This window comes from Lepisma saccharinum, chromosome 1, assembly GCF_977018435.1.
Source record: "Lepisma saccharinum chromosome 1, izLepSacc3.1, whole genome shotgun sequence".
NCBI classification, from domain to species: Eukaryota; Metazoa; Arthropoda; class Insecta; order Zygentoma; family Lepismatidae; genus Lepisma; species Lepisma saccharinum.
In genome coordinates this window covers 38916179-38988267 of record NC_139229.1, presented here as the reverse complement: position 1 = coordinate 38988267, position 72089 = coordinate 38916179, and the positions used below count along the sequence as shown (strand labels likewise).

At 37.9% G+C, this 72089-nt stretch overlaps 1 protein-coding gene and 1 non-coding gene across 4 annotated transcripts; one reads left to right on the top strand and one right to left on the bottom strand.

Annotated features, from left to right (window-relative positions):
* Positions 1 to 20402: 20402 nt before the first annotated feature.
* Positions 20403 to 69819, top strand: arm (armadillo). 3 transcript variants are annotated; one of them, XM_083131000.1, is made up of 15 exons: positions 20403 to 20554; positions 23952 to 24014; positions 29911 to 30138; positions 33184 to 33371; positions 36084 to 36233; positions 37753 to 37907; positions 44335 to 44636; positions 45793 to 45941; positions 47577 to 47783; positions 49956 to 50213; positions 56958 to 57125; positions 59805 to 59955; positions 67034 to 67185; positions 67731 to 67827; positions 68217 to 69819. In XM_083131000.1, the coding sequence occupies exons 2-15, from the start codon at positions 23978 to 23980 to the stop codon at positions 68411 to 68413; spliced, it is 2439 nt and encodes an 812-aa protein (XP_082987126.1). In that variant the 5' UTR covers positions 20403 to 20554; positions 23952 to 23977; the 3' UTR covers positions 68414 to 69819. The 3 variants fall into 3 exon arrangements, with proteins under 3 accessions (XP_082987126.1, XP_082987117.1, XP_082987135.1); XM_083130991.1 differs by having other exon boundaries at positions 49956 to 50228; XM_083131009.1 differs by lacking the exon at positions 67731 to 67827 and having other exon boundaries at positions 49956 to 50228; positions 68217 to 68384.
* Positions 27986 to 28056, bottom strand: TRNAS-GGA (transfer RNA serine (anticodon GGA)). Its single transcript has one exon. It is a non-coding gene; the product is annotated as a tRNA-Ser (tRNA).
* Positions 69820 to 72089: the final 2270 nt, after the last annotated feature.

The window sequence follows — 72089 nt, the reverse complement described above, 5'->3', positions numbered from 1 at the left end:
AGGAGATGAATTAAACTTTTTGGTGTAGAAACAGACAGAGCGCCTACCACGTTTGAAAGAAGAGCATAGGCAGACATTAAAGTAATTTTCAAGAATGTAAGAACGACAGTCGACATGGACATTGAGCAACGTGTGACTGAGAAATACAATCGGAACAAAGGACAAGATTCTTCAAGAAACAGTAATTTTATAAAACTTCCTATCATTAACTAAGTTCATCCTTTTATCCTCTTTTGTTTCTTCTACTTTTGTATTGTTCTTGTATCGCTTTTCTGCCACTTGTAGATAATCGCGACTATGAACATTAATGATGATCATATTAAATCTATGAAGGGATGGTTACCAAAGAAAACGCTCATGCCCACGTGTCTACTCGAACTTGAAATGTTTGGTAGAGAGTTTATGAGTGGATCACTCAACGACTTCGGCTTCGAGGATACTGTTTCAGTTGCAACATGCAGTATAATTACGTTTCTACTACTCTCAATTGACCCAAGCATGTGGTATGTGTCCTTCATTTTACTTAAAAAGCCCCCTTGATACATGAGATACTGCAAATAATTTCAGGCATGCCGTCGAATTCACATTGCCTGGCACTTTTTTTAAACTAAGTAATGAAGTGACGTGTATATTCATATTACGACTAGCTCGAACTAAAAACTCTTGTGGAATACTGTGTATATGTTATCCTTGTTGAAGTGAGGAACTTCATATTTTGCTAAGAAAATATGTATGAAAAAATATGTTTGTAGCTACTAGAAGAATTCAAATTATTATAATGGAATTTCAACTTGCGTATACTCTTCATATAACGTGGTATATAGTTATCGCAGACGAGGTCTTGTTTCGCAGTCAATTTATTTTTAGTTGAGGAACTCGAGAGTAAGTTGCAAATATTTAATGACCCACGTTGTGGTGTGCTGTTCGATTAAGCAGAATTGGAGTGAGAGAAATCATTCAACACGTCAATTTGTAACTGTGAATGCAAGTTTTCTTTGATTTAGCGGGAAATCAGTCTGCTATTGTTGTAAGTAATAAATGGAAACATATACATTTTCTGCTCGAGTAGGAATCCACAGGCGTTATCCAATCAATCAGTTTCTGTGTTTGAAACTTCTGTCTAGGAAAGCTACATAAAATTTGCTTTTAATAACAGCAGCTTCAAAATAACCTATCCATTCTTGTCATGCCAAGTAATGTTTGATTTTGATTTGTTATATTTAACTTTGGTTTTCTGCCACTTTTGGCTAATCGCGAAGACGAGGATGGGTGATGAAATTACAAAATTGACGAAAGGACATCACAAAGAAAAATGAAAATGATGCATAGGCTGGGATACGAACTCGGGACCTGTGGCGTCGTATTGCGATGTGCTAACCGCTCCGCCACGGAGGTCTGCAAAGTTGTATTTGACCATTGTACATTGTTAATGAAATAAAAACATTACATATACAGTGGCTCACATTAGTAACCGAAACGTAGCATTTTGTTTCATTTCTTCACAATATTTCACAATTAACAACATGTACATAAATATAATCCATTGTGAAATATTTATACGCATTTATTAAAGCTATATTCCCTGTTACGTTTTTTTTTTTTTTTTTTTAATTTTGGGTGTTTCAGCACTTAGGCTATTTTGCACCCGCCACGTTATACTGGGTCCAGCCCCTTACCACAACAAATAACATAACTGTAAGGTCGCATAACTGAAATATGAAAATATTCTGACTTAGGTTAAAAGCTGAGGCTGTAAAGGGGCACTCAGCACACATGACAAAAAGCAGGAGAACATACAGAATTATACTGGCCAGTCGCCAGAGACTTGTTAGTCAGCAAAAGGCAGCCCAGGGTGTACTACGTGGAACTGATTTTGACGATTGGGTGTATGTACTGCGTGGAAGGTCACCCCTTACACCCCTGTTACGTTTTCAAATCTGAAATTAGTTATTTATATTTGGGTGTGAAAAAAAAGATCACTTTAATATTCAGACAAATCTTGAAAGCCTTCTGTTACTGTTACATAGTTTTTTACCGGTCAACTACAATGCGGGGAAAGAACAATTCATGCTACTTCCTGACTACATCTGTTATGAGTAACTGCATTGATCCCTGACTGAAGTACGAGAAAAATGGGTAACAAAACAAAAAAACAACATTTGACGAACGACAGCTATTTATATTTGCCGTATCTAACCAAAGGGTGTCGGTACGTGCAAGGAAATTGAAAATGTTAAGTACATGTAAGCGTACCGTGGGTAACACAATAAAACGTAATGAAAAGCAAAATGAGGTAAATTCCGTATCTCAGAAAATTCAACCAAGATAAATGGGAGAAAGAAATAAAGGAGCTTCGGTATGAAAAATCAAGACCCTTTCCTCACCCCCACCCCCTTCTCAAACCAAGGGCTCTGAAAGCAGCTGTGCAACTTGGAGCAGACATTGGGACTGCTTTACAGACGGGATAAAATGAAATGTACTTCCGTTTTCCTACCAACTCAGAAGCGAGTTGGAAACTCTTCATTGCTCCTGTATAGATAAGAAAGTGGGGGAGGGCAGTAGCAGACAAGGCCACCACGGAAACTTGTTTCCAGCAAGCTTTATGTTGGAGTCTTGGCAGTTTGTGGAAGGATTTTGTGTTCTGCCTTCCCCCCCCCCTCTCTCTCTTTGGATTGAAAAACAGGGTGCGACGATTATGCGATGAAATACGGTAATATATAACGATAAAGCTTTATTTGATTGAAGATGATGATAATAATAATAATAATAATAATAATAACCCGTGACGCAACGGTCCGTGAGGGCCACGTCCTACCTACCGACTGCCGGCTTCACTTCCACCTGCCGAGGTTGGAATTATGGGGTGACGCGTGGTTAACAAGACAAGTCGTCAGCTAATCTGTGGTCTTCAGTCTTTGCAGGTTTCCATGGCCGCGTCACGCTACTAATTTGTAGCTCCTCAATTTCCTCACGACGGTGGATGGCCACCAACCCCATACACAGGCCGAAATCTCAGAACCAGGGGTTCCGGGTTCGAATCCTGGCCTGGCCATGAATGTTTGATCTTCGCAAATTAGCCAAAAGTGGCACAAAAAGCGAAGTATAATAAAAGAAAATCAATCAATAAATTGTTTATTGTTGGTTGACGTGAATTGTTAATATGCCTAAACTATTAAAATACTCTAATATCAGGTTTTCTGTTGCAAATTATTATTTTGAATTTTGAGGGCATCCATGACGAAGTGCTTTGCATACGGCTCTATGAAACCGGAGACCCTATGATCGATTGATTGATTGATTTGCTTTATTTTAATTCGCTTCTTGTGCCACTTTTGGCTAAACGCGACGATGAGGATGGTCGATGAAATGATGAAATTAATGAAGGGACACTCACAATGAACACCGAATGAACACAATGCCAAAGCCGGTGTTTAAGCAAGCTGTGCTAACCACTCTACCACGGAGGCCGGAATCCTTCTTAATGTATAGGAGAAATCGTTCTTTGACATCGAACTAAGAACAGTTAATATGCGTCACCTCGGAGTTATTATATTTTAAATTTCGAACAATCAATTGAGATTTATTCTTCACCATTATTTTGTCCACATCAAAACTTCCACACAATAAGATCAATTACACTAAGGACAACAGCATTAGAGTCTATGCTTTAAGGAATGATTAAGCACACAACGATGACGGAAAATAATTCACATGATTAAAGTGATGCATTACATCAGTGAAACATAAATTTTCGGTCATGAAGAAAGATTGAAAAACGCAGGGACACAATAATCGATGTGTTTATTTATTTTATTTCGCTTTTCTTCCACTTTTGGGTAATCACAAAGATAAGTATGAAAGGTGTGTTAAGATGAAATTTGTGAAAGGACAACTACAAACGTAAATGGATAGGACACAGTCCAAACCCCACAGACCATTATACTGACCTTATGTCATGACGCCAGATCCTCGTTAGTGTGCAAAATGCACTCCATGGTCACAATGACGTAAGCATTCGTAGAATTGATTTGTATATCATTCTTTCTTTTTTTCAGAAAAACGCGAGCTAAACTATTGCGCGTTCTGTGATATGTTCATTACTTCTCAGGAACACTCGCGGCCTTCAACCAGTTTTATCCTTAAACAAAATTGCGGGTTAGGATGTTAACAGATACTTCAAAGACAATATCCAAAAAATTACTTGTCACATACGCAGAATGTAAAACATTTTTATTTTCTCGTTTCTTCTACATCCTTGGGGAGTAAAGACGGCTGGAGCGTGGTGCTGGTCATATGACCTCCAAAATGTCCGAACTCGAGAATATGCGACACCCTACTGCCACAAACCCTTAAATGTGCCTTCATGGCACGGTTCTATACGCACGACGAACTTTACCTTACCTTTACTACTACTAAGTACTCATGCCCGGAATTTTTGTATTTTTGATCCCTCATTATGTCTCCATTGCTAACCTGTTTCATTTCCAGTCATGACAGCAATTAGTCGATGCAATAAAAATACGTCAAACTTAAAATGAAACAGGTGTCGGTGCGCGCACACACACACACACAAACACAAACTCAAGGAGAGAGAGAAAGGCGGGGTTGGGGTGGGGGAGGAACACAAAATCCTTCCACAAACTGCCAAGACTCCAACAAGACGCTTTGCCGGAAACAAGTTTGCGTGCTGGCCTTGTCTGCTATTGCCCTCCCCCACTTTCTTATCTATACAGGAGCAATGAAGAGTTTCCAACTCGCTTCTGAGTTGGTAGGAAAACGGAAGTACATTTCATTTGATCCCGTCTGTACATCCGAAATGGTAATCTGGCGGTTAAGAAAGCAACGATGAGTATGAGCGACGAAATGGTGAAACTGATGAAGGGACAATCACAAAGAACACTCCTGCACAGGTCGGGATTCGAAACCGGAACCCCTGGCGTCGTAGCGTGCTGTGCCACTCTACCACGTAATATTTATTATGTACTCATTTTTAGCTACTTCCTTTGTTCCTTATTTTATTAAGTGTATCCGAATATTAATGTTGCTGCTATGTAAAGTCCAACGTTCATAATTTAATATCTGACTAAATTGTATTTTTTCAAAATTGTTCCACTTTGTATCACACATCTACGATACCGAAGATATTTTTTTAAAAAAAATTGAGCTTCGATGTTGTAGGGAGTTGAATATATGGCAAATATTGTTATTCCTTGGTTGGTGAACAAATCCTAATTTTTTTTATTGTATTAATTCCCATGATATATATTTCTTTGTGAGAGATTAGTGTAAATTTTTAGATTTTTTATGATAAATTTGACAGCCATTTTAGAATGTACCTCAAAATGTAACATTTAGAGCAAATTACTCAGGAACACCACTCAATAACAGACGTTACTGTTAGCCTCCTAATATCTAACCTAAAATCAATTCTTGTTTTTCAAACACGCTACTTCCTAAAGTTAAGTTTAGTTCTCTTGTTATAAAATTCTCTTAATAAAATATCAAAAAATGGCAACATCATTGTCATTATCTTGTCTAAGTAATTATTGCATGGCATCTGATAAATTATCAAAAGACGCACGCAAATGCAAATTAATGTACATTAATTACCTTGATGGACGCACGTGTCTGCCTGTGTGTGTATCCAAATCAGCATGTTACTTTCTAATGTTCTGGACAATGAGTTTTTGAAGAATGGAAACCGAATAGTCAATCACTCTACTACCAAATCATCCCGTGTAACAGCATGGAATGTAAATGGAGATGACAAATAGCATCCACATATCTTTTGAACTTGACTCATTTTGTTAGAATCAGTCGTTCCACATGTCTTATCGATACCTCAAAAATACTGAACCCACAATTGTAATATTAAAATGGGCTCCAATAACTATCAAAGTTTAATTTTTGCATGGCTGAGTTGGGGTCATGTAAATTCTTGTCCTCGCTAAAGTACAGTATGCGTACGTTGCACAAGACTATATAAAAACAAAGTAAATTTGTTACACACACATAAGTGCGCGCCCGCAATTGCATAGCTGAAAGTCTACTGAACACACACACACATCAACTTTCGAGCACTAACGATGACCATTGCCATAAGCACAATCTCTGGCGTGTGTCCAAACATGCACTTCTATGTTCACTATCTAGTAGTAGCAATTTATGGTAGAAATCAATGGTCACTAAAAGTGCATGTTACAACGTCTGCCCACACCTGGGAGTTAGGAATGGAAGACATCGCCATTATGTTATTAAGTGTCCTGTTCAAAATGTCCTTACTTTTATTTTTAAGAAATTTGCCAGAGAACGAAGCGCGATAGTTTTCAATTACATAGAAAATGATGCACCCCCTCAGAGGAGTAACCACAAATTCTTGTCTGCGGGGGGAGTACTTGGATAAACTATTAATAATAGTAGTAATAATGGCACTATTATTATACGTACACAATTTATATAGCCTATATTAATACATTACATAATGAATTAATTCGCCCCACAACAAACAACAAAAAATATGCCTCTGAAATGTGTGCGCTTCTTCTCCCCCAAACAATTGTTCATACATTTAAGACTCAACTGTTTGTAATAGTCTGACGTACTTACTTCTTGTTACTTCTCCCTCTGGTAATTTACAATGCATTACAGAAAATAAATTGCTAGCGAAGCGATCAAGAAAACTTTTAGATCCAAATTTTTGCAAACTGAAAACAATATTGATTTAATATGGCGCAAAAAAATCATGGAGGCCCATGACATTCTCTTTTACATTTTTTTTTCTATTTACATCGTTCGGCGTCCAGGGCTGACTGCCGCCGTCCCCTATACATCGACCACAAGGAAAAAAACCTTGGGACGAAAAGTCCCCGCGCAGCTTTCCCTTCTTCCCTCCACCTCTGGCCATAAGGAAGCATGGTCCACTCTCCCCCTCCCCTACAAGCGGGAGTATGGTGTACAGGAGTCGTGGGTCTGCGCAGGTTGTTTTGCTCATGGTTCCACTATAGCTAAGGGTTTGAAATTGACAAGACTGTAAGAAAAGCAGATATTGCGAGCGAAACGAGCTAGACAATTTTATATAACTTTATTTACATTTGTATAAAGATATAAATCGAAAGGGGGCAATTGCCCTTCTGTACCTCCTTGCAGATGCTCTTGACCGTCTGGAAGAAATAATGCACGAAAGACGTGAAAACTAAATCCGTCTTTAGTATCGTTTTGTCCTGCAACTCTTAGATTCTGCAACCTTTCTTTCCATAGTTCAATGTTTGCAACCTTACCCCTTAGAATTGATTTCCGTACAAGGTTGAGGCCCAATCTCCCCCCCCCTGTGGTTGCGCCACTGCACCTTCTTTAGCCGTAGTTGTTTTGTGAACTTTCATTGGCTTAAAAATACTTCATTTTCTTCAAGAGCATAATATAGTTTAATAACCGGCGATAAAATTCCTCTCCCCTAAATTTCTGGATTAAAGTATAATAATATAGGGGCATGGAAATCTGAAAGGGGGGTGCGGATGGCCACCTCTCTCCTTTAGAAAACGAATGTCAGCTAAAAGTATATATTTCACACGTATAATTTGATTCCAGTCATAGTAATTTACATTAATTATTATAATGGGTATGCAGGAATGCGATAATTTCGAATTCAAGTGGTGTTTCTTGAGGGGGCAACACTATTATCGGGGTAATATGCCCCATGGAAAAATACCTCGCTTCTCCCTCCGTCGAAAATATCTGCAGACGTCCATGATTAGGGCGGGGCATTAACCCCCCCTTTGGACTTCGTGCGCACGCCTATGGCTACTCATTTCTACACTACATGGAAGGTTTATTCAATTTCGAGCCAAAAATGTAATTTTCAAATCAGGGTTTTTAAACGTCCACGAACCCATCAACTAATGGGTTCTATTGGGTTCCGCAACAATACCGGAACCTGTTCTATCACAGTGTAAATTCGGTCCAAGTTGCGTATTGTTTCATTTCAAATATGGAACTTAGACCGTCTTTAAATTGATCCGGAACGAAGGACCCTGTGCCGTATTTCAATTGATCCAGAAAAAAGGTTCCTGGAACTTATTTAAATACCTTAAACATAAAAAGGCTCTTTACGGTCCAGATCCATTTATGCTTGCTAATATTCCCTGCTGAACCTGAATTGAATTGATTTAAAATTCCTGATCCTTTAACAACCCTGGTGGAAATTCATTAATTTACAAACAACCATATTTTTAACGAAACATTAATCCCACACAATATACTGAGTTATTTTTCGCAATGTTCCAATGAATGGCAAGAGATTTGGGCTATTCCTTTTTCTTCCTTGATGTTTAATAGATTATATTTGTCACGCACCTATAACGTTACTAGCAAACATTTGTGAATTGTTCTTTCCTTGTAACGTTAACATCTACCATACTGAATTTATTTACGTTCCTTATGCAGATGGTATGTACCCAACTGCATTTTGTTCCGTTCCGCTACAGTGGTTTACATTTTGTTACATTCCTATGTAACGTTAATTAACCATATTGCCTTTCACTTCGTTCCGTTACGGAGGATTGCATTCATTACGTTCCTATGTACCGTTATTTACTACCATGTTGCATTTCGTTACGTTTTTTTGTAACGCTAGTATATACCACAATGCATTTCGTTACTACGTTCCTTGTATCCTTGTAACGGTAGTATATACCATATTGCATATTACGTTATGTTCCAATGTGCTCATTTCGTTCCGTTCCTTTATAACGTTAATATCTACCATAATACATTTTGTTACGTTCTCTGTAACGTCAGTCTGTAACATATTGCATTTCGTTACGTTCCATGGGTACCAGCAGCTGAACCATACTCTTCCTCCTACAAAATGGAACGTACCGTGTAACGCAAATTGGGTACGTTACGACTCCCTGGTAGAAACACTGCCTGGGTAAATTCCACCCAACATAAGGTCATACGTTTCAGTTTGGTATTCCAACGTGTTATTTTTCTTCCGTTTTATCAAATGTGCGATCAATTCAAATGTTCAAACTTGAAAAAAATAGTTTATTCATCGACAATATTAGTATTTACATGCTTTGAAACAATTAAAATTCGGACTTAAGAAAAAAATTTCTTTGCATTTTTTTTTATCCAGCGCGCGTCCTGTCAGGTTAACAATGGCAAGAAAACAACTTGTAAACAGAACAAATGTGTCAATCAAAATGTCATCAAAGGTGCCGGGAATGTGTGAATGCAGTTGGCCACCACTTTGAACAACTCTTATAACTCAGCTTAGTAATCATTATGCAATATAATTATAATTATCTGAATGCTGAAGATATGTGCGTAAAAATAAGCGGGACTACACGGATCGAAAATACCGGCATCCGCGCTATGTCTGCAATCACGCGCCAAAACGAACGCACTGTTCATAGAAGGTAATGTGTTGTAGACTATTGGTAATAATTTTGTGCTCAGTGGTACAATTACATTATTATCTTCTGATAAATATTTTAAAAATGTAAAGGTAAAGTGCTCCCCTGTGCTATGCACCACGCTATGAAGGAGTATAGGTGGTGTGGGGTTAGGGCTCCACACTTTCTTGATCACGGCCGAAGGTGGGGCTGATGTGATCAGCACCACGTCCCTGCCCGCCTTTATCCCCCAGAGTTTCCTCCAGGTACCCACTTTATACAATGCTGGGTGGGCGCCGGAGCTGCTTGAACAGGTGGAAAAAATCCCGGCTCACCTCCGCCGGGGATCGAACCCGGGTCACTTGTATGGTAGTCAGACGCCATAACGACTTAGCTACCGCGGCTAAATATTATATAAATATTTTATATTGTAATTATTATGTGCATGTATTTAGATTTTTGGTATTTTTTGCACATTTTTGCTGATTCATTTCTAATTTTTTTTGTGGAAATGTTGCTGGATACCTCTTTCTCCTCACCCATATGTGACTAAGACTAGCAATGGTGTGTGTGTGTGAAAGGACAGGGTTGATCAAGTTATAATCACCTAAGTCTCTGAATAAAAAATTACAGATCCATGAAAACATCGTAAACTATGTCAACTATTACGCTTGAAATGGAAGCCATGCCCTATCCATCATTTAAAAAAGCACTTGACACTGAACTGTGAGCATGCATCCCCTAGGATGGTCCAAAATTCCAAAAAGGTGAGTATTTAGCAAGTCCCAATGGACCTAAAAACACCCCACACGAAGTTTGGGACCCGAGCGATATTTTTCGGCTGTGCCCCACACATCTATATGTAGGCAACCCTGCCGAACGTGCGCTATGACTCTCAAAGAATCCGATGGTCATTTCATTTTTTTTAAAAAGAAACCCTCAAAAAATGCAAAAGGTAATGAAACAGTTTCAGAATACATAATTCAGAAACAGGAACATTAGATTGGCAACGACGATTTCGCATCGTAATGAAGATTTGCACTGAAAATGATCAAAAATCGCAATGTTGCTCAGAAGCAACTGTTGTGGCCTGTCCATGTGCTTGCTTCTATCTGTATCAGAATGTAGCAATATCGTCTTTGGGTGATAGAGGGAGCACCACTTGCCGGCAGTGGAACGAACGAATGTCAATTGAGTGCACCTTACTCGAAATCAGCCGGAGACGGATCTCAGTGCATGTTTACTTTCCTGTCAGTGCAAATCCTCATGTTCACGTGCCCTGTGTCCTCTGTCTGTATGAAGCATGGCCGTATTTAGAGAGGGTTTTTTTAGGGTTCAAACCCACCCCTAAACTTCTGCCGTGTTGGATTAATGGAAGTTCAGAAACCAAAATCTGTAACTTATTTTTTAAAAAAAATATTCTCAATTTCACAAAAATACAACATGGAGACAATGCTGAAAAGATCGAGCTAGAATTTTCAAACATTTGAAATTCTGAAATTTGAGTGAAATTCTCGGAATCGCAGCCCACCTGCGACAGCTCCATTTTCACTTCTGCTGTCCGGTTTTCCAGTGTTGTTTCTGGGTCAGACTGAAATTTCTTATGATTGGTGGCCGCGGTGGCTCAGTCGGTAACGCGTCTGACTACCATGCTAAAGGTCCCGGGTTCGATCCCCGGCCGGTTCAAATCCGGGAACTTTTCTAACGATGGAAGCGGCCCCGGCGCCCACTCAGCGTCGAATAACATGGGTACCTGGGGGAAACCCTGCGGGTAAAGTCGGTCAGGGGCGTGATGCTGATCACATCACCTCCACTAATGACCGGATCAAGAAAGTGTGGGGCGTTACCCCCTATACGCCTTCATGGCGTGGTGCTAAGCACAGGGGAACACTTTACCTTTACCTTTTGTCCCAAAATTCCCGTTCCAACTTTTAAATTCCCTTTTTATTTATTTATTATTAAACACAACAGGCGAATGCCCAATTACAGTGCTCTACATTTCTTGCTTTGAGTTTGTAAATTTACAGTTTGATAAGAAATATTATTGTGCAGAAATGTAAATAAACATAAAACATGTCAACGCTAAATTATATATGTATACAAAACTAGACTAAAGAATGAAGTTTTTCTTATAAAAAAGGCTAGATCCGAAATTAAAAAGAAATCTCCATTGTGGAGAATGTGCACCAGTTACAATAACTTGCTTAATCAAGAATAACACCATTGACATATTTTCTATGAACCTAAGGGACTTCAGTAAAGCCACTATTAACACAATGGCCTAAGCTTAAACACATAAGTTCGTATTTAAATTGTGTGATAAAGTGTATATATATATATAAAAATATTTTTAATATTTTATATATATATGTGTATATATACGTATATATGTGTGTATGTGTATATATGTATATATATTAATATATAATTTCTATCTCTATATTACAGAAATATATGTAATTGTAATGACTATGTATCCTTCATATGGGCTCTGGAATTAGGTATGTACCTGTTGAGTTCAATAAATAAATAAATAAACAGGTAACAAACCGAGTTATAATAATACATGTTAATTGAAGAGAGTGGAATAAAATATCTAACTATTATCTACAAAAATAGCCTACATGAATACAATATTTCAATTATTAAGTACAATGCACAACGTATTTATCTTTACACTCAGTATTTCAGATATTTACCACCATGTACAATATATGGTGGCCGCGGTGGCTCAGTCGGTAACGCGTCTGACTACCATGCTAAAGGTCCCGGGTTCGATCCCCGACCGGTTCAAATCCGGGAACTTTTCTAACGATGGAAGCGGCCCCGGCGCCCACCCAGCGTCGAATAACATGGGTACCTGGGGGAAACCCTGGGGGGTAAAGGCGGTCAGGGGCGTGATGCTGATCACATCACCCCCACTCACGACCGGATCAAGAAAGTGTGGGGCGTTACCCCCACACCCCCTATACGCCTTCATGGCGTGGTGCTATGCACAGGGGAGCACTTTACCTTTTTTTTACAATATATATATATATATATAAATTGATACTAATATAATATATTATAAATTACATAAAATATGGAAATAAAATAAACAGGGTTTAAATCCCCCTTGATAAGAGTTCAAACCTAGGATCCCCAGCTTCGTAGCGCATTACGTTTACCGTCCTTCGTTCAGCGTTCGATATAGTACATACATTTAACCTATATGCGGTCCTATAAAGCACATACTTGTATAATGCATAGTGGTTGTATACAATGCTGCTTGGTAAGTATAGGAACAATATGAAAGTGGGATCGAACCGGTCCTTAGGACCCCCCCCCTTTCTCCCTGGAATTGACATTGTTTATTGCAAGTTCCAAAATAGCAGAACGTTTGTTATATTTATTGTTAATAACAGAAATAAAGTTCAGTGACTTAGTTTTCGAACAGAATAACCAAAGAAAAACTGCGTTAGATGGAAAAATTGATGTTACAATATACAGGGTGTCCCACGAACGGCGCAACTGGGAATTAAGAGTGGCTTTACTTTGTAACCGAAACCTGTACATACATAAGTCATACACCAAATGTTAGCCCTGTCCAAGTAGATATTTTTAAACATAGAAACAACAAACGGGGTGCAGTGTTGTTCATGCAGTGTTGCCAAATGTAAGTGAAAGTGTAAATTTATTTTTCCACAAAGCATGGAAAATTGCATGTCAAACATTCGTACGAAAATTTGGACGTCAATTTCCACCTTGGGTAGGTGGACTATTTCGCCATCTATAGTTCAGAGAAGAAAACCGATCGTTTTCGCGTATAGCCAATCCTGAAATGCCTCGTAAAGGCGTACCGGTCCAAATGGGTGTTTTAAAAAAAATATGAGGTACAGTGGCAACACTGTTGATGTTTGAAGGCAACAAAAAGTGTGTTTAGTGATGGTCTATGACATGGAAATACTGGAAACAGGAAAAAAAGAAAATGAAAATTATGGTGAAAAAAGTGTTACTTACCTATTCCTGGCAACCATGCAATGCAATAAGAGCGCCCACCGAACGAGAACAAAAGAATCAGTTAGTTGTGTACTCAGAACTGTTTGAGCCCTGCATTTCGCATTGTTCGTAGGGGAAGATTAGAGTTGTTCTGTGAAATGAAGTACTCTTTGGAAGAGAGGGTGTTCATTGTGGAACATTATTTTTGTTCAAAATCGTACGCTAGTGTAAAAACTATATCCGAATAACAGTGTTCCAGAAAATTCGACGATATATCGACTTGTTTCCAGATTTCGTGAAACAGGATCAGTTAATGACAAACCCTACCACAGACCAATTCTCGTTGTCCTTTTCAGGCCAAATGTCGTCGTCTTAGAATCAGTTCGGCTTCCTCTGGTTGATGTTTCTTTAATAGTGTGATTTAAAGTGTGCGGGTTATTGGCCCACAGCACCCGATCTTGGTGATGGGGCTGCCACCTGAGCCTCCAAGCAGGCTAATTTTCTGTCGGGGTATTTTCCCCTAGTCTTTTAGGATCCCTCCTCCACAAGACAGTGGCTTTTTCTCATATTTATACTCAATGAGAATGAGTGCCTCTTCCGCCAGCTATGCCGTTCCAAAGGTCACCTTCTCCGCCATAGTTGCCGTTGAGGTCTTCACCGTAACCCTGGCAAGGGGCCCTTACAAGGTACTACCAGCCGGTGCCAGCTGGCCCAAGGTTTTTTTAAAAAGAGGTGTTACTCCTCCTGATTCCTGGTTCTTCCGCCTCCTTCGCCGTTGAGATGGCCATCCATCTTCTTCTGCCATTGGAGCCGTTGACCAGTAGGTTGCTTCTTAGTCTGACTCTTCCTGAAGAGGAAGATGATAATGATGGTGATGTTGGCCCCAGTGTAAGAATTAGGACGGATGTTCCAACAGTAGGAGAGATTAAACAGGCTCTGAGAGAGGTACGTAATTGTAAAGCAGCTGGTGTCGACAACATACCACCGGAAGTGCTGAAAAGTGATATAAACACCACAGCAAATATGTTGCAGCCCTTATTTGAGAAGATATGGATAGAGGGAGTGATGCCTAAGGACTGGAGGAGTGGCCTGTTGGTGAAGCTACCGAAAAAAGGGGATACATCAAAGTGTGACAACTGGAGAGGTATAGCACTTCTGTCTATTCCGAGTAAGATCTTCACTAGAGTTATCCTAATCAGAATTAAGGAGCATGTTAACTCGAGACTCAGAAGAGAACAGGCAGGGTTTCGACCAAATCGCTCCTGTATTGATCAAATTAACACCTTGCGGATAATTTTGGAACAATGTATAGAATGGTCATCTCGTCTCTATACAGTTTTCGTTGACTTCGAGAAAGCATTTGATTCGGTCAACAGAAATGCAATGTGGAAGGAAGTGAAACGATATGGAGTGCCCACAAAAATTCTTGATCTTATCCGAGAAACTTATCGTGATTATACATGTAGAGTTATACATGAAGGCCGTGTATCTGAACCAATAGGTGTGCAGTCTGGAGTGAGGCAAGGTTGTATATTATCACCTACAATGTTCCTGATCGTGATCGATGCAGTGATGCGAAATGTAATAGGAGGGAAAAGACGTGGTATCCAATGGGGATTGAATAACAGACTAGAAGACCTTGATTTTGCAGACGATTTGTGCTTCTTATCTGAAGCACATGGTGATATGCAAACAAAACTAGCAGATCTGATAGAAAGTGCAAAAGAAGCAGGACTTGTGATTAACTCCAAGAAGACCAAGGCACTGAGGATTAACTCCACAAAAACAGACCCGTTTAATATTGGTGAAGAGATTATTGAAAATGTGGATAGCTTTACTTACTTGGGTAGTGTGGTGGCAAAAGACGGAGGGGCGGCACAGGATGTTTCTCAACGAATCCAAAAAGCATATGGCACCTTTGTGAGGCTCTATCCAGTATGGAAAAACAAGAAGATATCTATGAAGACCAAACTTCGTATTTTTCGAAGTAATGTTAAGTCTGTACTGTTGTATGGGTCTGAGACATGGAAAGTAACAAAAACGATTACCTCTAAATTACAGACCTTCATCAATTGCTGCCTGAGAAAAATTTTGAATATCTTTTGGCCAGAAGTGATTCAAAACCAAGAACTTTGGAGAAAATCTGGAGAAACCGAGGTGTCCATACAAATAAAGCGGCGAAAATGGAATTGGATAGGGCATACGTTGAGGAAGGAAAATGAGACTGTCGAGAGAGAGGCACTAGACTGGAACCCGCAGGGAAGAAGGAAAAGAGGGAGGCCTAGACAGACGTGGCGAAGATCTGTTCACGCTGAGGCCTTGGAGGAAGGAAAGAGCTGGAATGCAGTGAAGAGAATTGCCGTCAGTAGGACCAGGTGGAGATGCTTTGTTGATGCCCTATGTTCCACAGGGAACAACAGGAATTAAGTCAAGTAAGTCAAGTCTACCACAGACAACCACCAGTTTTGACACAAGGTGTGCTGCAGGATGTGGAGCAGAGAATATCACAATCTCCCAGGAAATCTGTTCGTAAACTTGCTGCACAGTCAGGTGTATCAAAAACAACAACTCACCGAGCGTTAAGACAATTGCACCTACGTGCATATAAGGTACAGGCTGTGCAAGAACTGAAGGAAGCAGTCAAAGGTGCACGTGTAAGATACTGCCAGTGGTTTAGAAATTTTATTAGAGACAATGGTGTGAATATTTTGGATAAGGTTTTTTTCACGGATGAAGCATGGTTCCACTTAAATGGATATGTCAACAGTCAAAATTCTCGACACTGGTCAAGTAACAATCCCCATTTGTTACATGAACAATCACTTCATCCACAAAAGATCGGTGTGTGGTGCGCGATTTCGCGGAGAAAAATAATCGGTCCATTCTTTTTCAACATAACAGTTGACGGAATAGTTTATCGTGACCTTATCACACACTTTATTTCTCTGTTGGAACGTGATGAACGTGATTGTTGGTTTCAACAAGACTCCGCAACATGTCACACGTCTAATGAAACTTTAGACATGTTGGCAGAATTTTTTGGCGATCACATTATAAGCAAAAACTTATGGCCCAGTCGCTCCCCGGATCTGACGTCTCTAGATTTCTTCTGTGGGGTTATTTGAAACAAACAGTTTACATTAATAACCCAAGAACACTTGATGATCTAAAAATAAACATTTGCACAGCCATTAACAATATAAACCAATCAACCTTGCATAAAGTTGCTTCCAACATGATAAAACGTGTTGATGAATGCCTCAGGGAAAATGGTTGTCATTTTCAACATCTTTTGTAAAGCTACACTGCCTGTTACGCACATTGCACGGTTGCCAGGAGTAGGGAAGTAACACTTTTTTCACCATAATTTTCATTTTCTTTTTTTCCTGTTTCGAGTATTTCCATGTTATAGACCATCACTAAACACACCTTTTGTTGCCTTCAAACATCAACAGTGTTGCCACTGTACCTCATAATTTTTTTAAAACACCCATTTGGACCGGTACGCCTTTACGAGGCATTTCAGGATTGGCTATACGCGAAAACGATCGGTTTTCTTCTCTGAACTATAGATGGCGAAATAGTCCACCTACCCAAGGTGGAAATTGACGTCCAAATTTCCGTACGAATGTTTGACATGCAATTTTCCATGCTTTGAGGAAAAATAAATTTCGGCCCCGGCGCCCACCCAGCGTCGAATAACATGGGTACCTGGGGGAAACCCTGGGGGGTAAAGGCGGTCAGGGGCGTGATGCTGATCACATCACCCCCACTCACGACCGAGATCAAGAAAGTGTGGGGCGTTACCCCCACACCCCCTATACGCCTTCATGGCGTGGTGCTATGCACAGGGGAACACTTCACTTTTACTTTCACTTACATTTGGCAACACTGCATGAACAACACTGCACCCCGTTTGTTGTTTCTATGTTTAAAAATATCTACTTGGACAGGGGTAACATTTGGTGTATGACTTATGAATGTACAGGTTTCGGTTACAAAGTAACGCCACTCTTAATTCCCAGTTGCGCCGTTCGTGGGACACCCTGTAGAAGCCAGGTTGTGATTTTTTTTTTTAAATATTCTACCATTTAATCCAAAGAATAACTGGTTCCACAGTTTTCAAAATTCCAAAAAAACAAGTTTTATGTGACTGGTCAAACAACATAAACTGCATGACTAAATTTCCCCTCTAACTTTTAAAGCTCTTTCTTGAAGGTATTTAAAATTTAATAACAAAATATAATAACTGTGCATTTCAGTACACATTGCATGAAACGAAAAAGAAATAAAAATTCACTGATCTGATGATCGAGTAGAAAAGTCTCCTCAAGGATATTGACAGCAATAATAATAATAATTTTGGAGTAAATTAGTTTATTATTATGAAATTTTAATTATTATTATTATTTAATAATTATTGTTATTATTTCTATTATTAAAATTTCTGGCGACGCCCGTGGGACAATTAAGAGTAACCTCCCCCCTTTGGAAACTTTTTCTGGCTACAGCCATATGAAGTGAATATGAAACGACGTGTGTAAGTACCGTTGATGGGGGAGAGGATAGTCGTAATGTGGAAGATTTTGAGGGTACAAGCTGCCTTCAAAAGGAGAAGTCCTTGCGAAATCTGATGTTCTTCTTGAAGTGCTGTGGATAGAATATTGAGAGACTACGCGTTGATCACATTCGGAGAAGTTGACAGTGTATTGGCAGAGTGAATATTAAGCCGAAACAAATGCTATGTTCACGATAACAGTTGATGATTTGTTTGGAATTTTCCATCAGGATGTCTTGAAAATGGTAGAAGTAGAAGAGGACAAAATGCTTCTGGAAATGCACAGGAAGAAAGGAACACCAGGATTCATGACGAAGCTGGATGAAGAGTACGTGTTGCGTCAGGCGGCTTAAAATCTTTTCTACTGTTACGGCGGCCGATCGTAATGCTGGCAAGGGAAGTGGGGAAGCGACCAATCCAGCACGATAAGAAACGCAGCAGCCAGTAGAACGAGGTTTACGTAGTACTTCTTCCTGCCGCGTCGTGTGTCTCGGCGCCACTGCTGTTGCCTGGTTGATCTGCGGCGTAATCCCCGCTCCCCACTTCCCTGGCCAGAACTAGGACCGACCGCCGTAAGAGGGGAAGAGACCTATAGTGCCGAACGCAAAGCAAAGGTGGAACAGAAACACCGCCAAAGTACTGCAGGGTCACTGCTTTGAAGGGTGGCGCTGGCGCCAGTGAAGATCTTGGTTCATTTTTTTTTCCTCAACTGGAAGCAAAGCAGGAGAAAGGAAGAAGAGCAGTAGCAGCTACGAGTACCGTCCTTCTTAAAAAAGTAAAATGATGTACATATTCAGTGTAGGAGACGAACCGTAAAAATGCAAGATTTGACCGACTTAGTCACTACTTTCAATCTGTTTCTGTAATGAGTATATATTCTGTGACTCTTTGCTGACCTTCTACATATCTTTGAGCTCAAGTCTAAAACAAAAATGATCAGACCCTTTGAGGTCGTAGAGCACATTCAGCGGGGATGCCTACATTTTAGGCATGTTATTCTTATGGGAAAAATAAAAACTTGTGGGGCTGAAAAAATGTCGCTCGGGAACCAAACTTTGTGTGCGGTGTTTTTAGGTCATTTCTCACCCAGTAGGGGGAAGAGGGCGATGACTTAGCCTAAAAAAAACTGGATTTTTTTAAAATTTTGGACCATTATATGAATCCCCTACCTATTGATTTTCACCCCCAAAGCATACTCCCAGCTAACAATATACACTTCGATCACTGATTCAAACCAATACGAATGAAATTTATAAATATTATAAAGAGGGAATATCCTGATTTAGGGTAAAACATCTTATGTTACTTGCTAATATTTCAATCATTATACTTTGCATGTAAAACAGTGGGCAAATTACTATATCTCACTACTTTTCATCCACAGATATTGACTGTTTTCCAAGAGGTAGTGAAATATTAGATCTTGAGTTTACTTGCTCCACAAGAAATTATAAAACTTAATAATTAAATTTTTAAGTTATATATAGTCTATTATTAGCATCCAGTATTAATTTGACATTATGCATCGTCTAGTGCCTTTAACTATACTAATTCAAATAATATTGAAACTTCTACATTGGACCCCTCCGGCACACCCGGTTTCGGCGTCCCTGGGTGGGAAGCTCGTGAAAAAGTGTCGCTTATGATCTGCGGCTTCTGTTCTGCAAGATAATAAATATTGTGATTTGAAAATAATTAGAGATGAGATCGATTGATCTATCACTGCCAGTGCTAAAATTAGGCTTGCTACTGCTCAGTACATGACACTGGTTGGTTGACTCTCAAGCATTTCGATCCTCTCTCTCTCCACGAATAGGAAAATACTACAAATTTTGCAATGTAAACTGACTCACTTAGGTGGGGCAGGAAATGCGGTAACTTATCCGTTTCCCTGGAATGCACTTGAGAAAACATCTGCTGCGAAGTAGATACCTCTCTATGATAAATCAAATGGATTAGCATGCATACAGTATGTATTTGTACACGTGTTTGTGTTTATATATTCTTGCAAATACAGAAAAACACAATTTTATCCTACAGGTGCAGAACACCATCATTGCACCTGTTACCCAAGAACTGGTGCTTAACCACCAATATCATTGAACTCGTATAGTTTATCACCACTTCAGATTACCTATGTGCGCATATGTTATACATACCTTCCCTTTTATACGTTTAGGTTAACCTAAGTTTTAGGGTGTGTGGAAGGAATTATTATCTTGTCATATCTTTGAGATGCATCGCAATCGTTTCTCGTCTTTCTCTTTCTGCTCCTAGGCCGAGCGCATTGATACAACCATGTAGCGGAATAACCCAAATTACTTTGTGGAATATTCTTTATATAATGTGAACGTAAATTTTTTATGAGATTATTTTGTGATTGCTTGTGTCATAGTATATCTTACTGATACGATATTTGTACGGAAAATCATATAAAGTAAGGGGAACTCTAGGAACTATATTCTTCATGCTGCGCGAGTCTCAGCAAATGCCAACGGAAGAACATTGACGATTCTATCGACTGAACGCCATATTTTGTGTTAGTGAAGTGATTTATAGTGATAAGACAAGAGGAAATCGATATTTGTCGGTGAACGAGAGAGTTTATCATTACTCTGGTTTACAGGTAAAGTTTAAGAGATCAGGTTTTTAAATGTATGCAATCGAATTTGAGGTAAACTTTCCAAAAATAATGGGTGTGGTAATGAGAACGCCTGCTGTCATTGATCGTACATCGACAACGTACACATTCATTTTTATGTTAACATTTCTGTTATATATAGTAAGTTAAACATCAATGTCGTGGTATATTGCCAGGGACTTGTTCTACGTAGGTGTACAATATAACATGTTGAAAGAAGCACCTGTTTCAGAATGGGCACGTTGAAAGCCAACCACCCTGGATTTATTCATCCGTTATTGATCAGAAAAATGAAATAGTTCTTCGAGAAGTAACTGTAAGGATAATTGATAAATACGTGCTACAAATAGTAAAATTGCTTCGTTACTAATAGAACGTGTTTAAGGCAATGCATGGTTGGAAATTGTTATTGCGGTATCTGGAAACTGAGTTTTCATCCGTGACTATCTGAAAATATTTTCCTTGTAGATAACAGCATAATGTGGAGTTGAGTCATTCCTCGCAGTTGCTTGAATTTTGCTGTTTTGTAGCTGTAGCCAATATTACACAAGAGAATACAGATGTGTTAGATAGATGTATTTTTAATAATTATTTAGGTTAACTATGCCATCAAGGAATTCTATATGTTCATAGTCAGTAACGTTATAATCATTTTGAATTATTTCTGAAAATTGTGTGTGAACACTTAAGAACAGAGGTGCCCATTCAATGAAGATTTTATTGCAACATTTGATTTGACATTCACAGCAGAACTCTAGGTAGAATTCCCTACGTAGGGGACACATCTATGGTTCGACATGGAAACTGATGTAGGTGGACAAGTACTTAAATAAATTATCCTAGATGGGGGGAGGGACGATTTACACATTTTTTTCTGAACCAAGAGGGGAAAGTGTCCCCACCTGTACTTTGATTCATAGCAACCTGTACTTTGATTCATAGCAAGTATGTTAGCTTAGCATTATTTGTTTGAGCACATTAAATTCTTATATATTGTTTACGGTAAATTTCTCGTATCTGATAAATAGCTGAAATTTTCTAGTTCTTTTAATTTCAATATTTGTACTTAACTATTCTGCATTGAGAAACATTGTTGAAGGTGGCATTTCGCTTATTTCATGGAAATAAGCTCGCTCTATTTGCGACATGTGGAGTAAGTTTTCTTCGTTTCTTTTTTCCTTCGGTAACACGCAAAATGGCGGTCACAGTTTTACTACCGTACTCGGCATGCAATGTTTCCACCCCACTCCACCCAAAAATACCTACGTAGCCCCACGAACCATTTCCGGTAAGGTTAGGTTAAGTAGGGTCACGTTTAGGTTAGAATAGTTAAAAATTGGTTTAGAAAAAAAATGCATAGCCCCACATACCATTCTTACATAGCCCCACAAGCCATTTGCGGGAACGTACCTTCTTCAGTTACAAAAACACGTGTTTGGAAACACTGACAGTGATTGCGACATCCGGCTGGAAGGAAATGGGATGCAACAGCTTCCATCCATCGGTCACACATTTATGTCGAAAAATAGATGATTTACCGGCAAAATTCAATGAGTGATGCGAGAAAACACTTCCACGAACTTCCACAACTATAAAGAAAATGCATTCGGTAAGTAATTTCTCCTGTAAATTTGAAGAAATCCGTTTGTCCGATACGAGAAATTTACTATTGTTTACAAATACTTTTTTTTTTTTAAAGTAAGTGCTAGCTTCTGTGGTATTTTCACTAGAGTCGTTTTCACGTTCAGAAGACACAATGGGCTCTTATGGGCAATGCTTTTCTTATGGGAAATACGAGCACGCTGTTGTCAAATTTCTGGATTTACAAATTTAGCTTAAGTAAAATCGGTACCTGCAGTTTTGCAGGAAATTTTGTAGAGAATACGATGGTGAACACAAAAAACTGGTAACTTGCTTACATAATTTTAGATAAATTAAAAATGCAAATTTTCTGTGAAAACACAATTTTTACATTGTTTTCATTCCTAACGTTGAAACATGCCGTAAAATTGAAGCTTTCATTATGAAAAAAATTGACACTGTTTTTTAATTGTCATAGGTGACGGTGGTACTCAGAATTTATCAATACTTTAAAGCATATTTGCATTAAAAAATATTCAAATAAAGTATGTGGAGATTTTTTATATTCGTGCAGTAGAAAATGTCGTTGCTGGCCATTTTTTGTTCTGTAATTCCAAGTAAAAACTTCCAGCGACAAAGTTGTGAAGAAAATAATGAAATTATTTTTTATAACCACTCAAAGGTTCCCAGAAATATTACTTCCATGCATTTGGAGTTTCTTTTTAACCCGAACCGCGCACGAAGCAAGAAGACGTTGTCTGGCCATCTTGAGCTGACTCACCGCAGCATTCGGGCTACTCACCACCAAGTTTTCCAGTTATTATTTTATTTCCATTCAGTAAAAATATGAACTTCATGCAGTTTGTTATAATAGAATTGAAATTACTTAAATTTAATAATTGACAATTATTTCCAATGCTGCTGTTGTGATCAACATTAGTGCTGTGGCAAATACACATGTTGTTTTCGTTTACATTACTGTGGACATTAATACTGAAATGAAGATCACCTTTCAGTTTCCAAGGTACACATAAATTCATAGACACCATATTAACCCTTGAAAGGCTTTCCAACACGTGACAAAATATGGGGCTTCAAGATAGAAATATGACATGCCTTGCTTGAGTCATTCACTGCTTATCAGTTCAGGTGGGCCATAACTCATTTGTTTGTTTGGGTTGCAACTTAATCTAACCCATGTGCCAGGATCCCCTTACTTGAGTGAGAGATCTGCTTTGGTCTGTTTAGACTTTTTCCCTCTCCCGAAAAAGTGTTTTCAGTTGTGTGAGCTCTCAGTGATTTTTACTTTTTAAAATGATTTCTGAAGTGTCATATTCGTGTGTAGTGATCGCAATGGATCATAGTAAAAAGGGTAACTGTTACGTTCACAGTATAATATTAATATTAATAATTACATATAATTATCATTATATATACAAAATATGTAACACCTTCATTGTGAAGGAAGGTCATCATTTCCCGGCGACATGAGCTAGCGCTGTATTGGCAACACTGTGCGGTTTCTCCATAAGCACCGTTGTGTCTTCTGAACGTGAAAACGACTCTAGGTCTTGTGAGGCATGAATCTTGATTGATGGAATTGATATTTTTGACATACAGCCTAATTCATGAGAGATTTTCCTTTTTATGCATTGTTATGCAATTAGGTTCAATGACATTAAAAAATGACACATTGTCCATGCTTTATGGTTCTGTACATGTGATTAAACCTAGAGTCAACACCATTGTTCTATCTGAATTTTTAACAAAAAATGTAATGCTAATTTTAATTTGTTTTTAGGAGTTGTTTGAAACACCTGTGATACCATGAGTTACCAGATGCAGACGTCACAAGCCAGACCAAGTAAGTGCAGTTGATTTACATGCATTTTTTACTGTGTTGAGTAGAGTCTTTGAACTATTAGACTGGTCATTGAGGCCTGTTCATTTAGTTGTCATCTTTATCACAGTACGCTTCCATGAGAAACTTTATCCATTCTTCTGGTGCCATATTTCAGTAGTTGTTTGTTTGTATTTAGTTATTAAAATCAGTTTTATACCAGTTTCGATGGAATGAATTGAACCACAGAATACGTTGTAACATATGTGATCTAGCCAGAACTTGAACCCCAGTATCAGAATTCTGAGATAACCATTCAATGTTGGTTCAGTGTAACTCTTTGTACATTAACAAAAAAAAAAAAGTAATAAGTGGAATTAAGTTTTATTTTGTGGTTCAATGTGCCATAAATGCTCATACATGCACCTGTTCTACATAATTTGCATTTACTTCAGGTAATTTCATGCCAAATATACAAGTTGTTACCTCAATTTTAAGTTTTGGCTGAAGTCTCAATTGTGTAATACTGATACCATCATGATATACACATGTTTTCTGCAGGTTCAATACCTGGTGGAGGAACATTTCACAGTGATTCAATCCCACTTTAAACTGTAGGTCCAGTCCTGATTAGCCTATCTGTGTATAAAGTGGACTTAAAACAATAATTCAAAGAATCACACATTTTCTTGGTACCCTTGACCCTCTCTACCCCTGCTAAAAAGTGAGTAATTTGCATAGTTTATGAAGGATGTTGGTTATGAATGTTTTCTGTTGTTCTTACCTTGCGGATATATCTACTGGTGAAGTAAAGTATCCCTGTTACCTTTGCCTGAAGAATCACAGTCCAAAGATTTCACACAAGTGAATATGACACCCAACACAACAGTACAAAACAGTAACAGATGGGGCGTTACCTACCGAAAAGATCAATTAAATCAAACACGATGGACTGAAATCTTATAAGACCAAAACAGATGTAAAACTATTGTTAGGAGTGTTAGATTTATTGGTGTTTATTTTACATTGGTTATGTAAAGTTTGTTGCTAATAGCAATTTTTGACATTTTTGTTAGGTTAGGAGTGCTTAGTTAATGGTGCATTTTGCATTTTTTTCCGCTATTTGAGGCTGCATGGAACCAGTTTTTACGAATGATAAACTACAAAAATACTCAGGGATGGGAGTTTTTTCTAATTATGCGGGCCATACTTTTGGATCAAATATCTCTGTTATTTGTGGTTTCTGCACTCTGAAAAACATTTTATGTTACATAAAATATTAAAATCTATTGAAAAAGAACTTGTCATAATTCTCAAGGGAGTACAGTTAAGGACCCCCAAATTCTTTACGTGTCTATAAGCACACAAAGAACAGGGACTACTAAACGACATTGATGTTTTAAGAATGGTAGGGATGTTAATTTCATTGCTTTTACATATCCATAGTTCCCTTCATCTCCTACCTGTGTATATTTTTTTTTCATGTGAAAATTATTCTTCAGACAGCAAAATCTTAGTGCACTCGGCCCAAGTTCCTTATGTTTTATTGCAATTTCCTCATGCCTCGTATGCAATTTATACATGGTTCAATTTCCATTTACGTCTGTTTACACGTACTGCAGAGTTTTAGCAATTACTTAAGATTTTGTTCAATTTATACTTTTGTGGTTAGGTTAGGCAGGTCAGGTTTGGTTCTCTAAGCATTAAAATAAAGTCCATAAATGCATTCTACTAAGGTTCTGATTTACTTCTACGTTAATTCCCACTAGTCTACGATACTTTCAATGGAGAATACCTTGTCCATGGGAAGCACCTGCTTGCGTAAGATAATTTTGAAGATTTTTTTTCGAATCCAAACAGTGCTCATTACTTTAAGGAAGGTTCAAATTTCGTGTGACAATGATTTCCAAAATTCTATGATAATTAGTCTTGCTGCTACGAGAATTTGAAAAAAATCATAAAACAATGTGAACAGTTACCGTGCACTCCATGCCACCAAGGAAAAAGTTCCATTGTCTGCCTCTTTTGAATTAAAATAGCTAATTATTCATTACAGGGTTCCTTGCCGGAACTCATGTCAGCAGCTTGTTGAATTTTAGGCCATTTTTCTTCTGACGGATTTTTTTTTCTAATGCAGGTTTATATCCCAAAGTCTACTGAACAAAACTAAGTATAATTTGTAACTAGCATTTTTAAGTTCCAGAGATATAAAACTTTATTTGAAAGCATGCAGTAGTTTAAATTTCCCACTGAAAACACTTCCGTAGTTTGCGGGTTCACCAGCAAATACACTATGTTCTTTAAGGATTAATGTGTTCACTCATGTTCCATCATAGTGGATTAGTGATGTATCTACATTCTCATGGCTCCTTAATTTTCCACATAATCCTAGTTGGTCATATTACTCATGTATGCAGTTGATACTGTTTTATACATAAATTACTGTTTGTCCTGGCGAAATACAATTTAAAAACGTGTTAATTAAACCTTATTTGTACGTAATGCATTTATATACGTAATTCTGTAAGATACATACTAATTTTCATAAAATACAGTTCATTTGTACGTAACCAAGCTACACAATGTCACAGAAGTATACATTTCTTGTTACAAAAACACAAGGTGTAGTTTCAAATATGAAACCTGATATGTTGGCATGGCGGTGGCCAGTCTGTAGTTGCGAGAAAGACTGTGTCACAGAGAAGGCAAGGAGATGTGGCATGAAATCGGAAGAGAAGGGTTTACCGCACATTTTCTTCTGTACATAATCCCGGTACAAAAGTACACATGTTAATAATATGCCAATAACTGACGTTTGCCGTGTTCTATAATAAAAACAGAACAGAGGTTCCTTCAGTGAACGTTTTCAGTTGCTAATGGTTGGCCATGGAGAATAGAAAGGTGAGAAGTTATACATTTGACCAGAAAGTAAAATTTATACAGGAAATGAACGCTATTTCACATAAAACTATTAAAATGGCAAATGTAATGTATTTAAGAATCAAACTTTTAGATTCATTAATTTTACCACTTGTGACAGAAATAACCTGTATTATACTGTATCTTGTTCCTCAAAATAGATACATTTACAGTATGTTAATAATGATGTGACATGGTATCTAAATCTGATTTGTAAGTAATTTTCAGTTATAAGTATTTTCTCTTCACCTTGGCAAACGTATAACTCTGTTTCAACTGTATTGAGACCCTCCCAGAAAGCTTACCCCCTAACCCCCAAAGTGGATCATTTTGGATACATCCCTATAGCATGCTTTATACGAATAGGAATATCCTAATTATCCCTAAGATGAAAGAAATTAGAAATACACTATGGAGAATAATGAATTTTACTTTTGGATTGATTGAGTTTATTTTCTTTTTAAGTTCAGTTACTGCACACACAGGCTAATTGGGACTGGACCTATAGTCAGGGACGTGAAGTTTTAGTTTTATGTTTTCCTAAATGTCGATGTTATTTTTTACTGCAAATCGGTGTTGTTATTCGCGGTTTAGGGCAAAATTTGTTGTTATTCATTTAAAATCTGTTATTTTTACATGCATTTTTACTGTTCCTTCTCTGCTTAAGATTTTTACATTGTTTTAGTTCTGGGAAATTCGAGCAAATTTTAGTTTTAATGACAAAAAAATATGGCTTTCCTTTTTGAGAAATGACCCAATTGCTTCCATTTGGAAAACTATTTCGTCTCATCAGACACTAAATATAAAATTTTTATTGAATGATAGCAGCCAGATCTTTGAACACAATCATACACATCACATTTCCCTAACAATGCCAAAAGATCCCTCTCTGACCTCAAAATACAGTTTTGTGTACACACACAAACCTCCCTTCCCCCCTGAAATACAACAGGTTCTTCTCCCTGAAAATTTTCTCGTTCTACAAAATTTCCCTTCTGGGAATATCCCTACGGGTGAATTCTATTTCAGGATGAGGTTAAACACTGTCAGTCATGTAGATTTTCAGTGAAAAATGCAGGCTCGACCAGGACTCGAACCCGGGTCTCTGGCAATCCGTGCCATTGCTCTACCACTGAGCTACCGAGCCGGCCTGGCTTCCCCTGCATTTTCGCTGGCGCTGTTTTACCTGTGTGAAATCGTCTCTGCAAGTGCTACTGCAACGGGATCTGTTGCCTTCGTCTATAGTGTTTCAAAGGCAACAGATCCCGTTGCAGTAGCACTTGCAGAGACGATTTCACACAGGTAAAACACGGATTGCCAGAGACCCGGGTTCGAGTCCTGGTCGAGCCTGCATTTTTCGCTGAAAATCTACATAGTACACTCCTGTGTGCGCCTAATTTAATGGACTGTCAGTCATGTCTGTGCCAGAATGCAATAAATGAGGCGTGACAATCTCTTTTGAGATTGTTATGCCCAGTTGATATTGCATATCTCGTGGGTTTTTTTTGCGTTAAAGTGCAAAATTTGGTATTATTCTGAAAAATGGGCTTAACTTGCATTATTTCGTGATTCCGAAACACTGAAAATTTGCCTCCTTTACCTACCCAAATACATTTGAAACACTTCATTTTGCTTTCCTCAATTTTTCGGTGTTATTAAAATGTCCCTACCAATAGTTTACAGTGGGATCTGAACAACGATGTGCCTCCACTGGGTATCAAACCTCGGATCTCTTGATCACAAGGCGATGACATTACCACTATGCCATCAAGGAGCCCCCTTTACTTTTGTAAAATCAAACCGACACAAGATTTAAGTCATCGGAGCCACTTTCATGGAAATTACCAGAAATTTATTTTCATCAAACCAAGGTTGTTTAATTGATTTTTAAACATAAATCTGTGATTTAAATCACTAATAATGAAGAAATTGTTTGTAGAATAATGCACGTAAGTAATTCGTAGATATCAGAATCACTTTGGGTGAAAGTACATTAATCTTCCAGACATTTTCAGAAGGAGAATTGTAAAGTACTGTACTTTGTGGTGTGTGACAGTAAAAATGTGACAAATTTGACTTCCATTTGCTAATAATTTTTTTCGGGGAAATATGCAGATATGTATGTATTCACAAACATTTAAACATTAATGCAAGTAAAATCTAATAATTTTCAGATTAATTCATTTTGTTATTTACATGGAGTAAGGACCACTTTTCATGGAATGCTCCAATATAAACTGTAAACACACTAAATTTCTATTGCTTTAAAACTCAATAATTTTCATTGGCAAAGAGGAAATATTTTGTGCAGAATAATTTACAATTATGTAGTACATCAAAAAGTTATTGAAATTCAATAAACAACACACGCCCTAAATTGAAGGTCAGGAACAAAACTATAACCTTTTGACACAGGTTTAGATCAAGAAAAGTCTTTAACTTGTAAGAAACTGTGCAGCCAGTTTTTTGCCACAAGCAGTTCTTTTGATATGCAGCATAGCATTCTATCCATAGCTAGAAAGGGAAGGTTTCTCACATATAAAAAAAAAAAAACTGGGATGTTCCTCATTGCCAGCACAACACCAAATACTTCATCATCCTCTTTTTTTAAGTGTCTCTGATGAAGATTTTCATTTGTTGGATTGAAAAGTTTTACTTAATCTCCTTGTTCATCACCTTGAGAACATTTTTTTATTCCTGCTTTCATAACATGAGTTCAGTAACCCATACACTTGCCAAGAATTTTGAGAAATTAGCTACTCCAGAATACAAAACTCTCTCCGTGCTTAGAGATATATAATTTTCTATTTTCTGATCAACACACCAAGGAGAGAAAAAGATGTTGATTTATGTTAAGAATTCTTGAGCTTTATAAACTTCCATGAAGTGTACAAACTTAATTCATATGCTTTGGTCACGTGATTTGTTTTAAGTCACTGTGTAGGGTCTGTGATTATGGTGGAACAGTTTTTTTATACATGTTTCTTCTCTGTTGTTTCAGTGTCCCATGGGAATTACCAGAGCCCTGGTGATTTACCAATGGGGACCCCAAAGGAACAGACCCTGATGTGGCAGCAGAACTCCTACCTGGGAGATTCTGGGATCCACTCTGGAGCAACCACTCAGGCCCCATCTCTCACCGGGAAGGAGGAGGAGATGGAGGGTGATCAGCTGATGTTTGATTTGGACCAAGGTTTCAACCAGGGTTTCACTCAGGAACAAGTTGATGGTAAGCATACCTGTTTTGGGAAGAATTATTTTAAGATAAAAGAAGCTTGTTGGCGCTACGGATGGATTAACCTTAACGCCCAGTTAGATGCCGGAAATTCACCACCCTGAACCTCCCAAGTGGAAAATTGCATGTACCATTCCGAGGGTACCACAGCACCATGCTGCCCTGCACAACATCTCGGCTACAGTGTGGTCGAGCATGAAGCTTGCCGGAGCTAAACGAAGAGATGCAGAATTACATGAGAGGGCATTTGGAGCTGCAGCAATCGGAAAATTTCAACCCTAGAGACCTGTAGACTTCTGGCACAGAAATTCTGCACTTTGTTCCGCATGTATCCTGTAGTTTGCATTACACCATTTGATTTCAATAGAAGCAGACAACAGAAGTTCTGTTGCCACATTTCCCCATGTCTCGGTGGGCGATGTGCTTTAGTCATGCACTGTAGGTCATATTAAGTAGGTGTGAGCCAATACCCACATCAGTGCCAATACTTTCACCGATTCTCACCAATACCGATGCTTGATAATTGTAATAGTTAAAAGTTGTGCAATATGTTAATTAATAATTAGTTTGTAAGTAACGCATTCCAATTATAAGGATCAGTTTATCATAATTTTGCTCCAATTCATTCAAGAATTGCATCCGATTATTAAAATAGCTCATTTGAAATCCTAAAATACAGTTTTTTCACTGCAAAATAAATAGAAACTGAATTTTTTGCATATTTTCCAGGATAATTAGGCTCTGTGAAAGTCTTATTCATTTTTGTGGACCCCTGTAAAGACCAAACTGCCACTAAAGTATTGGCTGGTATCAGTAAAAAGAAAATCGAACCAATGTTTTCTGATGTCAATACATGGGTATTGTCTCAGCCCTAATATTAAGTACTTAATGTAGTACTTTTATTTTGCTACATTTTCCCACAAGTAGGTAAACAACTTTTTTTGGAGATCTTGGGATATTATTCATTACTGATATATATTCTGTGAATCTTGGTGTTATTCAAGAGGCAGTTATTTTAATGTAGTAAGTATAGGGTGTCCAGGCTAGAAGTATCCAAAGATAACTGTTTATATAATGCAAGAACCATTTGCTACATATTCTTAACCTAAAGATCGGCAGGTGGAAATTTCTCTGGGATTTGCCTTGTCACATTTTTGAGGCCAATTGCGCAGGCACGCCACCTGTAATCGAGCATAGACAAAAACTACTGTTGCCTCAGTCAAGATGTGAATGCAGTTTCAGATATGTTGATCTGGTGTTGTCCAGTGTTTGTGCATTTGTCGGAAAAAATCATTTATAACCACAGAAATATCAAGTTTTGGCCTCCTTATGCTGACTCGCAAAATAATGTGGATCTCGAGTACCCGATCCCAAGCATACAGTATCCTTCCCTTTTCTTTTGCATTCGCGATTACCTATCGGTTTCCGTAATCGTGATTGTCTAGCCACGAAAACGGATCCGATCCAACATGCAAAAACAAGATGCTTTATAGTTACAATTTTATCTTAATCAAGTATGTAACATAGCTGCTTTCTCTCATTATTGGTTCAGCAAAGTATATGTCAAAAAACAATAGATAGATGGAATGATTGATCAACAAATAAGAACATTTAGAAAACGTTGGAACTTCAATTTTGTGGCAATTTATTATAACAGTCTAATCCCCGTACAATTTATAACTTTCCCCAATAACTGACAGACGTGTCTTCACAAATATAGCTGTATGCAGTAAATAGTAAAAACACTCATACATATAAATAATTCATTTACCATACGTACCCTTAAAACACAATATGAAGATAATCACACATATTAAATAATTTCTGGCATGGCACGGGTTTAGGTGATTGGAAAACCTTTTGCTCTTATGTCGTAGATATGCTAGACTCAAACTATTGAATTTAGACCGTACTATGGTTGCATGGAATATATGAATTAAGTCATGATGCACAAAAATGAATAATTCCAACTATTACAAAAAAAAATATAGTAAACTGAAACAGATCGGTCATTAACACAAACGAACATGAATTATATAAGTATACTTAATTATTCCATGTCGAAACCAGCAGTCAAAACGGCACGGTCAAATCCATTTGTAGACCAGGTTCCGATCACCTTCGCTGGTGTGCCATCAAGGAGAGAGAGAGAGCTCCTTTTCGTATGTATGCCACAATTGCCACTGCTTGGCTCTGTGAAAAAAACCGCGGCGGTGGCTTTCTCCGTAGAGTTACAATATTCTCCCGCTAGGAAAAGCAGCGTTGCTAAAGGCAAACATCACAAATTTAATGGATATAATTGCAGTATTCGGGGTCCTGATGATCCTCGCCAAGTGACAGTTTTGACAGTTACAGAGATACAAAATGTGCCCACATTTAGCTTAATTAACATCAATAAAAACTTTGTGAATTACCTTGTATAATAATAATAATCATATTTCTGTAATCCTTATAGCTGCTGAGCTGTATAGTGTTTATTTTTAGATACTTTAAGCCCAGACACCTTGAATTTCTGAATTAAGTGGAAATCAATTTGCAAAATGCAATTTTTTTAAAAGAAATATTGGTCTAGGGCAGTGGTTCCCAAAGTGTGCGCTGCGGCATCCTGGACCGCCGTGGCTGGCTTACATGGACACCACGAAATGTTCCAATATTTTCACTCGAGTGACACTTATTCCAAATGTGTGTTCATTTTTAACTTAAGGCAAGCAACCTAACCACACTAACTGACCGTAGCAAGGCCTACATTCTGACTTGGATGCCGCGGAAAAATCTTGGAACACTAAGGGAGTCGTGAAACTAAACAGTTTGGGAACCCCTGGTCTAGGGATTTATTCATATGCTCGCTATACTCCCCATTTTTTTATGTATTCTTAAATTATTAGTCTTCTTTCCAAAATATAACAAGGTGGACATACATTTGAAAGAAATTCATCATGATTTTGTGAATAATGAATTTAGAAAATGTTGTATTTAAAGACTGATGAGTGCTTTTAAAAAATATTGTGATGTTCACATTAAGGATTTTGTCGTGCACAGAAATGAATCAACAGCTGAGTCAGACCCGGTCACAGAGAGTTCGTGCAGCAATGTTTCCAGAAACTCTGGAAGAGGGCATTGAAATTCCTTCCACACAATTTGATCCTGCTCAACCCACGGCTGTTCAGAGGCTTGCCGAACCAAGTCAGATGCTGAAACATGCTGTTGTTAATTTAATCAACTACCAGGTAAGCTCCAAGTTCTTTCTTGATGCTAATTTTACTGCAGAATACTTGTTATTAACATAAGAAATATTTACTCACAGCAGATACCTTTTCCTTCTTGTACAAATTAGTATATCAGAATTTTAATTGCCTTTTTGTATCAGGGTGTCTACCAGACATGAAGTAAAGAGAAAGTAAAGAAATCAACTAGTAGGTCAAGAAGTCAATAAAAACTCAAGAAATTATACTTGTCGTCAAGAATTTTTGCTATCACAATGACTGATTGATTGATTTAGTTTATTTTACTTCACTTTTCTGCCCCTTTTGGATAATCACGAAGATGAATGGTGATAAGATAAGATGAATGAAGCGGCAATCATAAATATATAGGTTCGGCAACACGAGCTCCACGTAAGATTATACTGGTTGTGAGTTGATACACCGGAGCCTCCCTAGTCTGTCAAAAGCAGTCCAGGATGCAATAATGCAAGTCTAACACTCTAGTTAAATACAACTTCAGTTTTAATTTTAAGTAGCCTTTTGGTCAGGGGTTTTCATAAAATAAATAGCTATTAATTTTCTTAATTGCTAATTTCAAACTTTACCTAAGTAGGGGTCAAATAAATAAAGGTTAAGAAAATGAAAAAAGTCAAGAATATTGGATTTGTTATTTTGGTAGACACCCCGTGCAACATTCCTCCCGTGCACTACACACTGCACACTACACCAGGGAGCGATGCAAAAGTGTACCCATATATTAGCATGTAGCCAGCCGTATACATGAACTCAAAGTATCTCAGGGTTTAGTAAGGAAAGGTACAAAATCCACCAGTAAAACTTTTACTCATGTAAATTACCAGTTTAGCACACCTACACCAGATGATGTCGCTGCTCCGAAGGTCTAGAAGATAAGGGAGGGCAGGGACCATCCATTTATTCCTTGCAGTGAGGTGCCTAGGGTGTTAGGGACCTAATTTAATGTAGGGGCATCAATTAGTGTGTGTAACCAATAGCAGCCTTTGTGCCATGCCATCTGGGGACAACGTGTGAAGCTCGTAGTAGGCAGACCTGGTAGGTAGGTTATCTGCTTCTCCTCCTTCCTTCTGCCTGCTTGGCTGTCGGATCCTGGTCCATGCAGCACCCAGACTAGGTCTGGGAACCAGGTATTTCGCAGTCTGCATCGGGCAGTTGCCTGAACTCCAGGCCTCGCTTCACTCTTTATATACTGTTTTGGTGGTAGCACAGAGGCAGGTGGCAAAGATCAGAAATGTGCTAGCTGCAGCATTACAAACCCACTTTTAAGAGTTGCAACCCACGCACAGTGGCGTAGCAACATATCTCGAGGCCCTGGGCGAGATGAGAATGCGAGTCCGTCTACCGGGTACCGGGTATTGAACCTGGGCCCCCAATTTGATGGTAGAAAATATCGAAAGATGCACACAAATTGTCTGTTTTGGTAAAAAAAGGGCTAAGTGGAGCCTCTAAACCACAATCCTGCCTGGCTCTTGAACACAATCAGTTTTAGTATCAACAAATCATAAGTGTTTTTTGTTGTTTTTAAAAGAAAAGATTAAATGCATGAACATGTCCAAGCAAGTTATCGTCAATTTTTGCTTATATGTTTCAGATGAGAAAAACAAAAATAATTTTACTTTTTTCGGACCCTCTTAGGCTGTATGTTACGCCTCTGATTTGACACATTCATTCAAATTATAACGTTAAACTAAAATTTAAAGCCAGCTAAAAACAGAATGTTCTCATTTCATTGCCAATAAAGAGTAGCCCATTTTCATCTATTTTTCTCATTTCTATTTATTATTTTTTTCATATCAACCCTATGGGATGCGAGGCCTCGGGCAGTTGCCCACCCCTTGCTACGCTACTGCCCACACGCTCTGAATTATCATGTTTTTATCTTGTAAACATCACTAACTTAAAATTTACTAGAAGCACATGGCAATACAAACTCAACACTTGTATGCTAAACTAAATAGGTTATAATAAAGAGTTAACAGACCGCACAAGACAACACTGCATGAACCACAGAAAATACAACAATGCATGTAAGATAAGCATTCAACTTTAACTGAATGTGTAAGCCTCGCAGGGCATTTTACATGCTTTATTAGTCGTTAAATGTGGCAACCACGCAGGGTCATTACACCAGAGTATTTTCTTCCCTCAAATTTTAACCATTTTTATTCATGACTTTCACAGTTTCTTCATAACATTTTCAACCTGGAAGTACATTTTTGTATAAGATGTGTATTTATTTTAAATTTGTCAAAATTGTAAGTGTTGAAAAGAAATTCTTTGTGAAGTTATTTTGAAGTATTATGTATTCTCTTTAGACATGAAATAGAATTGTTAATATCACCCTTAACTGGCTTCCCTTCCTCACAAATTAATCAGCCATTCTACTTCATAGCTACGCATATTCTTTTCACAGTATATCCAGTAGACAATGATAAAAATCTGTACATGAAGATGATATAGTTATTTGTAAGTAATTGATTGGTTGCCATTAGGTTTTGTAAGAATGTGAATGTTATATAAAGTTCAAATCAAAGAACCTTCCCTTCCATACTTATATTTCTTCTGCTTATAAACCCTTGATATTAAGAAAATACCTGATATAGAATAGCAAGATATGTTGTAATGGATGTTTGTAGTTCGACTGTTTAAAAGTGAAATATTAGTGAGTGTTGTATAAAAGAACTTGAATATTTTTTTCAGGATGATGCTGATCTAGCTACACGTGCGATCCCAGAATTGATAAAGCTCTTGAACGATGAAGACCAGGTGGTTGTATCCCAGGCTGCAATGATGGTCCACCAACTCTCAAAGAAGGAAGCATCTCGACATGCTATAATGAACAGTCCACAGGTAAATAAGGTATTATTTTATAAGCTTTTTAATGCAGAATCTTAAAGAACAGATATGAAGGTACATTAAGCTATTGTTACATTTTCATATTGTAAGAAAGTCTGTACTGAACTGAACTGTAGTTGTTGGGCATCTTCACTGTCATGTTACTAACACTGGTGTATTCTGAAAATTTGATCTGGTTTACCCCAGTAATTCTTATTTATTATATATCTTAATTAGAAAGAATTGAAATAAAACACCAATACAAGTAAAATAAAATAAAGATGTCTTGACAGCTTCAAATTTACAGGCAATTTCTATATACAGTGTTTTTAAAAAAAAATGATATCTGATGTAAATATCTCGGTAACTACATGGTCAAAGTAAAGGAAACTACATAGGTGTAATCCTCAACTCAATAAGATTGATGCATAAAAATTTGAATAAGAAATTCAAAGGTATGTGGATGTCACAAATGAGTGTTCACAAGTGTTCAATATGCCTGTGACATGGCACATATCAAGTCGATAGTCCAGCTCCTGTCAAACACGTTGTAGCATGTCTGGTAACAGCCTCCAGTGGGGTGGTGTTTCTTGCTGGAGTTCCTCTAGGCTTGTAGGAAGAGAGGGGGACATAGAAGAGGCCCTTTACGTAGCCCCAGAGAAAAATTTGAAGGGGTCAGGTCTGGTGACCATGTCGGCCATTTCAAAAAGCACATTATCTTCATCGCTAGCATGCCCGATCCATCGCCCTGGCAGTGTCTCATTGAGATACATCCACACAGTGAGCTTCCAGTGAGGTGGTTCCCCGTTCTTTTGCAAAATGAAGTGTTCATGTTCATTCTAGTGTATTCATGAGCCAGATCTGCAGCATTTGCAAATAATCATCGCCTGTCACATTTACTGCAAAGAAAAACTGGCCATGAAGATGATTCTTGGAGATGGCACGGAAGACAGCCACTTTTGGTGAGTCTCTCCGTTGCTCGAGTGTGGCTTCGGGATTTTTTGCCCCAAATGCGAACATTATGCTTGTTGACTTTGCCATTCAAGTGGAATGTGATCTCATTACTGATATTGCTTCAATTTCTCTCCTGATGTTTTCTTTCAATTCTTCTAATGTATGGCTTCAGGTATAAAAGCTTGGTAGCTCGCCACACAGACATCATGGAAATGTGTTTCTTGTGCAAGGTGCTGGTGGTATTTTTGAGGAGTATGTTCCAATAGTGAACATTTACCGTGAAAAGCACTGTAGATAGGGGTGCGCCTAGTCTAGGTAGTAATAGGTGATTCTAGATTGCTGTCCAGAAATTTTAATTTTCTTCTGTGTTGGTTTCACCATAGTAATCATTTAGCCTTTGTAATAATATATATATATATATATATATATATATATATATATATATATATATATATATTTATTTATTTATTTATTTTAAAGAAATATTGTAGTTAGCCCTAAGTCATTTCCATCTAGGACTGCCAGTGGCCAAGGAATGTCCAAATTGTCAGGTGTATGAAATGATTTTTCTGCTTTACAGATGGTTGCTGCATTGGTTCGAGCCATCTCCAACAGTAATGACCTAGAAACAACCAAGGGAGCAGTAGGCACGTTGCACAACTTGTCACATCACAGACAAGGCCTGCTAGCCATTTTCAAAAGTGGAGGGATTCCTGCTCTTGTGAAGTTGTTGAGGTAGGTTGCAAACTGGTTAATGTTTGATAAACTATAATGTTAATTCTTGTTCATTCCCAGTGCTTCAGATTTGTTTTGGTATTCCTCAAGGTATGCAGTGTGCCTCCTCGATGGTGCAGTGGTAGCGTCGTCACCTTGTAATCAAGGGGTGGAGGCACATAGTGGTTTGGATCCCACTTTAAACTGTAGGTCCAGTCCCGATTAGCCTTTCTGTACATAAAGTGGACTTAAAACAACAAATCAATCAATCAATCAAGGTATGCAGTATAAATAGGGCCACCTATTTACAGTGACAAGATTTCAGTACAAAAACTAAGCTCATTTCGGAATCAAAAGCAGTGTAAAAAATTGCATTTTGGATTTAAAATAGTGAATATAATCCTAAATTTTATTTTAAAAAAATATACCCTTATTACACCAAATTAACCCTTTCTGTAACTCTCAGGATAATTCAGACTTCAGAAGGTGTTGTCGGTAAATAAACTCTAAATTCCATGTTTGTCTATTTTGCATTTTGCAGTTCATTTTGTGTCAGAGCAAAACATATTAAAAAAAATTAACATCACAGCATGTTACTTTGCATTTCGTGTTTCTGTCAAAAACAAACTCTGCATGTGTCTTGAGTATCAAAAGCAGTAGACAATATTGGTATACCTTTGATGAAAATGGAACTAGTGTAAAATACTGGGAAAGCAGCTTATTAGCAAGTAAGTGATTTTGTATTGGTTTAGTGATTGAAATACAAGGCCTGTTCAAGAAGAAACTAAACTCTTTTCGTAAAGTTTGCATGTAAATTCATTGAAGAGAATAGACAGTGGTGGTGCCTAGCGGTGGCCAAGTTTCAAACCTGTTTCTAACTCCAGTAATGCAGTAGATCCCATTGAGTTCAAATGTGTTGAGTGCGATTTTCAGTACCCTACCATGTACCTTGAAGGAACTGGAAGAGGAGCGAGAGTGTGTGTGAAATTGCAGAATACTTTCAAAGAGACGTACAACGTTACATAAAGCCTATGGCAAGGTGTCAAAACACAGTGTTACAAATGGTACAGACATTTCCGATGGGGTTGAAATTAACCCGCAAAGGTCACAGATTTCTGATAATAGTGATCAAGGGGAATTTGCTATGGGGCCTACAGTCCATTTCAAAACTGGAGTTCCAGCAGGCACTGGGAGTGGTGTGTGTACAGTGGAGGGGAGTACTTTGTAGTAGGCAGGTTCAAATAGCTGGTGAAAATTACCATTTTCTCAAATATGGTGATACTTACAGAAACCATCTCTTAATGAGAACTCTTTGTTGTTTGATTTATTGTGGGTGGAATGAAACTAAAATTTTGACTACCCACTTCCATTCAAACAGGTAAACAATAAATTTTTTTTCTGTTTTTTCTAAGTATGTTTATTAGCAGAAAGGATGGAAATATTTTCACTCCCCACAAGAGTGAGATCCTTTTCTTAAATACAAAACCAATGTTAACTCTGTGATAAGTAGTTCAGGGTGGCTACTCACCGGGAATTCCAGGAATTATGCATGAATTATTGACGTCGGGAATTGTGCGTGAATTCTTCTCCGTAGATGTGAAAAATTGCAACTTTCAAAAATCCAAATCCCATTGAATTTATTCATATTTATTAATGCCCTGAAGCAAGTTTTTGACAGGTTAGCTTTGATTTTTATCGAGGAAGGAAAAGAAAAGATAGCTATGTGGAAAATAAAACAGAATTCTTTCAGTCTGTTTGATTTCTTAGTATCCTTTGCATAGCAGTCTTATCTGACATAAGGAAGATTTTTACGAGATAAAATATCTTGAAGTTGATTATGTAAATTTGAACTACTTATACAATTAACATTTTCTTGTAGGTTACTACATCCTGTAACATTTGTGACTTGCGTTTGTAGATGTATTTCTAGTATGAGTTTGCGAAAAGGCAAATGTAAACTGCGCACCTTAAATTGAACGTATACCATTCAACTTAATTGAATTAGAATTTTTGAATACATTGGAATCTCACAGATCCTTTATATTAATATATTTGTGTGTGTGTGGTGAGGGGTGGTAATACATAAGGTTGAAATAGAGAAAACATTGATTGTATACCCTTGAATTTTTTGTAATGTTCGCCTTGAAAACTGGGAAAACTAATTTTTTGTTGGTCTTAGAGTGGCCGCCCTGTAGTTTTCCTTCTACACTTTTTGTACATCACTGCACAATTAAAAAGCATGTGTGTAAAAACCTGCCCACGAAGGTTAAAATTGACACAGGAAGTGAGAGAAGTGGGTGGTGAGCATGATTTTCACTGCAGTGTGGATAAGAAATAAATTGTTAAGGAGAGGAGTTACAGTTATGCACCATGTGTGCATTTATTTCAATATCGTCTGAATGGGCCCTGCTACTAACAAAACCTGGTTGTATGCAAGAGTATGAATTTGTCCCCATGTTTTATGCCGATCAAGCTAGACACGATACGTGAAAAATGTGATGAGTATTTTCAGAATCCCATGTATTTCTTATGGAGAAATAAATCTCAACTTCAACTTAAATTTGTATCTAATCAAATGGAAGTTTCGACTTTTCCGCTGGTCAAAATCATCAATCTGTTGTGTTCTCGTTGATACCTTTTTCAATGCCATCGGAAGTTTCATATTCCAAAGAGAACAAATCAAATTATACTCCCATAAGCACAGTGCATTTCTCCTTGCCTCCAAAGGCCATCCTGGCAGTGTTGCCAAACCTGATGCACATAAAAGAGCTAAATTTCAGCTTAAATGGAGTTAAAACTGACTTTCAAGGATCTATATTTACGAAGGCTAGATAAAGTGCCTTCTAGGGTAGTTTTTAATTTTCAAGGGGGTGGGGGTGCTGCAGTTAATGACAATTTATTCTTAGTTTTCGGCGGCATCACCCATCTCAATAATCCACAGATGGTACTATGAAATCGAAAATAAAGGATTCCCGGATAACAATATAATATCTGATTGATTTGACTGGATTGTTGTTTTAAGTCCACTTTATGCACAGTAAGGCTAATCGGGAGTGGACCTACATTTTAAAGTGTGATCCAAACCACTATGTGCCTCCACTGTGCATCGAACTCGGGACCCCTTAATTACAAGGCAAGAACGATACCACTACACCATCGGGAACAATAGTATGTCATATCCATGGCGCTATAAAAAAGTAGCTGGAGGGGCAAGAGGGGTTGGGTCGATACAGCCAATATTACAATATCACGTCTTGTGCAAATTTCATATACTCCTGGCAAAAGTTGGTCTATGTGAGCCAGAGCCAGTGATGGCATCATATTAGGCATGGGGGCTCAATTCACAGCCAAACAAGTGCACGAAAGAGCCAGATCTGGCTCCAAAAGAGCTAAGTGGGCAACACTAAGGGAAGAGCCTGGTAGAAACTGTTCTGCATGCCCTTAAGTATGAGATGTAGAGTTTTCTTCATGAAGCAGGAAGAGCTGAACAAGAAGCAGATGTACATGACCTGGTAGCAGATACTAGATGGGTGCTTGTGGAAATACTATGATCATGTTATTTAACATAACAATATTGTCATATCCATGGCGCTATAAAAAGGAAAAATATGAACTGGCTGACTGGCTGCTACTTAATATATCAAAACATTGCTCTGATTAGTGAAAACTTGAAGTGCAAATGTTTTCATTTTTCAGAAGTAGAGCATGGAGTCAATAAGCTTTATCTAACTGAACAATAAGCTGAAGATCTGCTGACAACTACAATGTGAGGAAATATCATTCACTGTTCTCTTTTTACTAATGTTTGTGTGAATATTGACAAAATTAAGATAATTGTGCACCTTATGCTAAAGTGTATCTCATCCCTTCAAATAGTTTTCACGTTGTAATTAAAGGTTCCCAGGTTCGATACCTAGTGGAGGTACATAGTGGTTCGGATCCCACTTTAAACTGTAGGTCCAGTTCTGATTAGCCTTACTGTGCATAAAGTGGACTTTAAACACCAACTCAATCGTACATGTAAGAGGATGCTTTCATTGTCCACATTGGGGGGGGGGAGGATATTGCTCAACAATTGATTAATGTTTTATTGATATGCTTGAAAGTCATGTAAGTTCTTAACTACATGAGGTTACAGTAATAATTGCCAACAATGTATGTTAATATTTTTAGTAGGGATGGGCCGATATGAAATTTACCAGTCGGATATAAAATTCCAAATGGTCCTTGAAGAACGTGGTTAGATCACTGACCATCATCAATATAAATGTGTTTTGAGGTGACTCCAATGCAAGGAAGTTGCACATTGAGACATTTACTTTTTAAAAAGTAGCACGTGGAGGTTATCCATAAAAAAAATAACAAAATGACAGAATTATGCACAAAATTATAAGATATTTATAGATATATCGAATTGATCCACTGATATGCCTATATCAGCCGATACCAATAGAGTACCGATTAATCTGTTCCATCCCTAATTTTTAGAAAAAACATTTCTATCTCATGTTCAAAATTGAAACCTGGCCTTTATGTTTGGTTGAATTCTGAAGTTTTCAGAAATATTTTCTTTAAAATATCTGCATTCAGACCCTTCAGTAGCATTCAGGTGAATAGTTTTGTGTATTTCTTAAAATGTTTTTAGCATATTTGGTATAACGGGTACACTGAAAGAAAGGGTGATTCTTCCCCTGTGCATTGCATCCTGCCATGAAGACTCGTAACTAGCATGGGGGGGATGGGGGTTAAAAGTAGGGTCCGCCAAATTCTTGACCTTTGCCATGTGTTCAGCACTATGCTCTGGCCATTTTTATTTTCCACGGCTCCTCCCTATGTAAGATCATTTCTAGGGACAAGCATTCATGGTGAATAAATTATCAAGATTTTGGTCCAAAAACTGTGCTCATTTTGCGATCAAAAGCAGTACATAAAATTGTATATCAGTGTTAAAATGGTAAATATAATCTTCAATTTGATTAAAAAACTATATTACACAATAAAAATTTCCTCTGATAGCATATTTATGTAGTAATCAGAAAATGTTAAGTATATAACTATTGTGGGTGCATAGTTTCATGAGAAAACTTGGTAGGAAAATGTACGTCATTCTTAAAAATTACCCCTTGTAATCAAGGGGTCCCGGGTTCAATACCCAATGGATAGAGGCACATATTTTTGGTAATTAAAAAAGCAAAATTTCGGTACAAAAACAGAGTAGATTTCGTGTTGAAAAGCGGTAAATAAAATGAAATTTCGGTGTTATAGCGGTGAATAATCACATGAAAAGTGCTATATAAAATGACATTTTGGTTTTAAAATTGGGCATACAATCCTAAGTTTGATTTAAAAACTGCACTTATTACACAAAATAAACTTATCCCTTCTAATAGCACATTTATGAAGTTACCAGAGTATTAAGTTTATTCCTGTGTAAAGGGGTTTATTTTTGCTTCTCAAATATTTACAGCAGAATTAATCAATTTTCTGTGAATTGCATAACTCACTGGATACTTCAGACTTCAGAAAGTGTTGCGTCGGTATATAAACGGTAAATTTCGTGTTTAAGAGTTAGTTTCGCTTTTTGCAGTTCATTTCACATTATTTCGTGACAAAACATGGTCACAAAATGCATCTCACACCTTTCAAAAACATGAAAAATTAACACTACAATGTGTTTTTTCACATTTCGTTTTTTCGTCAAAAACGAAATATGCATGCCCCTACCAATGGAGCCTCGTAGTGGTTCGGATCCCACTTTAAACTGTAGGTCCAGTCCCAATTAGCCTTACTGTGCATAAAGTGGACTTAAAACACCAACTCAACTCGTGTTTGTCAAAAGTGAAATGTGCATGTCTGTAATAATTTCCTCAAAGCTACAAAGCATGCAATATACACCAAAGTTCTCTTGTGTTGGAAACTCTAGGATGAATTATAAACATGTCTTCAGCAGGAGGCCATTATTAATAACACTGTAAATTATATATGAATGGCTTATTGCAGAAAGGGACCCGAGTCACTTTTGCACAATTCTGAGAAAAACAATGAAAAATCGTATAATATTAATAGTGTAAGAAAGAAATGTGCCGTTGTTGGCTCAAATATTCAACATAATGAATAGTTAATTTTGCAACCCTCAATGCACCCCCCTGCAGTATGCTGCTAGACACAGTGGAGATGAAAAAATTAACTCCGATACCTCAAAAATGTGACTCAGGTCCCTTTCTGCAATAAGCCATTCATATGTAATTTTTATTTCTTGGTTTGACTAGGTTTTGTTAAAATCTAACTTTCATTACTTGCAAGGGAGGTAAAATGTTTAGTGGATGTTGATTTAATGCATGTTGCAGAAATCAGGAGTGTCATATTCTGTCTTAATATAAACTTCATAACATTTTGGTGTATTCTTCTGTCTCCGTTGTGCTTAAGATCACTTTTAACATCCTTCTAGCTCTCCAGTGGAATCAGTTCTGTTCTACGCAATCACCACCCTTCACAACCTCCTTCTCCACCAAGAAGGATCGAAAATGGCTGTGAGGCTTGCTGGTGGTTTGCAGAAGATGGTTGCCCTGCTCCAGCGCAACAATGTAAAGTTCCTGGCTATTGTAACCGATTGCTTGCAAATTTTAGCATATGGGAATCAGGAGAGCAAGTTGATAATCCTTGCTTCACAGGGCCCAGTTGAGTTGGTCCGTATCATGCGATCCTACGATTACGAGAAGTTGCTTTGGACTACATCAAGAGTACTAAAAGGTAAATGTTGATGTTTCTCTCTCTCTCTCTCCAAAATACTTTATTACTATTATTATTGTTAGGTATATTTGTTCTTGTGATTAGTCGTTTTTGTACTGTCTTCTTGAGAAATTGTACAACAGGACGGGAACTTCCTTTTTAAAGTTTCTGGGACATCAAGGTGGTTGTGATATTGGAAGTTAATTACAATATTGGAAAAGTGTTTAAGGTGTGTTGTGACGTCACTCTCCGATGAGCTACTGGACTCTATAACCATCTTTTTCAGTCACATTTTTAGTAAAAAATGCATGGTGCAATTAATTGAGTAAATTCAGTATGTGCAAATTTTCTTTAAAACTCAGACTATTATTATATAATATACAGGGTGTCCCATGTAACCTGGCAAATTGAAATATCGCGAGAAATATGCATCAAACAAAAAGATGTTCCATATGAAAGTATAATAGTATTGTGGGGGCAAGTCACTACGGTACAATGAACCCACCCTGCCACCCCCTGGTGGGTGGGGCAGGAGGCAACCTTGAAGTGTTAAAAGGGAACCCCTATTTTTATTGCAGATTCGAATTCAACATCCAAAAATATGTATGTTTTGTCAGGCACATTTTGTTTCATTCGTGATGATTATTTTCTACGGAAAAACAAATTCATTGAAAGATTTGGGTAACTCAGTTGTATAATTTGAAGTTTCTTTTGTTGGTTCCTTGAACAAGGTTTTCCTGTATATACATAATAATCTGCTTAGAATTGGCTCCAAATTCTGGTGAATTTTCACCTGGATTACATGCATGCCCTATTTCCTGTATTTGTTATTGAACATGAAATATTCATACATTTACAAATTAGCTTGGAGAGAAATCTCCCACCCCCTCCCTTCCTTCTTTAAGAATAATTGTTGCTGAGGCAGTACTCCAATGGAACCTTAAATTTTTTAATCCCAGTACTTTCATGCAAGAACAGGTACGCTAACATTATTTCTCTTGTAGTCTATGGTTATTACAAGCATAAAAGGGAGCGTGTGTTCTCCTGAAACGTCACAATGAAAAAACTGTGTTTTTATGCTTGTAATAACTGTAGACTACCAGAGAAATAATTCTACAATGCAAGCAATGGGTACATACAAGAAAAAGTATTACACTAACATTGTTTTTAATTTCAGTTCTGTCTGTGTGTTCGAGTAACAAGCCAGCAATTGTGGAAGCAGGTGGAATGCAAGCTCTGGCTATGCATTTGGGACATCCCAGCCAACGTCTTGTTCAGAATTGCCTGTGGACCCTGCGGAATTTGTCAGATGCCGGGACTAAAGTTGTAAGTCCTTCCTCCAGAGTTATCCAGCTTGTAATTTAATGTTTGTTTAGCATATTACTGATGTTTCCTCGTACGGTAAAAGGAGCTGCAGTGGTCCAGTAAGTAGGGCAGGTGACTTTGGAAATCTTGGGTTCAATTCCCTTGGTGTGTGGTTTCAACTGGAAATTTTTCCAGTAATGTCCCTGGCTCTGGGATTCAACTAGCCTCTATTAGATGGGAGGGGTTAGGGGCAGTCAGAGCATAGTACTGGTGTCACTTCCCTAAATGGCAAATATTGTTTATTGTTTGGGGTTTACAGGGTTTCACATACCAGGAAAACATGGAAATCTCTGAGAATTTTGGAAAGAAAGACAAATTTCATGGAAAAAACTTAATTGATCAATGCATTACAATACGCTCTTGCCTGCTGATAATAATAATTACAACTAATAATGACAATTGCATTAAGTTGATGTATACAAGCTACTTTGAAGTAGTCTTTAGGTATATGTTTATATTTACATTACAGAGTAATTGATATTATGTCCATTTGTAAACTTCTCTCAGTCAAGAGTGTTAAAATATTTAGATGTTCTCTGATTTTCTTGAACTTTTATTGTGTGAACTGTAATACAGTTTGTCAAGCTGTGTGGTCTTAATTATTTGCACAGAGGTGTTGTTTTATTCTCAAATTTCTGTTATTGGTGTTGGAAGGTAATAATAGTTAGAAATGAACTTGCATGAATTTTTTGCCAATATCAATAAACTACAGATATAAAATTTACTAATAGCAATAACTGATTTTCTGCCGATCCAATATAATGTTGCAAATGTTCCTTGAAGAACATGAATTATTCATGTTCCTTAATTAATGTACGCAAGTGCTTGTAATGTGTTTTACCTTTACAAAACTGTAACATTTGAATTAGGTTTTTATTGATAAAGAAAACTCAGAATTTTGTATTTGGATGGTAATATTACTGGCAGTTTTACTGATAACCTGTATATAAACCTATATCGGCTAATACTGATGATAATAGCTGTGAGGAGAATGGTGCAGACCATTGTCAAATGAATTTGAAATGTTGTTGTTTTTTAAGTCCACTTTGTGCACAGATAGGCTACTCAGGACTGGGCTTATAGTTTAAAGTTGGTTTCAAACAACTGTGCAATAGTAATACTCTGGGTATCGAATCCAGGACCTCTGGATACAAGGCAACGATGTTACCACTATGCCAATTTTGAAAAACTAATTGACCTGTATGTCACATACTGTGGAAGAAAATGAAGACTTGAAAACCCCAGGAAAATACATTTGGAGTTTAACTCCTGGTTTCCCTCTATATGTTTTCATGGCATGTTGAAATAACCAAGGAATACCTTTGCTTTGAACACAGTAAATAAGAATTATGATTACATAGTCTTACAGTTCAGTTCTAGTTAAGTTTTACTAAATATTACCCTCTTTCTTATCCTGGTAATGGGATGAGATCCTCAAAACACAAATAACTCATTGTAAATGTGTTATCTTGCGTTTGTTTCAGAGTCCTTTTTCTGCATGGTGTTCCATCTTATTGTACTTAAAATACAGTGATTATTGAGAGAATGGTACTCCACTTGAAAACTCACAATTTTTTTTTTTCTTGAATCTTGCAGGACGGCTTGGAAGGACTTCTGCAGAGTTTGGTCCAGCTTCTAGCATCAAGTGATGTAAACGTGGTAACATGTGCAGCTGGCATTCTGTCCAACTTGACATGCAACAATCAGCGGAACAAAGTCACAGTCTGTCAGGTTGGCGGTGTTGACGCTTTGGTTAGAACCATCATCAATGCAGGCGACAGAGAAGAGATAACGGAGCCTGCAGTAAGTAAAGGCACTTTATGTATATATGCACATGTGCACAATGAAATTTTAAGTTTACAGTTTTCAGGGGACCAAAGTGTAAAATGTAAAATAGCAAAACATTTTATTGCACCTGGCTCTCTTGCAAACATGAAGATTGAATATATAATGTAAAAATGAAAATCTGAAAACATTATATCGTGGCTCTACTGTATATAGTGTGTTTAAGCATGTAATTTACATGTAATTCAGATGAATAATAATAATGGAGGTGCAATATTTCATGTATGTATGAATTTTTACTATAAATTTGCCAGTAGATATCGTATTAATTGATAGGGCCACGTATCTATGGTGAATGAAAGATCAAGATTTTGGTACAAAAATTTGCACATTTCTTCTTCAAAAGCGGTATATAAAATATAAACACATTTCTCTGTTAAAATGGTGAATAAATTCTAAATTTGTTTTTAAAAATATATTTGGTACACTAAATAAACATTTCCTTTCTAGTAGCACACCAGTATTAAGTTTATTTCTGTCTCAAGGAGTCCCAATTTTGCTTCTCAAATTTTTGCAGCAGACTTAATAATTTTTTCATGAACATTACATCGTGGCCATGGCCGTGGTGGCTCAGTCGGTAACGCATCTGACTTTCGTGCTAAAGGTCCTGGGTTTGATCCCCGGCCAGTTCAAATCCGGGAAGTTTTGTAACGTTGGAAGCAGTCAGGGGCACACATCACATCACCCCCACTCACAACCGGAACAACCGGAGAGTTACCCCCACACCCCTATACACCTTCATGGCATGGTGCTAAGCACTTTACCTTTACATTACATCATATTCATTAAATTAGGCACACACAGTTGATGTATTATGTAATTTTTTTAGCGAAAAAAGCCAGCTCGACCAGGACTCGAACCCAGGGGTCTGGCAATTCGTGCCATTGCTCGACCACTGAGCTATCGAGCCGGCCTGGCTTTGCCTGATTTTTCACTCTCTGTTTTACCTGTGAGGAATCGTCTCTGCTAGTGTTAATGCAATGGGATCTGTTGCCTTTGAAACAACGTAGAAACAGTGACAGCAAAAAATGAGGCAAAGCCATGCCAGCTCGGGAGCTCAGTGGTAGAGCAATGGCACATATTCCTAGAGACTTGGGTTTGAGTCCTGGTTCAGCCTTCATTTTTTGCTGAAAAATCTATGTATTACATCATGTTGTTTCATATTTTTTCTTTCCGTCAAAAACTAAATAATAAATGTCTGTTAATTGATAATGAAAAGTTACAAATTATATGTACATTGTGTAATGGGATTTTTTTAAAAATCATCTTATGTTTGATGTAATTAAAATATTGTAAAGCAGATTATGTAAAGTGTGCCAGATGTATAGAAACATGATTAAAAGCAAATATTGCATAAGATATTTGTTTATAAATGATGTAGTCAGTCAGTATGAATATATTGTCCCACCTGAGTAAATTCCTGAATAAAAAACCACACACACATTGATAAAAAACTTTAAAACGTTGTCAGCATTTCAGAGATATCCAATGTGAAGCATTGATAATCTGATTTCTGTTGTGGACAAATGAATATAAAGTGCTACAAGGACAGAGATCCCAGATTTGAATCCCAGTTATGGCATGGATATGTCATTTTGTGTTTACCTTCATTATGCCTTGTTGCAATAAGGTCAGGAGCAGAAAAGTGAATTAAAATTTTATTGCATTCTTAAAAGTACAATCTGCAAAAGGTTTTAATGTTTTAATCCAGTAATGTACACATTGTGATAAACTGTTTAATGTAATAAAATAGAAATGTGATCAAGTAGATCCCTGTTTTGGACTGAATATATGTTAGTTACAATTGAAGGGTTAGCTGAAGAAGGGCCTAACTCAGTTTGGAAGTAATGAAAACTATGTGGACCTTGCATCTCTTGTTGGAATATGTCAATATTTGGGTATATTTGCTTTCCATATTTCAGCAAAAGATGCATACCCGAATATTTTTTTTTTTACTTCCAAACTATGTGTTCGGGAGTTAGGACCCTTCAATTGAAGTGGTAATGAAAGAAAATGCTCAGCTCCTGACATCATATTGAGGCCAACTGGAGTTTGGAATGCGAACAGGCAGCACAATCTTTCGCTTGTGCATTTCGAGTGTTCTACAAGTCTTGTCATCTTTTCCTCCAGGTGTGTGCTCTTCGTCACCTCACATCACGCCACGTTGAATCTGAAATGGCCCAAAATGCTGTCAGACTGAACTACGGCCTTCAAGTGATTGTGAAGCTGCTTCACCCACCTTCCCGCTGGCCTCTTGTGAAGGCCGTCATTGGACTGATCCGCAACCTGGCCCTGTGCCCAGCAAACCATGCCCCTCTGAGGGAGCATGGGGCCATCCACCACCTGGTTCGTTTGCTGATGAGAGCATTCCAAGATACTACGCAACGAGTAAGTAATGCAGAAGTACGTAATGTTTTCTTGACTTTATCATGTGTGTATTAGGATAGAAACCGCTCTGTGGTGTGCATTATGTTTTAGTTTTTCAGTAATTCCTTTATTCCCAATATGTCATCCTCTTGGTTTTTCAGTGTTTTACATAGGGCTTTGTTTTGTTGCGTGGCATGTATGTCTCAAGTAGTAGAGTCTGTGCTTTTCTAATTTTGTTTGTACTAGGGATGGGCCTGTGCCAACAAAACCATGTAAAATTTGCTGATACCAATTTCCCTGAAGAACATAAATGATTCTGATGTAACCTGGCCACTTCAGTGGTGGTTGAAAAAATGTGTATTTTTACCCTGTCCCAGTTATCTCTGGAGCAAAGTCGCACATAGCGGCAGAGGAGGAGGGCACAGAGTGGGCAGAGCAAAGCAGTACACACTACTGGGGAGGCTGGCAACTTCAATTGCCCCCCTCCCCTCCACACAATTCCATTCCCTCTTCAGAGTTCATTGGTGGAGCCGTCTTGCATCACTACTTGCGCACACACTTGTTTTCATTCGCCTTCTCCACAGATAGTTTGGACAGTGTGTAGACATTTTTTTTACAAACCTATGACCCAGGAGTCATTTTATTCATAAAAATTGTAACAAGATGGTTCAATTTTTTCATCTAAAGTGCAGGTTATTTTTAGATATACAGGATCAGTAAAGATTTATTCATAATTTTACTGATTTTCTGATACCAACAGAGGATCTACCCCATCTCTAGTTTTTACTTTTACTTGTGATCGTCTGTCTTTATCTAAGATTGTTTTTTACACAAATACATGATTCTGTGTAACTTTCAAAGAAACATAAATTGACTAACGATTTTTGACTGCCACAATTTGCAGAAGCCTATTGATTGAAAAAACATTATACTGCTTCATACATATAGATACCGTATTTACTCATGTATAATGTGCACTTTTTTCCAAAATTTTTGCCCCCAAAAACTGTGGTGTGTATTGTGCATGGAATAATTCGGACAGCCAACATTAAAACCACGCATGTTTTCACTGTCACTGCATATAACACATATATATCAACAGGTCATGACATGACATGGCAATTTCCCATGATTTTTCTCTTTGTAACTGAACATTTTGCGACACAGAGAAAAGTGGCACAGTGCCATTCTGGCAGAATTTGAGCATGCACCTCCCATCACACAGAATATGTATCAGTGGTATTTGATGGGCGTGAAATAACAGAAAATAACACCGTGAGTGTTGCTAATCCAAAACACAATTTTGATCTTTTTCGTCTACTACAGAATAAACAGGGTGGTTACAGAAGTGAAAGCTTTGGGATGATAAACACAGTGGAAGGTGAGGGGCAAGGTTGCGTGGGTTGGTGACTCATTCTATACACATTCTATACTCCTCTTGTCCACATTGCAACAGATGACTCATTTAATAGGTATGAAGCCATTCGCTCTTGATCATCATAGCAACTTTACAACTTACAACTAAAGAAGCCATTTCTTGAACCTGAATTATACTGTGCATTATATAAGAGATATACTAATCGTGACTTGCTTTTCCCCATCAAAAACCAGGGTGCACATTATACACGCATTCATGATGAAAGTTGTGCAAATTACTCACAATTATAATATTAAAATATATTAAAAACTTACGTTTTGCGAGTATCTATACTGCTTCTGCTACGTTTCGGGACGCAACTGCTCCCTTCTTCAGGCTGTTCACTTTTAGGTTATACTCAATTCATAACCGCGTCGACCTTTTATTAAGTATAGGATATGGGATTGGTTAAGTGTGTGTGGTTAAACAGTACATACTTAACACCTATAACAGGTGTGCGTCCATTTTACCATGCTGTTTTCCTGATTAAAACTGCTCCTAGGAACGTTAAAACTTTAAAACTAAATAGCCACGGCCCGCGTGTGCTGCAATTGCAATACTTCAGGTTTTCCTCGTAGAGCGTGAGGCCGGGCGCCTCCCCTCTCCTTCCCCTCCCATCTTTCCCCCCTCTCCCCCTCCTTTCCAGTTCACGCAAAGTCAAGTGAGAATTCCTCTTCCACTTGAGCTTGGCGTGCTACTTCCGGGGTTACGTTAAAACCTATTTTTACATATTCCTTCCCATCCCACTTTTTGAACATTTTCCCCCATATCTCGTCGATATTCCCATCGTCTCTGTTTAATTTATTCTCTCTTCCCTTACAAATATATGACCCTTCATATACATTCCTTCTTATAGGTTTTTCTTCTTCCCTAAGCACTTTCCGTTTGGCGATAATGTGGCCTTCGTCAAGGATATGTTCGGAGAGCCCCGTTTTGGGAACCCCCTCCCTTATATCTTTGTCATGCTCTCCCCACCGTACATTCATGCTTCTTCCTGTTTGACCCACGTATTCCTTTCCGCATTGGCAAACTATTCCGTACACCCCCTTTATCCCTCCCTCATTTATTTCTTCCTCTTTTCCATCTTTCTTATACCCGGTGAAATGCTTTTCCAAAGTTTTTGGAGCTCGCATCCCACATCTTACACCATACCCTCTTACAAGTCTTTCAATTTTTTCTGATATTCCGGGAAAGTATGGAATGCCTACATATTTATATTCTCCCTCTTCGTCCCTAACTTCTTCTTCTTTACCTTTATTATCTTTCTTCTTTTTATTCCTTTCTAATTCTTTCCCGTATGCGACTTTAGATTTACCTAAATTCCCCTTTAACTCTTCTTCTCTGTACCCGTTCCTCATTCCTATTTTCATTACCCATTCTATCTCTTTATGCAAATCTGCTTGGTTGTTACATAATCTGTGAGCTCGTAAGAAGAAGTTTTGAAATACGTTATTCTTTGTTCTATTGGCGTGGGCCGATTCTTTGTTGATGTATAGATCTCCCGATAATGCCTTATGATGAACCCCTGTGTAAATTTTCTTTCCTTCTAAACGAATTGCCAGGTCTAAGAAATTAATCTTACGGTCACCCATCTCCTCTTTAGTAAATTTTATTCTTTCCTCTTGCTCCCCTAATTTTACGAATAGTTTATCTACTTCCTCCTCCTCTCCAATGACAAGGATGTCGTCTACGTATCTCCCGTAAAACTTAATTCCCCTATTTATTAGGCTAAGTGCTATCTTTTCGATATGCATTAGAGCAATCTTATTCACTCTCTCATGATGTCTGGTGTACCACACTCAGAATGATTAATAGTTGATATTTTCGCCCGTGAAGTCATATATCAGGAACACACTCAGAGCCTAATTGTATTTGGATTTGCATTCAACGTAACTTAATATTAATAAATGTAACATAATAAATAAATAATAATTCTGTACATAAATCCAAAACAAGTTTTTTTTATAAAGTATAAAAAAAACCACCAGATCAAAATGTAAATTCAAACTCTCAGCTACACATGCTGTTGATATTGGGATCTACTGCTGCAAATAACTTTGCACTGCTGTTAACCATGGAGGAGTGAAGATGTAATCTATGAAATAATAAGATACAAAAAAATAATCATTTCGTACTTGACAGTGTACTTGCCTAGTTCCGAGTGTTAGTTACTCTGAACACTGCTTGCTCACGACATCATGGCAAGTAAGCATCTCTGAATCCCGTACGCTCTTTGTGTTGTTCACACTAACTTGGAAATTGAGCATCATCTGATGCAACACACTAATGCATATTACTATACAACTAGTGGATGTATATGACTGGTGATGTTGATACTAAGATTCACATTTTTTTTCATAAAATTTAATACTCAATTGCATAAATTGTTCAAAAACCTTGAAGTGACAGTCTGACCTTCATTGTCAATTACGATTATGCTGCCATTTTTGGAATAACTGTAGTTAATTACAGGGAAACTTAATACTCCCATTTTATGCGAAGCCATTTAGAGTTGTTTTGTTAATTTCGGTGGCCATTGCCACCATCCTTGTTGGAACTTGTTGCATTAACTATAGTTATTATTTACAGTACTCTCAGATACACATGCTGTTAATATTGGAATCTATTGCTGCAAGTCAAGTCGTAATCCATAAAATAATAAAGTAAAAAAAATAATAACCAAAATTTAACAATGTCGTTTCACATTTCGCACGTATCTTCATATTTGTTAAAAATACTAAAACACACAAACAGCACGATAAAACACTTCAGCAGTTCTGCCGAGCTTTCGATCCCATCCCGGGATCATCCTTAGGGCTGGTCGAGGGACGACTGAAGGGACTTGGTTCAAGTTCTGCTACTCACTGTGGTCACTACTCACTGAGGTTACTACTCACTGACTGTCACTGTGGTGAGAAGCGGAACTTGAACCTTGTCCCTTCCATCGCCCCTCGACCAGCCCTGAGGATGATCCCGGGATATGATTGATTGAAATCTCGGCATAACTGCTAAAGTGTTTTTATCATGCTGTTTGTGTGTGTTTTTAACAAATATGTTGCTGGCACGTGACGTAAGAAGTTTTCTACTGTCATACGTTTTTTCATGTGAGAACTTTAATGTATTTGAATACACAACTGAAAACATTGCAATGTAATAATGTGATGGGGGGGTGGGGGTATATTGATACCAACATTTGGTGTTTACCAATATAGTAAGTATAGAATTTTCCAGTGGCCAATTCATTGAAATAACATAAATATCTACATACATTTACTTTAGAATCAGATGATTTGAATTTGCTTTTAATTAAGAAGAATATACAAAATTGTTGTTGTTTATAGAAATTAGATCAACGAAAGTGCCAGCAAATTACCAATTAATCAATATGTGAACTGAAATGATGGCATTGACTATCAATAACAGCCAATTGAGTGACACCTGTCAATATATATTAAGAACCATGCATTTGGCAAATATATAAAAGGTGTTCTAAGGATTTTTTAAACATACCGTATTTACGCATGTATAATGCTCACCCTGGTTTTTGATAGGGAAAAGTGACAAACAATTATATCTTGTATATAATGTACAGTACAATTCAGGTTCAAGAAATTGCTTTCTTAGTTGTAGGTCATAAAGCCGTTGCTATGCGGATCAAGAGTGAATGACATCATACCTATTCAATGAGTCAGCTGCTGCTATGTGGACCAAGAGGACGTGTGTAAACAATGTCATCAACACATGCCACCTCCCCCCTCTCGCTCCACTGTGTTAGCATCCCAAAGCTTTTACTCTTTAACCACCTTATTTATTCTGTAATAGTAGAAAGCAAGATCAAAATTATCTTATGGATTTGCAGTGCTGAGGAAGTTTTTTCTATTTTTTTTCACCCAACAAATACGGCTGATACACATCCCATGTGACAGGAGGTGCATGCTCAAATTCCAGCAGAATGGCACGGCTTTTCTTGGTGTCGCAGAACATTACAAAGTTAAAAATCTTGGGAAATGGCCTTTAACTTTTGCATCCCGAGCATCTCAATCGAGATCCTACATGTAAGCCCTTGCGTCTCGATTGAGATCCTCTAGCTTGCTCATAGTTTTTACATTATAACGTCACTATTTTTTGCTGGATTTGCAATTTTCTTCTTTTACATTATTGTTAACACATATTCTGCACCGTAAAGACACTTGCACGTATATTCTTCCATAAAAAGGGGGGGGGGGGGATGGTGGGAAAGTGGCAGCTTCCTTTGAAACGGAGTCAGTGGCGCATAGACATGTCGTTTGGGGTGTACAAGTTGTGTTCTATTGCTCGTATTTTCTTTTTACAGATAGGCCAGCAATCATTTCCATGTGTATTTTGACAATGTCCTGTACTTTGTTGTCCAGGGGTGGAGGGGGAAAGGGGTATTTTTCTTCAGAAATTTTGGAATTTTCAGTTTCCTCACCCCCTCCCTCCATATATACACCGAATGTGCATAAATTTTGTATAGTCCGAATCTATGGTTGATTCCGAGTAAAACGATATATCATTTGTCTGTCTACGGCAATTAGCGTCCAATCTACAGTCATTTTTATAAAACTGCATTTTGCTGAAAATCTGCTCGGATAGCAAGAGGGTTACATGTGAAAGAGGCTCGGGTGGCTTAAGGTTAAGCTTTTATGCATGGTTTTGCTCATTCCCTCTTTACTTTTTGTAAAGAAAACTTCCAAATATATACTTTTCCGTGATTAATGGAACATTTATATGAGGCATATTCAGGACCTTCAAACAGTTAGCAGCACAAGATTTCTTCCATTAAAGCATTTACACACTCCATGTATATTATATTATTTGGTCAGTAATACATTTTAATTATTATTTTCTTTTTCTTTGTCTTTTCTTTCATCCAAAGTACCATACAAATCAGAAAGTTCCTTCATTTTGTGATGAGCTTATTTAAACCGCATTGCACATTAGGGTCACCATCTTGAATGGAATACTGTTGCGATGTTCAGAAACTGCAGAATGTAAACTTTACTACGATATATATAACATGATAGGGTTCCGTAAACTTGGAAAATCAATGCCATTGTTACAAAATCATGGAATAACCTTGTAGAGTTTCATGTTAAATGTCCGAATTATTCCGTGCATAATACACACCACATTTCTTGGGGGGCACAAATTTTGGAAAAAAGTGCACATTATACATGAGTAAATACAGTATGTTTCCACCCGTTGGTGTCATTGTTGCACATTGAAAAAGTTATTTAGTAAAATATTACTCCAAAGTAAAGCTGATGATTATATTATGCTGTAAGAGTACAGTCCATGCAATCCACTGGTTGTCTTTGGGATTTCAGAGGTCATCAGTCGCAAGTACAGGGAGCCAGCAAGCAGGAGCGTATTCAGAAGGTGTTAGAATGGAGGAAATAGTGGAAGGAACAGTTGGTGCTCTTCATATATTAGCCAGAGAATCCCACAACAGAGCTGTTATCCGTGGACAGTTAGTTATTCCAATATTTGTCCAGGTGAGTGTTGTTTTAAAATTCAATATAAATTACTTCGTGTAGTACTGTACTTGCAGCCTTTTTACCATTTCTCCATTATGAAGTAGCATCCGGTTTTGGCTATTGTATTCATAAATTTGTATCCATTAATAGTTATAAAATGACCAAATTGTGGAATTTAATGTAGGTGTTCTTTTCTTAACCAGCTTATATATTCTTCCACACTTTTTAAAAAATTGATTTTGCCATCCTTTTAAATGCCTGATGGCACCATGAGGGTGTGAATAGAATAAGTTATAAGAATAGGAGACAGTTTCCTCTCTGTACCTGCCAAATTAATTTTAGGGCTGAACCTATACCAATTTTCATACATAATTACAAATTACGGATGGGCCTATATAAAATTTGCCAATACTGATAACCGATATTCTACCAAGCTGAATTAAAATTCAAAATGGTCCTTGCTTCCTCGATGGTGCAGTGGTCGACATTTACTTTTTTAAAAAGTAGGGCATGAAGATTATTCGTAAATTATAACAAAATGACAGAATTTTGTGCAAAATTATAATATTTATAGATACATCAGATTGGTAAGATATCAGTAATTTTACCATACACCGATATGCCTCTATCAGCTGATACTAATATAGTACCAATGTACTAATGTCCCATCCCGATTAAATATTGTTAAAGATTGGTTTATATTAGTGTGTAAGTATTGCATTTCAATTACATGCATTACAGTAATTCTAGGGTGTTCAAGAAAGCACATAAGTCACAAACAGCGATTTTCTGTTGTTATCAAAGAATCAATTAAAGGGAATATAAGTATAATTTTTATATTGGTCATATGTAAACGTTGTAAACATTGATGATCCAAAATGTATACAGTGGAACCCTGATTTTATGTTCCCGGATTTTACATTTTCCTGCATTATGCATTCAATCTTGTTGATTCCAACACAGCAAAATGTTATCAAATTTTCCCACATTTTAAGTTTCTGCTGTAAAATTGCATTTTTTCTGAATTTTGCAGAATTTCCTGGATAATTAAACTGCCAAAGTGCTGCATGATATTTTTGTGTTTTTGCAGACCTTCCCCCAAGACCAAAATGCCCTAAAAAATATAATTGTTTTCAGTGCATAAATTTCAACCAACACTTTCATCGGCTCAGCTCTACGCTTTCTTCATTCACCAGTAACTGCACTTTATCTGATTAATACCTAAGCATTTTCTGTATGTGACATACTTATTTCATGTCAATTAAATTTGATGGTCAAATTGGGTGGATGTAATGAATATGATGGAATAGAATAGGGCTGTTTTTTCATATGTAGCCTATTTTTATTACTTACTATGACATGTGCCTGAAACATAGAAATTCCTTTCATAAAAAGCTAATTAAGATGCTTCGTTAGGGTACATTTATGCATATTTGGCAATTTGTATGATTTATCATATTTTAATCATTTTCCAGACATATTCAGTACATTTTAATTTTTTCCCGAGGTATAGACAACTTTCTTTGCACACTTAGCTATTTCGGAAGTAGATGGAAGCTTTTCTACTTAATAAAGCTTTGTGAGCTGACAATGAAAGCTGCCATTAGACAGTCATGGGCACTTCTGGGTTGGAACGGCCCTACTGACTTTCAGAATAAATTGTTACAACCTACAACCCAGAAGTGTCCATGACTGTACATTGCAACTCTGGGCTCATTAAGTAGACTAACAAGAAGTGTGTGAAAATATTTCAGCATATGTGGTAATATATTTAATAGTAAATAGGCATGTATCCTTTAATATTTCATCCTGATTTACTTCCTTCATTTGTACTTTAATTCAAATTAAAAATGTATGTTAAGGCATATTTTTTTATTGGATTTTGAGCCCTCATCTTTCTCTCCCTCCCTCCCTCCCTCCCCTCCTTCCTTTTTAATTGCATATTTAAGAAACTTTAGACAAGTTATCCTTTCCTTACTGTTAGGGTGACTAATATTTTGACCCAAAAACTGGACATCCCAGGAGATCGATCAGTTTACCCCCCTTCCTCGTAAAAAAAATTGGTTAGGCTTATTTGTAAAATTATTATTATTAATGTATTGTTATGTATAATATTAAAGTATTGATCACATAAATAATTCATCATAAACAAGAAATTCAATATGATCTCCCATTGTTAAAAGAAATTAATTATTATAATCACGGTATAATGTTCTGGTCCTGTCTGATCAACCTTTTTGAGTTCTACACTGAAGTTGAAGAATGCCAGAAGTGTTTATCAGAAGAACCCTACTTGAACAGCTTTATTCTTCACAAACTCTTAAAACCGCAACTATTAGTTAAAGTTCACTTGTATAAAATATATTAGTATTTACTAATTTAAATGTTGTTTCGAATGTAAAAGCAACTGGGTTTACTCTACATCTAACCCAAAACAGTACACACTGCTGTCTGCTAGAATTTTCTCGACAACAATGGAACATTTTGATTATGAACATCTTCAAATGCAGTCCAGCTGGTTTGCCACAGTGCTGCCATGACGATAGTTTCAAAATTACAACTTTTTTTTTAAAATGTAGACTCTCCTAGATTTTTATAAAACAGGACAAATCAGGAACATGCCTCTGAAACGGGACTATCCTGGTGAATTCATGTTCAGAATTTTGAGTATATTATTCGTGAATTTTGTGATTTCAGCTGCTGTTTAATGAAATAGAGAACATCCAACGAGTGGCTGCCGGGGTGCTGTGTGAGCTTGCAGCAGACAAAGAAGGAGCCGAGATGATTGAACAGGAAGGTGCAACAGCCCCTCTCACGGAATTGCTGCATTCTCGAAATGAAGGCGTTGGTAAGTTAAATGCTACTATTCTTCATTCCATGAGAAGGGGTGCAAATTTTTTACATTGGGCAACAAGAGTAAATTGGGTTTAGTGAGATTTCGCTACGTTAAAATCAGGTTAAATCCCATAAACAGAAGAAAATTATTGTTCTTGTCCAGTTAGAAACCCCTTCACTCAGTGATCAGTATCAGGAACGTTAGATGATTTATTTTTATAATTAATATTATTTTTCAATAGTGGGGAAATTTTTAATAACTGCATAAATGCAAAGGCTTGTGAACTTGTGTTGCCAAAATGAGGTTACACAAAACACAGGATCCTTCATTTTATGTTCCTGGATTTTACATTTGCAGTCTACCTTGCCCGAAAACAGCATCATCATGTTATAAAATTCCCACAGATCTTACATTTCCCCACATTTAAAGTATTTTTTCACCTTTATCCCCTGAAAAACATAAAATTGAGGTTTGGCTGTAAGGCCAGCTGTACACTGGATCTGACAAGAGATGACTGACACGACAGGACAAGTCATTTTGTTTGCGACAAAATTAAACAAATGAAAGTATCTTCTCATGTTCTGTCAACATGGTGACTGATGAAAAGACAATTGCAGTATGTGCATATTATTTGTTGTTTTGATGACTAAATAGCCTTCCAAAACTACTGGGCACATCCAATAAATGTAACAATTATGAGATCCATGTTTCTATGGAAAATGACTTCAGATGTCCCTTGAGAAGATCGATCATAACTTATGAAGTAGTGTTGTTACATTCTACAGTACCTTTCAAGGTTGAGTTGGCCGTGGAGCGGCAGTTAGCACACCAGGCATGAGAGCCCATTTGCCGGCATTTAGACCCACAGCTGTGTGCTGCCCTTGGCACTGGATGTGTCAGTGCTTCATTATCCAGATAGTTGGTGTCCAGTTTGCACATGTTCGTGAAATGTTAAGTTGTTAACAAGTGTTTTAGATTGTTTTGTTTTAGTTTACATAGTACTTACTGGTGCTTTTCTACAGTCTTAATAATGTCACGCGATACATACAATTTAAAACAACAAATTTTTAGGTGCAACTCTTGTCATTATGAATTCTTGTAGAGAAATTAGAAGGCGTTTCGAGACTTTGAAAACTTGTGAAGAAATTTAGTGTAACAGAGTCTGTTCTTGATATAAAAGGAAGGGTGAAACTGTGTGTGCTTACTGAGGAGAAAGTAGATGACGTTGGAGCATGATTGGATTGGAACATACTCCTCAAAAATCCCTCCGGCACCTTGCACAAGAAACAGACATTTTCATGACGTATGCATAGCGAGCTATCAAACTTTTAAACTTGAAGCCATACATTAGAAGAATTGAAAGAAGACATCAGGAGAGAAATAGAAGCAATTTCGAAAGTGAAACTGATACTTGTTAGTGAAAATTTCCTTAAAAAATGCCGTAAATGTGTAAAAGCAGAAGGATGTTATTTCCAACACCTCTTGCGACAAGATACGTGCTCATTTTAATTGTAACTGTCAATGTAATTGTATGAGCTTATTTCATTCCATAGCTAGCAGCTCGTTACGTGGATGTTGCATCCAGTTTGCCGCATACATGCTGTTGCTGTTTGGCACGCTAGCTTCCGCTCCATGGCCAACTCGACCATGAAAGGCACTGTAGATGGTACAGTCAGTGTGGTATTCCAAGTGGGTGGGATGAAATCTAAAACATAAAACATAATTGTTCTTGACAGATATGTGGATCTGAGACTTATTAACATTGCAGGCTCTTTATGTGTATCGACACCAGCAGCAGCAGATGTACGTAAGCCTTTGGTGGGGCAGTCATGTTAATGTAGTTTTTGTTTAATTTCCACTTGTCATTCAACCTCATAGTCAGGATTACCAAAAGTGCCAGCAAAGCCATATATTTACACATTTTTGGCAACTGGTGAATGATTTGAAACCATCTAATCTTAAATAAATTACATGAAGTGGCATTCACGCATGTGCAGTGTGTGTCACAACCTGTCACAAGGTGACACACGACAAATATTTCGTCCAGTGTGTGTGTGGCAGCCCATAAGAGCCTATGATAAAATCTTCCCCAAGAGGATTTGCAAAAGAGAATGGCTCATAACACTACATATCAGGTCCGGTGTGGGGCTGGTCTAATTGATTTAGCATGAAGTGGTACCTCATTTCTATGTTTTAAATGGAAGCGAAAATGAAAAACTTTAAAATGCAAGGAAATAATAAAATCCGGGAAAATTTTGTAACTATTGGGACCATGAGTATTGTGGTTCCCTGTACATATGTAAAACTGCTGGATGGTAGTGACCACTGTCAGCATCTACATTGGAACTTGTAGCCATCACCTTGCAGTCTGTGCTGTTCCGTAGATGACCATTGTCTGCTGTGTCGTCTGTCACTGCTTGGTTGTACTTGCTCAAGTAGCAGATACCCAATGTGGCGAGTTTGCCTATTATCAATGTTAAGTTCAAGGGAAAAATGCATAATGACGTGTGTGTTCTTGATTTTTGGACGTTATTGGGGTGTGTTTGTGTGTGCTGTAATCCTCGTCGTCTCTTATTTCCCCTTAATGGTTAAAAGAAGATTAAGAAGTGAGACAAGGATTATCTTATCGCCACAGTGGAAGGTATTTTTTTTCAGTAGACAATTATACTATTCAATTTAAAACTTAATATTCAGTCAAACTCAATTAACAAATCATGATATAAAATATAATTTCCAAATATACATATATATCACGTAGTTTACCCATAACCAATTTAAATAACTAAGAACCTCATCTTTGTTAACACAACAATAATGGCTATATATATATATATATATATATATAATATATTCTCCCCATTCATCCATGACCGTCAGTTCAATTAAATCGTCCATAAAGGTAAAGGCTATGCTGAGTCCACTGCACACCCACCCAAAACCCCAAAGCCAACATGACCTGGAGCAATCTACCCTTAAAACTCAAAATTTCTCCTTTAAAATTTCTCAAAGGGCTAAATAGATATATAAAAAATCAAAGAAGGTAAAAGGAAACACTCACCGGACAGTAGAAAAATTTAAAATTTTTGCTAACTTCGTAGCATCATCGGTGTGAGGAGAAGAGACGGAACCGGAAGTTGGGGCCCTGCAGAGTTGCCAGGTCCCCATCGAAGAAGAAGCGGTGCGTAGAACGAAAAAAACACTGTTTTGTCACCAGGCTCGTCATAAACTGTGAGAGTGTAGGATGAGTTGGGAGGGAGGGTGGGAGGGATGGGATGGCATGGGAGGGACGGTGGGTGAGGGATAGGCATTACTGGTTGGCCTTGTTCGGGCCAGGTGGAGGGTTGCACTCATGGCCAATATATAGGCCCTCTCCCATCTTTTGCAAACAGAGGTGTTGGCTGGTTGGGGTGGGAGATGGATGATCACTACCCGGAAGCAGTCGTTGAAACTGATGTTGTGGTGGTTGGTGTGGACGGCAACAGTGAAGTCCAGGTTGTGGGTGGAGGAGCGGTGGTTATTGATGGGGAGGTTGAGGGCCGTTGATGTTTCCGCCAGGTAAAAATCACCACAGATGTTGCAGGTGAGGATGTAGATAAGGTTTGAGGCATGGCAGGTCCCTTTGGGTTGGAGGGTAAATTTGCCACCTGGAGGGTGAGAGGTAATGAGGATGGGCCGGTTGCATTTACGGGCAGGGGGGTGTTGGATGTGTGGTGAAGGAGTGCTGTGGACCAGGATGTTTTGGAGGTTGGGGGGGGCATTTGAAAACCACTGGGTTTGTCGGGAAATATATTTTTGGTTTCAGGATCACTGTGGAGAATTGGGAGAAGAGAGTGCAGTGTGTGCCTGATTTTGTTGAGGTGGGGATGATATTGGGTGATGAGTGCAGGTGGGTTGGTGGCAGCATGTTTCTTGGTGGTAGTGGTGTGTGATGCAGCTCGCGATATTTGGTTGGTGACCAGGATGGAGGGATATCCACGGTTGACCAGGGCCTGGTGTAGACGGAGGTTATAATTCTGGCGGGAGGTGGGTGAAGTGTTCAGGTGCTGTCCCCTGAGGGCCAGAGAGAATGGCATGGCTTTTTTGGTGTGGAATGGGTGGGAGCTGGAGAAGTGTAGGTATTGCATGTGGTTGGTGGGTTTTATGTGGATAGAGGTAGTCAGGTGTCCTCCCTCGATGTGCACGTCCACATCCAGGAAGGTGATCTGGTTGGGGGAGTGCGTCCAGGTGAATTTTAGGGAACGGAAGTGGTTAAGTTGGTCCAGGAAAGCTGACAAGGATGGTTCTCCATGTGTCCAGAGCATGAAGATGTCGTCGATGAAGCAGAGCCAGAGGAGGGGTTGGGTAGCCAAAAACTCTTGCAATATATTAGGTAAATTACACCCATTCCTGCAGGCCCCAAAAGGGTAATATAAGGAGATACAGTCTACTCAGCCTGAGTCCAGAATGTCCTTGGTCTCTCCCAATCTTCAAGGTTCTACCATGCCAAACTTCTCGCTCACCCAGCTCATAAGCTTAGCAATGGTAGACCATACCTTCGTCACATGTATATTTTGTCTACATGACGTCACAAATGAGTTCTCTTACACTATGTGCTTACAGTGTGCTTTTTGGACAGGTTTGGAGTCCATTTTGACCTGTGGGTCCAGTCTCGATTAGCCTATTCGTGCATAAAGTAGACTTAAAACAATAATTCAAACCACAATAACACGATCACAAAAGTTTTTGTCTCTGATCTGGTCAGATATGACGACTGAGTTGTGATGTGCCCCATGAAGAGTTGTGGGGGACGGCAGAGAAGTGACTGACTCAATGCTAACCAAGTGGATTTTTGGCATGCCTATTAGTTCACAGATAAAATAGATGAGCTGCATGTCGATGTACGAAAGTCCCTTAAATCAAGAGATAAGCAAAGACTTCCAGGTTTTTTGTCAGCGATTGTCTCTCACCCATCATTCACTGGTTTTGATGGTATAAAGTCAATAATTACAGGATTAACAGGAAACAAGAAAACCAATCCTTCGGCTGCTCATGATGTTAGAATGTCTTCAATGTTGAGAATTTGGCAAATGTCAAGTTTGAATGAAATAAGAGAGATTATCACTGGATCAGTCACTTCTGAAGTGAAAATCAGAAATGCATTGTATCCAGTTGATCCAGAGTTTTTATTTAAAATAATATTTTACTAAAAAATCACAAGACCTATTCAGAGTACAAACTGTCCCATACCCGTTGTAGCTGATGAGGTAGCGATGTGGAAAACCAAAAAGTCTTCTCTTTATGATCCTCTTTGAACCACTTGCTGAAAGTTTCACAGATGGTACAGACAAGGAATCTGCACCGCCAGAGTTTCTTCACATTATATTCTGTGAACGCTTTCAAGGTTCCACAAGGGGCCTTGTAGCTGTAGAAAATTGGACTAAGTGTTCAGTGATCTGTGAACATTGCAAAGATTTACCTGTTCATAACCTGACACTTTTCTATACTCTGTCTGGGGAATATCTAGAGCAAGGATGCGCACATTATAGTAGAGAAGGGGATAAAGCGAGTGGGCGGTGCAAAGCACTACAAGCTCCTGTAAACGGCTAGTAGCTACAGTAGTTTTTCCCCCACCACGCAATTCTGTTCCGTCTCTCGCAGAGGTTTGGAGTTGGGGCCCCACATTTTCTTGTGCATGGCCGAAGGTGGGGGTGATGTGATCAGCACTATGCTGCCTTTACCCCAGTTTCCTCCACTTTATATGACACTGTGTGAGTGCTGGAGCCGCTTGATCAGGTGGAAAACATCTCAGTTCTTCTCCACTGGGGATCGAACCCAGGTCTCTCACGTGGTCAGATGCCCTAACTACTATTTTTTTTCTCAAGAAATACTCTTATGCGGTAGTATTCCCAGTCATTCACAATTTTCTCAACTTTCACACATATCACTTTTTACTAATATTCTAGGTTTTTCACATTATGGACATACACAAGCATCCATGTCCTAGCCGGGATTCGAACCCGGGATCCTGCTGTGAAAACCACTCTGCCACGGAGGTTGACAGGACTGAGCTACCGTGGCTCATACATTTAGAATAGGTATTATAATAAGAAATAAGCCCTCAAGTTACCTTGTAAGAAAGTTTCTTTTGCTCTTGTAAAATAGTGGAGAAAAAATAAGTGAAATTACTCGCTCCTCTAGCACCCTAACGGTGCTTCTTAGAACAAAAATTCACAAACTTTTTTGTATAGAATTTTATGTAGATTATTTTTCATCATAACCTCTTTTGCTGTAAAGTGCTTTCCAAGCGAGATATTTGCAAAAAAACTGATTTTGGGTGCCATTTTTCAAAGACGGCGACCAAATCCAGGGTGGCACAGAGGTGCAAAATTAATATGTTGTTAAGAATCCTTTTAGGAAGATAATAAAATTTGTCCCAGCTTTCCCTAATTTTTTTCCTTACTAGACCCCAAAATCATCCCTTGTTGACTGGCCTAATTGTAGTGATTCTAGTTTGTTCACTTCTCTCGTAAAGATGCTAGAAAGATGTTCACATATTAGAGGGAAGTTGTTTTTGTTAGCAAACAGGCCAAAGAATAATCTTCAGGAAATCTGCTACACACCTGATTTTTGTCCAGTCATACACAAATTCTTTTGCTGTCAACATCCACCCTTCGCTCACATTTCAGGGAGAGACAGGGAATCAAGAGACCCATTTGCTTGCTACGCAGTGGCAACCATTAGGCTTCGCCGTGCTTGACCTTATTGAGGGTCACACCTGTTTCGGAAACAACTCTAAACAAAAAGTTTGCAATGCTGAATACCACGAGAATTTCCCCTCACCATGGCAATTGGACCAAGTGGATTGGTTCGGCTGTTCATGTGACCCTCCCTGGCTATCGACAGAAAAGACAAAAATAGAATTTTGAAGTTTATTCTTTTGCCGAACTGTCTTTAAGTCATGTTCATGTTCACAGTTGCAGGAAAATAGGAAGTGATGGTAAGTATAGAGGCTAGAGGAACTTTTTGTATCAAAAATTAGTTTGATTACACGGTAACGTTACGGATACTTCACTTATTCACAAAAAATACAAATCCACATGTTTCTTTCCAGCTACTTATGCAGCGGCTGTTCTGTTCCGTATGTCAGAAGATAAACCTCAGGATTATAAGAAAAGGCTCTCCATGGAGTTAACAAATTCCTTGTTTAGAGAAGACCAAAATATGTGGAATGGTGGGGAACTGGGAATGGGACCAGATTTACAGGTAAAGAAATGAAAACCTCCCCCTCCCCCCCTCCATCCTTTTCTCTTAAGTAAACCTTTGCCTGATTTTTTTTTGTTCAGAAGAGAATTTGCATTTTGATAGTGTAAATATTAAGTTGCATGTTTCTTACCCCTTTTTTTTCTAAACACCAGTATGATTATTTTTTTTACACTGTAAGATAGTTTTTGTGATTTTGTTCAATTTGTGTGTATTTTGTTGATTTTTCAATATTGTGCAGCATGGTGCTCAAGGCATTTCAGATAATTATTTTAGAATTTTGCAGCTGCTAGAAGTTAATGTTTTATTTGGATTTGATGCTATTTTGATAAGTTCCGTTATTTTAATTTTTAAAGCAGTCATTTTGTAAGATAAACCTTAAGTTTTATTATGCAGTCAAAGTTTGCCCTTTTCTTTTAATTTCACTTGCACTGAAAACAATTTCTGGTTTAGAGTTGTTGGTAATGGTTAGTGTAGAGCGCAACCTGTCTGCTGATTGGTAGTTTTTTATGTAATAGCACTATAAGCATTGCATATCACCGTTCCAGGACATGCTAGCCCCTGACCAACCATATGACGGTATGTATGGACAGGGTCCTCCCAGTGTACATAGTGGGCAGGGAGGCCGAACTTACACGCAGCAAGGTAGGTGACCTTCAACGACCTCTCTCTTTTTCAGGAGAAGCAACAGTAGTACCAACTCTAATACTAATACTAGAAAAGTATGTGAGAAGAAATGATAACAGTCCATACTTACCGGCTACCTCTTCATTTTTATAATTTTTGCTTATCTCCAAGCTTGTTGCTTTTTGCTTTTCATAGTGTATTAAGTTCAAAGTTTTTGCTTTTTTGGTTTAGATTTTTGGATTAATTTTGTTTTGTATTCCCAACTTTTGTTTATTTCAGTTGGATTAAAATTTGTTTCAGATGAGGTAGTGTACAAAGTTAGTCCTCTCTTTTTTATTATTATTTTCCTTGTGTTTCTCTTTGGAAATTAGCCACAACAACAGTCTTAAACCTTATTTTCCTTGCAGGTTATGACCAGGTACCAGTAGATTCGATGCAAGGTCTTGAAATAGGGTCGCACCACGGCGGATCGACATATGGACCAATTGATCCGATGGATGTGGGTGGACCTGGTTCGGATTTAAACTTTGATCATCTGGATCCTCTTCCGCAGCCTCCGCAAGACAACAATCAGGTTGCAGCATGGTATGACACAGACCTGTAGTAGTCTGCATAGCTCATTTCAAAAGATTATACAAAAAAAAAGCATAACGTGGCAGAATTTTAGCCGACAAATTTCGATTTCTTGCTTCTCTGGTAGCCTGATAGAAATTCTGTGTTTTACTACATAGTATTATATGTGATGTATCCTTTATATATATCATACTTGTGAAAGTTATGAAACTTTTAAACGATGGTATTGATTCTGTGTCACAATTTGAAATATAAAAAATATCAGGTGAACTGTGTAATGTGTTTGCCAATTCAGTGTGCGTGATCCATGAGTGTACAGAGAGAAAGAGAGATTTTGGTGCGTGAATATAGTACGATTACTGTGTGTATTGTTCACATTATGTGTGAAAACATATCTATACTCACGATCATCGATGATACCATTATTTTCCATTGTTTCATTGTTGTTTTATTGCTGTAATTGTTTACTAATTTTTAGGTAAAAAAAAATTAGTGCGTGAAATCGTAGATTGGTATGAATGAATGAAAGAAGCCCCTTTTTTTTTTCATGTTTGTGTATTAGCCAGAGTACTTAGTGGTTATTTTAATTGGGTAGTAATCATGTGGTTGAAGTAATTTATTGAGGCAGCACATTCATTATTAATTATGTGTTTGATCGTTTACATAGGTTATACCTGACAATCACCTTCAAAGCCCAACGCTGTATGAAAAATACATGTTGTGTTTTGGTCATCTTTCTATAAAACTTGCGCATAATTAATTGAACATTCATTCTTTTTAGTTTACGATGCACATTTCGTACGCAGTAGCATTCCATTGTGTCATGAATATTCATACACTTGTATAAAATTTTAAACACACGACACTTCAATCGATATCACGTAATTGAACGTGTGACGGGGATGAAATTTAGCGAAGTGACTCAGAAGTGTGTCCATTTTTAATGCTTGAAACCTTGGATCATATTTTTAGTATCAAACTGTCACTGAAAAAATTAAAAACTCTCTTACACTCCTTCAGTTAAAGTATTTTACAAACTAACTGTGACATTTGCATAGTGGAGACATTTGAGTCAGTTATCTAAATCTTGTGTCCGTCTCACTGTGAGTAAACTTATCATAAGTAAAGTTTCCACAGGAAACTGTACGGTTGGTGAAGTATGCAAAATAAACTGTTGACATTGTAAATGATGTAGCGAGAACCTCACCAAGTGTAAACTGTATATGTTTCTCCTTCTTATGCTTCACCTAATGTTCCTGTCCCTTTGAAAAAAAAAAAGAAAAAAAAGAACTGCCATTATGCAATCACAAAAACTAACAGGGTAGCGAGATTCTGACTGCTCTGGCATTTTTATCATTGTAAGCAAATTTCATGTAGTGTTATATTTGATGTACTCTTTTATAGATGGATATAAAAATAAAAGTTTGTAAAGTCTAAGATATGTGTTTGTATTCTAAGGAATTGCAATTGAAGCTTGGGAACAAGAGGGTGCATAAATACAGGATGGAAGTCGGTCATTTTGTTTGTTTTACTGAACAACACCATCAGTATGTTGTTTTGATATATACAGGGTGGGCCATGGGAAATAGTAAAATACAAGTGGCAACCTTACAGGAAGAAAAGTGTTGTGCCTAAGTGGAACACAAGGGTCTGCCATTTGGTTCACCACAAGTCCTTCGCCAGGTGCATTTTCAGGCTGTGGATGCCTACGTGCATGAGAAGAGTGCAGTATCCATGCAGCATGAGCTCCACAACACATGGTTCCAGCAAGATGGGGCTACAGCCCATACTGCCATGGCCATGTTGAGGCAGATCTACTCATCTAGACCTTAGAACTTCTTTTTGGGGGATAATCTGAGAGATTTTTTTTTCTGCTGGTTGCAGAATATTGGGGAGTTGAAGACAGCAGTCCATGAAGAAATTGAGGTCATTCATTCTGTATGAGAAGATTCCAGGGAGATGTGCAAAGCTGCATCGATGCTGGTGGAGGTCAATTACCTGATGTTATCTTCAAAGAATAGACCTGGAGTTTAGTGTATCCATATTCTTAGCATGTTTGTATTGCACAGCAATGAATACATTTTGTGTACCCACCCAACATTGTTGATTATCAATGTTTTCTTTTGTACTATTTCCAATGGACCACCTAATTTTCCATGTTTAGAATGGGATATTTTAAGCTTGAAGATGTTCAAGTTTCAAGGATGGAAACAAAAATTATGCAGTATAAGAAGGTATAGTGCCATTCAGGGGTGTGGCATGCATTTAAGCATTGCTTACAATTGAAAATAATGCACCGTGTTTCATTTGTCCCTGATGAACCCTCATAACATGCAAACTAATGACCGTAATTCTGTGAAATTTGATATGGACATGCCTAGCTGTACGAGAAGGATGATTGCATCATAGTGAGTGTTGAAAGTTGTTGCCATCAGCATTGAGGCATGCCTGGAGATATAGTACGAGGTGAAGTCAATATATAAGTTGCAAAATGAAATATCTTCGAATTGCTGCAATATGAAATTGTTTTATGAATATCAGTCGTTGCACTGATCCTTTCCGCAAGTGACTGTGTGGGTGACAACACCACCGTATATCGTATACAGAGTTATAACTTGACAAGTTTAAAAACAAGATGCTGCAATCCATTGTTTGCGCACCTCTCATCACATTTCCCCACTCCATTGTCTGCGGCGAGGTTCGTTCGCAGTGTTGCTACCTGGAGGGAGGCGGAATTGTCTGAGAATTTTCAACGAAATTTGAATGTGAAAGGCATGAATTAGTATCCCGTCACCTACCCTACCTATTGATTATGCTAAATTCTAAATACATTTTGATATTTTCCCATTAAACCTGAAATGAATTAAGTTATATTAGGGATATTTCTTACCAGCATAAGAAATGTATGAAATAAAACGATAGAAAAATGAAAAATATATAAACGATAGAACTGAGCTCACCTTCTAAATGTTTTCCAGTTCTCCTTCTTCAGTTTCACTCTCCCACTCATCAGAGCCTGTGTCTACCGATGAATCTGTGTCCGTGTCTGAATCGGCTTCACCAAGTCTACTTCAGTTCATCTACATGCTCGTCCATAAGTCCATCTCTTCCAAAGTAAGAATCTTGCAGACAAGAGTAAAGAGCATGAACATTTCAATGCTTTAGAAAAGAACACAGGCAAGCATGTTATCAGATTGCGTTCTCGTAGTGATTGTTGTTGGATAAACAAACGAACCACCACCCCACTAGTTTTTTTAAAAAAAAAAAAAACCTGGCCACTGCTCGATGTCGCATTCAGAAAATGAAGTCATTCACCCTGTAGTTTCTCTTCGTTATAAACCTTAACGCACGTGCATAATACTACAGTTTACGATCGGCGCACCGCACGCATTTTCAAAGGCCGGATTAAATTAAATGAACCCCACTGATACAATAGGAACCTCCATGCACAGTCACGCTAACAGTGAAAATTGTTTGTCATATTTGTTTTAGCTTAATTTTGCTGAGTTGGCACCACTGGTACTCAGACCAGTGAGTAGAAGAGTGGTGGGGAGGATGACATAATAGGAAGTGCTCCGCAACGATCTGCGCATATCGCGACTTAACTTGTCAGGCTATAGTAGTCACGTTCTGCCATGTCCCCCGAGAGGGTGACACCAGTCCGGCTTAGGCCAGGGTAAAACATGAGATTCTCAGGGCAACTAAAA

What these genes read in the sequence shown, in the direction of transcription:
- arm (XM_083130991.1), top strand. Translation starts at nt 23,978, where the DNA reads ATGAGTTACCAGATGCAGACGTCACAAGCCAGACCAA. An exon ending in CTATAATGAACAGTCCACAG is followed by an intron (nt 36,234 to 37,752) that starts GTAAATAAGGTA and finishes TCTGCTTTACAG; the next exon opens with ATGGTTGCTGCATTGGTTCG. An exon ending in AACGAGTAAGTAATGCAGAA is followed by an intron (nt 50,229 to 56,957) that starts GTACGTAATGTT and finishes TTGGGATTTCAG; the next exon opens with AGGTCATCAGTCGCAAGTAC.